The sequence below is a fragment of the Bufo bufo genome, chromosome 4, assembly GCF_905171765.1.
Source record: "Bufo bufo chromosome 4, aBufBuf1.1, whole genome shotgun sequence".
Lineage (NCBI taxonomy): Eukaryota > Metazoa > Chordata > Amphibia > Anura > Bufonidae > Bufo > Bufo bufo.
In genome coordinates, this window is record NC_053392.1 from 391,723,093 (window position 1) to 391,795,181 (window position 72,089).

Sequence of the window (72,089 nt, forward strand, 5' to 3'; positions counted from 1 at the left end):
TCATTTTTTGCGGGAGCATATGACTTTTTGGGGTGCATATGACTTTTTGATCGCTTGCTATTACACTTTTGTGACGTAAGATGACAAAAGATTGCTTTTTTTACCCAATTTTTATTTTTATTTCTTTACGGTGGTCACCTGAGGGGTTAGGTCATGTGATATTTTTATAGAGCCAGTCGATACGGACGTGGCAATACCTAATATGTATACTTTTTTTTTATTTATTTAAGTTTTACACAATGATTTCAGTACATAGTCAGGCCTGCTCCACCTCACTCACTAAAGCCATGGCACCAGGAGTGAGATAGTTTGTGGACTCTCACTGCAGTCCTTGGTAGCCATTTGGCGCCGGTGATGGCCGTGAAGTGGGCCTGCTGTGTAACCTACACTCCCTGAAGTGTATGGTAGCCGTCATGGCACCTAACAGGTAAAATTTAGCGTAGGAATTCGGAACCTACACTCCCTGAAGTGTATGGTAGCCATCATGGCACCTAACAGGTAGAATTTAGCTTAGGAACCCGTCTAACAGAGATCGCCTTGACGCTCGGCAGACGGGCTCAAATAATGTTGTACAAAACGATTTGCCAAGTATCTCGCACTTATAGTGTAGCACTTGTTATTATTATGCAATTTTGTACTCTATATTGCAGTTAATTGTCGCATTGCATGTTTCTGTCTTTCAATGTTGTTCCCTGCCATAGCAATGTGCTTCTGCGGTTTGGTGTGTGCTGACTGACCCCCTTTTTTGGCTTTTCTTTGCAGTTTATACTGGAGGTGTGGCTGCCTCCTCAGTCATGCACTCCTGACCACCCTGTCTGCCCTATAGGCTGATTTTAATTGGTGTTAGTACATAGTCAGGCCTGCTCCACCTCACTCACTGAAGCCATGGCACCAGGAGTGAGATAGTTTGTGGACTCTCACTGCAGTCCTTGGTAGCCATTTGGCGCCGGTGATGTCGTGAAGTGGGCCTGCTGTGTAACCTACACTCCCTGAAGTGTATGGTAGCCGTCATGGCACCTTACAGGTAAAATTTAGCGTAGGAATGTGGAACCTACACTCCCTGAAGTGTATGGTAGCCGTCATGGCACCTAACAGGTAGAATTTAGCGTAGGAACCCGTCTAACAGAGATCGCCTTGACGCTCGGCAGACAGGCTCAAATAATCTTGTACAAAACGATTTGCCAAGTATCTCGCACTTATAGTGTAGCACTTGTAATTATTATGCAATTTTGTACTCTATATTGCAGTGAGTTGTCGCATTGCATGTTTCTGTCTTTCAATGTTGTTCCCTGCCATAGCAATGTGCTTCTGTGGTTTGGTATGTGCTGATTGACCCCCCTATAGAACATGTAGCGCCTATAGAACATGTCCTATTCTTGTCCGCAATTGCCTTACAGGGGGGTGATCAATGACAGGGGGGTGATCAGGGAGTCTATATGGGGTGATCAGGGGTTAATAATTGACAGGGGGGGTGTAGTGTAGTGTGGTGATTGGTGCTACTTTACAGAGCTGCCTGTGTCCTCTGGTGGTCGATCCAAGCAAAAGGGACCACCAGAGGACCAGGTAGCAGGCATATCAGATGCTGTTAACAAAACAGCGTCTGATATACCTTTCAGGGGTTAAAAAAATCGCATCTACAGCCTGCCAGCGAATGATCGCTGCTGGCAGGCTGTAGATGAACTCGTTTACCTTCCGATCCTGTGAACGCGCGCTCCTGTGTGTGCGCGCGTTCACAGGAAATCTCGCGTCTCGCGAGATGACGCGCTGATGCGTCCAGGAGGAATAACCCGGCTGCCTGCTGGACGCATTCCTGCGTTAGGCGGTCGGGAGGTGGTTAAGATACGTTTGCGGGGCCCACGGTCACTTGAGTGGGACACTGCAAGGAGGCATCACTGAATATAAGAGTTATACATTATGGTATTCTCCTGGATCTTTGGAAGTGCGGAATGTAATTTAAAGGATAACTGTCACACTTAGACCCTAATTTCAATTTTCATATATGTAGTTACTAATAACATGATATTCCAGAATCAGTTACTATTAGACGGACTTACTCCATATTAATTAAGATTCAGCCCTTAGCAACCAGTCTGCATAAAACTGCAATCTCACTATTCAGTTAAAATGGCCGCCACTGCCCTCACCCTGAGGCTAATCCTGCCTGCCCTCACTAGCCAGTAACAATAGCCCCCCAAAAGTGTCAGTACCCAGAGCCCTCCCCCCCTAAAGGGTTAATCTCCTGCAGCACAAAGGGGTCCTCTTACCACATGTTGCTTTCATTTATACACTAAGCAGATGGCAGATCTCCCTTCCCTGGTCTGCACTGCTTTAACTCTGCATTCTCCAGGTATGCTGAGTGAGGGAGCGTCTGCCAAGCGCAGGGACAGGGAGAATGCACACAGCCCAGGCACTGTTATCAGCTGCTGGGGAGGACCTGGCTTTAATCATTTACTTACAGTCCCTGGCTGTCAGTAATCTGACCTTGCACAGCCTGCTTCTGCGTCCTCCGTCCTTCAACAGATAGACGGACCATGCCTAGCAACCCTATTTTAAGCACAGGTAAAAGTAGGCAGTACAGGGAACAAAAATGTGGAATTAAGGGGTAATTGAATACACAGTGAAAAGTTGAAATAGGGCCACCAAGGTGATATTAATCACCACAATCCAATACTCCCAAAAAAAAAATATATGACAGTTATCCTTTAAATAGTAATAGTCATCCATCATAGGTCCCAATGTGGTGCCTATCATCTTGACAGGAAGATTAGTGCTGAATTCGGCAATATTCTTGTCCAATCGTGGAACTGCATAAAGACTTAGAACACAGCCTATGACAGAGAATAGCCTAACTAACATTCATCACTGTTCGCTTCCTTGGGGATAATCAGTCCAAACTTTTTGTCACTAGTGTGTACTTGGTGTGAAAAGGTTCAGAAACACTGCAATAGGCCATAGCTGAATTTGATAACTGTAATAATGGAAAGAAATTCAAAGATGATTTACTGTATATGCATCATACAAAACAAGCAATGATGAATGATGATACCTCATGCAGAGCTGCAGACCCCATTGACAGTGAAGAACACATAGGACGTTTCCTTGGAAGTAGCCATAAAGCAGCAGTTTTTAAAACGATCATAACATTTGTGTTACTATGTGACTAATGGGTAATCTCACACAATGAGTCCACACCTGGCATGCAAAGATTGTACACTCTGTATTCTGAATAAGTATCCTGTAAATGATTTAACTTAAGACATTGTAACCTTATGGTAATGGAATGCAATTGATAATTAGAAGGTACAGTTTGCCTCTGGGCGCACCAATCTATACTAAACTCAAAAATATCTTCTTTGTGATACTATAAACTGTAAATGAGACTCCTCCACCCACAACAAATATTTACCCTGAACATGTTAGGACAACCTATGCAGAATCAAAATATCAAAAAATCTAAATGTGTGCTATAATTTATCAAATGCACAAATCAGAAATATTAAAATACAGCTGGCCATGTGTTAGCAGCATGCCAGGAGAGGAGAAGGATCTGCGTTCCTCTGCCTGTATACATTGTGAGGCAGTGACCGGCCTCATAGCTGTTAGGGGAGATTTATGGCAGGAGTTTCTGTGTCTTCCCCGTCAGTCATCAGGTCTGAGGCAGCACCAGGTGACACAATCAGTCTGGAATAAGAGCCCAGCCCAGACTGTTAGTCAAAGAGAGAGAGTCTTGGTGCAACAGAGGCCTGCTGGAGGCTCTGGAAGAGTGGTCTCAGCTGGGCTGGCTGAGGGGCCACGGGACTAGCTATTAGCCTGAACTTTGGGGGACTCCGTGAGGTCTGGGAATTGACGATCACTAGGCCAGAGTCAAACGGACTTCTGGGCCACAATCCCCCAAAGGTACTGGACTTTGTAACAGCCTGGAAGTGCTGGAGTACTGGCTAAGAAAGCCGCATGTTGGTACCGTGTGTGAACGGTGCTATAAGTGAGGTAGGATTATTCATGTTTAGTTAGAGCCCAGACGGGCAGGCTTTTATTCTGTACTGTTTTGTTGTTGCTGTGAAAATAAATCTCACGTTTGGACCTGCAATCCGGCTGTGGCGAAGCTAATTGTGAGAATGACCTCCGAAAAAGAGCTGATCCCTTACAACATTCATATGACTGCAGGGAAAGAAGGGACATGGACTGAATCAGAAAGCATACCTGCTATCTGTTATCTGTTTGTCATATGTGTGGAGTCTTTTTCCCAGAAATGGAGTAAAAACAGTAGTATCTATTCGCCCAAAGCCAGCCTAATTAGCTTACAAGAAGTCTTTTTTATGCACGACTCAGACACACACAGACCTCCGCAGTCAATAGACTATAAATTTGTTAAATTTTAAACTTAAAGGGAATTTGTCACCTGGTTTGACCATATTAAGCTGTCACCATTGCCATGTTTAATAAAATACCTTATTTCCTGCAGTGGTCTTCTTTCTTCTCCTCATGGTTTCATTTTGTTTGTATTATGCAAATGAACCTCGAAGGTGACCAGAGGGGCGTTATTCTTCACCCTCTAAGCTCAATATATAGCACTGAAAATCTGATGGGCAGCAATATATAACTAAGCTAAGCAAGTTTTATGCAAAAAAAAAACATATATTTCCTTATTTCCCTGGTTCTCTTCTGGCCCTTTGTTTACATGCAATAAAAACAATCTCTGCCCCTCCCCCTGCTCTGCAAAGGGAGTGAATACAAGTGCTTCCCTGAGTGACATATCTGCCTGCCTGGAGAATCAGCAGCATGTTGTATGTGTAGGACTACAAGTCCCAGCTGTAAAATGACACTGCTAAGGGAGTGGATACAAGAGCTGCTCTGAGTGCTGGGAGAATCAACAGCAACTTGTAAGTGTAGAACTACAGGTCCCAGCTGTATAATGACATTGCTAATACACACAGGATCTTCCCCTTACCTTCTTGTGCAATGATGCTCTCTCTAGTCTGTCAGCTCATGTGCCCAGAATTGTCACTGCTGCAGCTAGCCAGTCTGTGCAGCTGAAGGGGTTAAGAATCCTAGGAGAGAGCAGACAGCCGGCAGTGAAGGGGGGCGTGGTGTGACGTCTGGTTTACAGGCTTGTAAACGACCTTTATCAGAGCAGGGAGAGAAGCTGACATCACAGGTCATGTGACCCTCAGTGAAATCTGAGAAACCAGCCACTGCAGATAAAGTGAGTTAATTGGAAAGCTGTTACATTTGCCCAGTTAGGAACATAGAAAGAACAAAAAAATAACTCGGACAACCCCTTTAATTGAGAGCCCAAGCACGCCTCCTTGTTATGAACTATCGTCCCACAGCCTAGTTTAACGGCGCCGCCCCCTCCGCTACGTCAACTAATTCATTCAAGCTACGCACCTGGTATCTTCATTTCGTCCGACGGAAATCTTGCCTACTGCCTGCGCCTGTGTGATCCAATAGCTCCTGAGGGCAACAGCGATAAGAAGACGTCACTGGGCTCGGCGCATGCTCAGTGACACTTTTGAGGCTGTTGCCCTCAGGAGTTATTGGATCTCACAGGCGCAGGCAGTACTGCGCCTGCGTGAGATTTCCGGCGGACAAAATGAAGATTCCAGGTGCGTAGCTTGAAAGAATTAGTTGACGTAGCGGTGGAGGCGGGGCCGTTAAACTAGGCTGTGGGACGATATTTCATAACGAGGAGGCGTGCTTGGGCTCTAAATTAAGGCAGGCTAGGCCCTGCAGGGGGGCGTTACTGGGTTCAAAGGGTGATGAATAATGCCCCTCTGGGGACCTTCGAGGGTCATTTGCATAATACAAAAATAGCTTTTTTAACAAAATGAAACCATGAGGAGAAGAAAGTAGACCACTGCAGGAAATAAGCTATTTTATTAAACATGGCAATGGTGACAGATTAATATGGTCAAACCAGGTGACAAATTCCCTTTACTACAAATTTTGAGAAAAGAAAGCATAGTTATTACTTAACTGGGTATTCCCATCTGGAACATTTATGACACATCAACAGGATATGCCATGAATCAGGTGCGGATATACCGCCTGTACAGCTGGTTCAGCTGCACGGGGGCCCAGCAAGGGAGGGGGCCCATCCCAGTGCCAGCAGAGGCGTTTATTTTTTTATCTTATCATATTTTTCATTCCCTACCTCTGCCAACAGGGTAACCGGGGCACCTTGGTGTGGGGGTCGGGAGGAGGCAGAGTTTTGGGGGTGGAGCGCCTTATTAGCACTTACTGCGAATCTGCTGCCCGTTTGTGTCTACACTCTATAGCTGAAGGACTTTCAATTACATCATAGTCATGTGATCTTTTCAGAAGTGGAAGTGGAGGTAGGACCTGTGATGAAGTCATCGTCATGTGACCAGTGCAGAAAGAGGCAGCTCAGCAGTGGAGACCTGTGATGCCATGGAATGAATGAAAGTGTCAGAGAAATGCTGGGAGATGTGGTTCTCCCCATTATACCTCCTCCCTGCATAGTGGGAGGGAAATATGTTATTTAACTGGGACTATACAGTCGTGGCCAAAAGTTTTGAGAATTACATAAATATTGGAAATTGGAAAAGTTGCTGCTTAAGTTTTTATAATAGCAATTTGCATATACTCCAGAATGTTATGAAGAGTGATCAGATGAATTGCATAGTCCTTCTTTGCCATGAAAATTAACTTAATCCCCCAAAAAAAACTTTCCACTGCATTTCATTGCTGTCATTAAAGGACCTGCTGAGATCATTTCAGTAATCGTCTTGTTAACACAGGTGAGAATGTTGACGAGCACAAGGCTGGAGATCATTATGTCAGGCTGATTGGGTTAAAATGGCAGACTTGACATGTTAAAAGGAGGGTGATGCTTGAAATCATTGTTCTTCCATTGTTAACCATGGTGGCCTGCAAAGAAACGCGTGCAGCCATCATTGCGTTGCATAAAAATGGCTTCACAGGCAAGGATATTGTGGCTACTAAGATTGCACCTCAATCAACAATTTATAGGATCTTCAAGAACTTCAAGGAAAGAGGTTCAATTCTTTTTAAGAAGGCTTCAGGGTGTCCAAGAAAGTCCAGCAAGCGCCAGGATTGTCTCCTAAAGAGGATTCAGCTGCGGGATCGGAGTGCCACCAGTGCAGAGCTTGCTCAGGAATGGCAGCAGGCAGGTGTGAGCACATCTGCACGCACAGTGAGGCGAAGACTTTTGGAAGATGGCCTGGTGTCAAGAAGGCCAGCAAAGAAGCCACTTCTCTCCAAAAAAAACATCAGGAACAGATTGATCTTCTGCAGAAAGTATGGTGAATGGACTGCTGAGGACTGGGGCAAAGTCATATTCTCCGATGAAGCCTCTTTCCGATTGTTTGGGGCATCTGGAAAAAGGCTTGTCCGGAGAAGAAAAGGTGAGCGCTACCATCAGTCCTGTGTCATGCCAACAGTAAAGCATCCTGAGACCATTCATGTGTGGGGTTGCTTCTCATCCAAGGGAGTGGGCTCACTCACAATTTTGCCCAAAAACACAGCCATGAATAAAGAGTGGTACCAAAACACCCTCCAACAGCAACTTCTTCCAACAATCCAACAACAGTTTGGCGAAGAACAATGCATTTTCCAGCACGATGGAGCACTGTGCCATAAGGCAAAAGTGATAACTAAGTGGCTCGGGGACCAAAATGTTGACATTTGGGGGCCATGGCCTGGAAACTCCCCAGATCTTAATCCCATTGAGAACTTGTGGTCAATCCTCAAGAGGCGGGTGGACAAACAAAAACCCACTAATCCTGACAAACTCCAAGAAGTGATTATGAAAGAATGGCTTGCTATCAGTCAGGAATTGGCCCAAAAGTTGATTGAGAGCATGCCCAGTCGAATTGCAGAGGTCCTGAAAAAGAAGGGCCAACACTGCAAATACTGACTCTTTGCATAAATGTCATGTAATTGTCGATAAAAGCCTTTGAAACGTATGAAGTGTGTGTAATTATATTTCACTACATCACAGAAACAACTGAAACAAAGATCTAAAAGCAGTTTAGCAGCAAACTTTGTGAAAACTAATATTTGTGTCATTCTCAAAACTTTTGGCCACGACTGTATGTTAGAGGGGCTGAAGGGAGGGGAGGGGTGTCAGTTACATAGGACTGTATGTTATAGAAGACTATAAGAAAGATATGTTTTTTTACATGGGACTGTATGTTATAGAAGATTGGAGGGAGATCACTGGTGTCATTTACATGGGACTAGATATTTTAGAAGACTGGAGGGTAAGGAGTGATGTTATTTATATGGGACTATGTGTTGGAGGGGGGTGAAGGAGGGTATTTAAGTTATATACATGGAACTGTATGTTATAGAGAACTGTAAGGAAGAGAAGTTATTTACATGGGACTGGAGGGAGAGGACTGGTGTTATTTACATGGCACTGCATGATATAGAAGTCTGAAGGGAGAGGAGTGAAGTTATATTTACATGGGACTGCATGATATAGAAGACTGTAAGGAAGATAGGTTATTTACATGGGACTGTATCATATAGAAGACTGGTGGGAGATGACTGGTGTTATTTACATGGGACTGCATGGTATAGAAGACTGGTTCATGGACCCATTCAAGTCAATGGGTCCGTGAAAGAACACGAATGCACACAAGATTGGCATCCGCGTCCGTGATCCGTGGCCGTAGGTTACTTTCATACAGACGGATCCGAAGATCCGTCTGCATAAAAGCTTTTTCAGAGATGAGTTTTCACTTCGTGAAAACTCATATCCGACAGTATATTCTAACACAGAGGCGTTCCCATAGTGATGGGGACGCTTCTAGTTAGAATATACTACGAACTGTGTACATGACTGCCCCCTGCTGCCTGGCAGCACCCGATCTCTTACAGGGGGCTGTGATCCGCACAATTGCCTCCCCCGGCCCCCCTCTATTGTAATATCATTGGTGGCCAGTGTGCGCCCCCCCCCGGCCCCCCCTCCCTCTATCGTAATATCATTGGTGGCCAGTGTGCGGCCTCCCCCCCCCCCCCCCATTCATTGGTGGCAGCAGAGAGTTCCGATCGGAGTCCCAATTTAATCGCTGGGGCTCCGATCAGTAACCATGGCAACCAGGACGCTACTGCAGGCCTGGTTGCCATAGTTACTTAGCAATATTACAATATTAGAAGCATCATACTTACCTGCTGTGCTGTCTGTGACCGGCCGGGAGCTCCTCCTACTGGTAAGTGACAGATCATTAAGCAATGCGCCGCACAGACCTGTCACTTACCAGTAGGAGGAGCTCCCGGCCGGTCACAGACAGCGCAGCAGGTAAGTATGATGCTTCTAATATTGTAATATTGCTAAGTAACCATGGCAACCAGGCCTGCAGTAGCGTCCTGGTTGCCATGGTTACCGATCGGAGCCCCAGCGATTAAACTGGGACTCCGATCGGAACTCTCCGCTGTCACCAATGATCGGGGGAGGGGGGGAGAGGGGAGGCCACACACTGGCCACCAATGATATTACAATAGAGGGAGGGGGGGCCGGGGGGGCGTACACTGGCCACCAATGATATTACAATAGAGGGAGGGAGGGGGGGGCCGGGGGAGGCCACACACTGGCCACCAATGATAATACAATAGAGGGAGGGGGGGCCGGGGGTGGGGGCCGCACACTGGCCACCAATGATATTCAAACTGGGGAGGGAGGGGGGTCTGCCCCCTGCTGCCTGGCAGCCCCTGATCTCTTACAGGGGGCTATGATATGCACAATTAACCCCTCAGGTGCAGCACCTGAGGGGTTAATTGTGTGGATCACAGCCCCCTGTAAGAGATCGGGTGCTGCCAGGCAGCAGGGGGCAGTCATGTACACAGTTCGTAGTATATTCTAACTAGAAGCGTCCCCATCACTATGGGAACGCCTCTGTGTTAGAATATACTGTCGGATATGAGTTTCACGATCTAACATAGAGTCGTTCCCATGGTGATGGGGACGCTTCAAGTTAAAATATACCATCGGATTGGAGAAAACTCTGATCCGATGGTATAATAGGGACTCCTGACTTTACATTGAAAGTCAATGGGGGACGGATCCATTTGAAATTGCACCATATTGTGTCAACATCAAACGGATCTGTCCCCTTGACTTGCATTGTAATTCAGGACAGATCCGTTTGGCTCCGCACGGCCAGGCGGACACCAAAACTACATTTTTTTCATGTCCGTGGATCCTCCAAAAATCAAGGAAGACCCACGGACGGAAAAAACGGTCACGGATCACGGACCAACGGAACCCCGTTTTGCGGACCGTGAAAAAATACGGTCGTGTGCATGAGGCCTTAGCCTGTAAAATGGCTAGGGCAGCGCTAAAGCCACCCATCAGTGTCGGTCTGGGCCCATGTTCAAATATGCCTACATTATTCAGAAAAAAAAATGAATATTTGAATATATGCAAATGATCCTCTAGGAAGTCCATAGCTGATGGTTAAATGCTCCCTAGGCCTTCAGCTATTCCTCAGTACTCCCTCATACACTTGGACAATTAAAGGACTGACCTGTTACGTGTGCGCTTGGCAGCTGAAGGCATTTGTGTTGATATCATGTTCTTATGTATCTGAATTGCTGAGAAAAATGATGTTTTATTATATATAAACGAGGGCTTTACCATTACACCTAGAGGCTTCGCTCTCTCTGCAACTGCCGCTCCCTGTCTACTTTGACAGGGCCTGGCAGTGAAAATGTCATCCCACCGGGCCATGTTAAAGTGCAGAGGGTGCGGCAGTTACAGAGAGAGCGGAGCCTCTAGGTGTAATGGTAACGCCCCCATTTGTATATAATAAAATATAATTTTTCTCAGCAATTCAGGTACATATGAACATGGTACCAACACAGATGCCTTCAGCTGCCAAGCACACGTAACAGGTCAGTCCTTTAATTGTCCAAGTGTATGAGGGAGTCCTGAGGGATAGCTGAAGGCCTAGGGAGCATTTTATCATCAGCTATGGACTTCATTGGAGGGAGAAAGCTTGCATTAAAGTGCCTAGGGCAGCATCAAATCTAAATATGGACCTGGCTCCACAGTAGCAGGATGTAGTGTCACACATCACACTGCTGGTCTGTGTATAAGGAAGAGCGGCTGGGAATCTGCTGTGCTCCTCCTCCTACACAGTCCAGCAGAGCAATGTGTGACACTACATCCTGCTACTGCTGTGGAGCGCCAGCGGCTGAACTGTGATCATGAGGAACTAGGTGAGGGGCACATATCTGACCATTACTACTGTGAGGGGGCACATATCTGGACATAACTACTATGTACTGGCACAAAGGGGGAATAATTACTATGTGGGGGCATTAAGGGTACTGGTTGTGTATAGTTATGCTTTGGGCAGAGTTAGAGGCGTGACCTAGTATGAAAGGAATATATATAAATATTGTAAACATATTCACGAGATGTTTTTTATTTGCACATATATGTTTATATTTGTATGTGTGGTTTGGGGGGGGGGGGGGGCAGGTACATCCTTTGCACAGGGGCCCTTTGCTGCCTGTGTCAGCCCCTGCTATGAATGTCTTAAATTTGTGGGTGCAGGTCCCACCCCTGGGGAACCCTCTCCTAACTCAATATCAGGGCCCCAAAGTGAACGGAGAGCAAGCCACACGTGTGCAGCTACCCCTGCATTCACCACTATGTTACTTCTGAAAATAGCCAAGCGCTGGCTCAGCTATTTTATGAAGTCCCACAGCAGTAAATGGAAAGGACGCAATGTATGTGCAGTGTGCTATTTAAGATATAGTAGTAGTGATGTCATACTAAGCAAAATACATTAATACAGCACCAGAACTAAACTAATTATATAAATACAGCACCAGAACCAAGCCTGGAACATAAATACAGCACCAGAACCAAGTCCATTATATAATTACAGCACCTGATCCAAGCTCAGTACATACATACAGCACCAGAACCAAGTCCATTACATAGAAACAGCATTGGAACCAAGCACATGAATATAGCCCTAGAACCACGCATGGTACATAAATAGAGCACAGGAACCAATCACAGTACAGTGTGAAGCTACAGCTCCAAGTACGTCCTTAACAGGTATAAAGGTATGCTACCACCTATCATCACGCTGTCAATCATATGAGTGACTACAGCACTGATCTGACACCCCCACTGATTAACTGTTTGCAACAGCCAGTTAACTCAGATGACTGAGCTTTGTCCATTTTTTTTTTTTTTTCAACTGCACCCCCATCCAGTGGTACCTGTGAAGAGAAAGATACTTTCCCGCTCCTTACCACTTAGGATTTGGCTCCCTGCACTTCGAGTCAGTCTGTAAACATCCTCATGGACGGGAGCACTAGTGCCACTGCAGCCATTTACAGCCCTATTGACATGTCCTGAAGTGGCTGAACTTTCTAGACCAAAAAATATGTATTTTATAAGGGTTTCTTTTAAATAATATACATTTATACTTATTCTGTATATATGGACCACTTCTGTCCTGTATACTGGGGTTATCCTCAGTATCTGCTCTTATTCTGTATATATGGACACTGCACAGTACCATTTCTGCTGCCCTGTATACTGGGGTTATCCTCAGTATCTGCTCTTATTCTGTATATATGGACACTGCACAGTACCATTTCTGCTGCCCTGTATACTGGGTGTTATACTCTGTATCTGCTCTTAGTCAATATATATGGACATTGAACAGGGCCCTGAGGAAGGGGTTTGAATTAAAGGGTCACAAGGGGCTGCTAGTTGTTTTTTAAATTTTTTATATTGAATAGTCTCTTTCATTTTGGGATCTTTGTGATGCAAGGGCATTATGTTGATGGTGTGATTTGGGGCTGTGGTCTTTAAAAAGGGTCAGAGTACATGTCTGTTAAAAAAATAAAAAAATTGATTCTGGTGTTTGTTCACACCATGCAGCAAAGAAGAAGTCCTTGGACAAAGCAGAATCCACCTGCTTTCACACCAACAAGGTAGCAGGCCTTAATCCAGGCCCAAACTCCCAGGTCCCAAAACAGAGACTGACAGAGCTCCACTGTCAGAAAGGAGTAATCCACACCACCTGACAGAGCTGCCTGTGTTTTATAGCCTAAAACCAAGACCCGGCCTGGAACGTGGGGAGTAGTCACCCACCCAGCACTTTGCCTACTCTTAGTAAGAGCCATCCCGGATCAGCTATAAAGCCATACTAAAATAGTAAAGTGTCAATTAGTATTAGCTGCCGCTGACACCTGAAAATACCGGCTCTTACTTCACCAAGGCCATGGACCTCGTTGACACATACCTTCCGTCAACATCGGACCCTTGCGCCTTCCTACAATATATATATCTCTATATCCACTAGCTGAAGGACACTATATCAACACTATACACTATAGCAGTGACATCTACAGCACCCCGCCCCCTTAACAGTGACCTCCACAGCCCCCCACCACTTAACACTGACCACCCCACAGTGCCCCATCCCTTAAAATTGGACCTCCACAGCAGCCCACCCCTTAACTTTGACCTTTACAGCAGCCTTCCCCTTTAACAGTGAGTTTCACAGCACACCACCCCCTTGACAGTGACCTCCACAGGGGCCCGCCCCTTAACAGTGGCCTTTACAGCAATCTGCCCCTTAACCCTGACCTCCATAGCGAACCATCCCCTTAACTGTGAACTCCACAGCAGCCTGCCCCTAAGGTGGCCAGAGGTCCAGTTTTAGGCCGGAAAGTCCAGCTTTCAGACTCCATGTCCTCCATCTGGCGCAGGGCCTGGATGGACACAAGGATGTCCTTTTGAACAGCTCACTCTCAGCAGCACTATGCTGTCTGAGTGTGAGCTGCATGGAGAAAGTCACCATCCCTCCCTACCCTGCAGCTGACAGAAGTTGATTTTTAACTTCATTTTTTCAATCCCTACCGACTGAAGAGTGGGGGGGCATGGCCTAACTTGATCAGGGGCATGGCTTAGAGGGATCTAGGGCAGGGTTTTAAGTTAATCTTTTGAGGGTGGACACATTATTGCAGGGATCGTGTCTGGGGTCCTTCCTGCAAAAGTGACGCCCCTCTGGGCACATTACTAGCTCATTTGCATACCAAATAAACTGGATTTTCAGAGGATAAAAACATCTTTTGCTGGAACAAAGGCACATCTTGAAATAAGGTACTACTAGTAAGTGCTATTAGGCCATGGCTTTACTTCAATAGCAATTATCCTGGTGACAGATTTCCTTTAAAGCTCTCCTACAGCAGTGAAGAAAAATGGGTGGGTTGTTATGGTAACAGTCATGTGACCAAGCTTCTATTGGCTAATGCATTTTTTGGGAATATCTCAGGAATGGTATGTCCTTGATTGCTGAAACCTGGTCTAAAACCTTTCCGGACACCTGATGTACCTGTGTGTCAAATTTCGTGATTGTAAAAGTGCGGATTCCTTTAGCGGACATACATAGATATACACACACATACACTCAGCTTTATATATATATATATATATATATATATGTACAGTGGATATAAAAAGTCTACACACCCCTGTTAAAATGTAGGGTTTCTGTGATGTAAAAAAATGACGTGTCTGGATCAGTGTCGGCCACAGAGCTTATTTTCTCTGTGCCCGTTGAACCTCGTGCAGCGTCCCACTAGCTTATGTGGGAACTGCAAAAGCTTTTTGTTGTATTCTGTAATTTCATGCTGCATTGTATTACCATGTGAAATCCCTTTTTACCAGGCTGTCAGGTGCAAAACATCCATGTCACCACTGGGTAGAGTAGCACCACCGTATATATAGGGCAGGACAGGCCTAGTTAGGGTTGTTGAGAGTTGGAAGTGTGAAGAAGAAGGAGATGGAGTGAGGAGCTAAGGGGGAAGGAGAGGTCACATCTCCTCTCAGCTCTCTCTGGAGCTCCACGGCCCAGAGAAGCCATCGTGCACCTCAGTATTAAAGCCAGGAAGACAAGCAGAGGAAAGTCTACATTCTACTATTCACTCTACAGGGGTAACAAGTAAATATTTGGTCAAGTTTATTATTGGATAAAGGCAAAGGAAGGACAAAGCCATTATTCTAGGCTCTAGGCGCCTTTGTATCCAGGTGAAGGACTTATTAGCTTCCGGCAGCCTCACCGTTATTCTAAGGACAGATAAGGGTTCTGTTGTATCACTTGTGTAGAAGATCAAGACTGGAACTACCTCAATTGAGACTGAAGAAAGGCAAGGAGCTGAATATCAGTGAGTACCTAACTAACTACCCTAGCCTGACACATTACTACCAGCACAGCCTGTTAATGGGATTAATCATATCCAACTTGCATGTATACCAGAGACTGTTTTATTACTGGATGTAAACTGTTATCCGGAACCTGGTTATAATAAAGTTTACAGTTGGATTTAAAACTGTCTCATTCTTCTAATTCCATACTACTACAACTCTTAACATTTTGCACCATCAAGGTGCTGGCGTCACGACAATATCTAAGTCAGGGGCCCAGCTGCACAAGCACTCAGCACCGATTCACCATTAATGGCATCTCAATCTCCACCTGGCCGGTTTCCCTGTAACCGAGTGTGCCCCCCGGAGAATCCAGTGCTGTTCTCCCCTTCACAGCACTGCTGGCTCAGGGAGGCGTCTGCTAAATCATGAGTAACCGATGAACCATATGTACATTCCGGCCCACCGTGAACCTCACGTGTTTTACCCCTGCGGACTGGCACGCTGCACTCGCATGGACATTTCTTATGCCATCCACACAGAGGACTTCAAGACATTATGGAATGATATTCATAAATCAAAGGACGAGGTCACGTTGGAGGAAGTGGACAATTTATTCTAATGTCTTTACTCGCAGTTCTTCAGACACTTTAGAATCCACTTATCAGCAACCCAGCTCGCCAAGGTGATGGCATCTGTGGCATCAGAGCATTCCTCAGTAAGGACTACCTGATCCGAGTGCTGGGATTCATCACGAAGCTGGCCATCAATAGCATCCAGTATTGAACACATGGACGACTTTCATCTCGGACCTTGTCCACAATGTTTGGGACCCCCCGGACGTCTTACATGTCTTAGACATGATCCCTGCAGTGCTAACTACATGTTATACTGCTTCTTACCTTTCTGTTACAGCAGCTGTGAGACCTGCACATACTAAGGCTTATTTATGAAGATTTTCGGGTGTTACCTTTCAGCTGTGATTGTGTAGCCTGCACTGTAGGAATGAGCTGGAGTCGGCGTGTTTGCTGAACTGTCCTCCAGTTATCAGCCATAACCTCATACATTTCATGATCAACATGCATTGCCATTGTGGTCACCCCGACACTGGTCGTTAATCCATTCTTGTTGATAAAGCACTTTTTTACAGTTTCTCTTCTAAATCTTGTGGTTTTGCTCCTTCTGTGTTGTATTTTATTTGTGTTAAATTAATGTCCTGTTTGTAAAATAAACGTTGTTTTTTCTCTTCCGTTGAAAAAAAATAAAATACAAATTGCATTGTGATTTGGAAGCCAAAAGCAGGAGTGGGTACAAAACATAGAAGACATGCTGTTCTGTCTTCATACATGTTCACACAGTGTGCAGTCTGACATTCAGCATAAACCATTCCTGTCTTCCAAATACAGTAAGAGGACTGTTCTTTGTAGTCTAACTTGTTTATTGGTAAAACACGAGTATTTGATTGATTGATTGGTAATACTATAAGGATACAAATAACATGTATAAGTATAAACTATAGATAGCATGTACTATAACACTACAGTAACACTGACGCACATGGTAAAATGGATGCCTGTACAAAGATTGCATGGCTAGCTAACAGTAAACACAATTTCCTGAGTAACAGTTATAACTAGCTGAACAGCTCTGCATAACATGATGTCCCTGAAACAAAGGTAGATCTCTCACCAGATATGTTTTTACAAAGATGGTGGAGTTTGAGAAGGAGACATGCATAGACAGCTCTGTACTGTGTCCTGGAGACTTCTCTTTCCCAGGATGCTTTGCGCTCCCACAATGCTTTGCACCACCCACAATGCAGCAGTCTTTGTAACAAGAAAAACAAAGTGTAATACAATTTAACACCGCTAGATGGTACCATAACCACATTAACCCCTTAGGGACTTAGAACGTACCGGTACGCCATGTTTGCCGAGTCCTTAAGGACCCAGGACGTACCGGTACGTCCTAACTTTAAAACGACATTGCAGCGCGGCGGGGGTTAATCGGAACAGGATGTCCGCTGAAATCATTCAGAGGGCATCCTGTCACAACGCCGGCAGGGGGGTCACATCGGCGATCGCCGGAAACTGCAGGTCAATTCAGACCTGCGGTTTGCGGCATTTACCTGGTGCGGCGGCATCGTCGGTGGTGCCATCGGGTCCCCATGCGGCTGTAGGGGGGACCCGATGGCATGGAAGGCAGCGCGATGCCTTCCTGAGGCATCGCGCTGCCTTCCGGTGACGAGCCTGTGAGATCCAGCCCCCTGGATCTCACAGGCAGGAAGCTGTATGAGTAATACACACTGTATTACTCATACAGCCAATGCATTCCAATACAGAAGTATTGTAATGCATTATAAAGGGGATTAGACCCCCAAAAGTTCAAGTCCCAAAGTGGGACAAAAAATAAAGTGAAAAAAAAAGTTGAAAAAATAAAGTTTCCCCCCCCAAAAATTAAAAGTTTCAAGTTAAAAATAAACAAAAACGTCATTTTCTCCAAATAAAGTAAAAAAAAATTGGTAAAACATAGGGGGAAAAAAAAGTATACATATTAGGTATCACCGTGTCCGTATCAACTGGCTCTATAAACATATCACATGACCTAACCCCTCAGATGAACACTGTAAAAAATTAAAAAATAAAAACTGTGCTAAATAAACAATTTTTTTGTCAGCTTGCATCACAAAAAGTACAACAGCAAGCGATCAAAAAGGCGTTTGCCCACCAAAATAGTACCAATCTAACCGTCACCTCCATCCCGCAAAAAATGAGCCCCTACCTGAGACAATCGCCCAAAAAATAAAAAAACTATGGCTCAGAATATGGAGACACTAAAACATCATTTTTTTGTTTTAAAAAAGCTGTTATTGTGTAAAACTTACATAAATAAATAAAAAGTATACATATTAGGTATCGCCGCCTCCGTATCGACCGGCTCTATAAAAATATCACATGACCTAACCCCTGAGATGAACACCGTAAAAAATAGAAAATAAAAACTGTGCTAAATAAACCATATTTTGTCACCTTACATCACAAAAAGTGTAATAGCAAGCGATCAAATAGTCATATGCACTCCAAAATAGTGCCAATCGAACAGTCATCTCATCCCGCAAAAAATGAGACCTGACCTAAGATAATTGCCCAAAAACTGAAAAAACTATGGCTCTCAGAATATGGAGACACTAAAACATGATTTTTTATATTTTTTTCAAAAATGATATTATTGTGTAAAACTTACATAAATAAAAAAAAAGTATACATATTAGGTATTGCCGCGTCCGTATCGACCGGCTCTATAAAAATATCACATGATTTAACCCCTCAGATGAATACCGTAAAAAATAGAAAATAAAAACTGTGCTAAATTAACCATTTTTTGTCACCTTACATCACAAAAAGTGTAATAGCAAGCGATCAAAAAGTCACACGCACCCCAAATAGTGCCAATAAAACCGTCATCTCATCCCGCAAAAATCATACCCTACCCAAAGTAATCGCCCAAAAACTGAAAAAATTATGGCTCTCAGACTATGGAAACACTAAAACATGTTTTTTTTTGCTTCAAAAATGAAATCATTGTGTAAAACTTACATAAATAAAAAGGAAGTATACATATTAGGTATCACAGCATCCATAATAACTTTCTCTATAAAAATATCACATGAAATAACCCCTCAGGTGAATACCGTAAAAAAATTAAAATTAAAACCGTGTAAAAAAAGCAATTTTTTGTCACCTTACATCACAAAAAGTGTATTAGCAAGCAATCAAAAAGTCACACGCACCCCAAAATAGTGCCAATAAAACCGTCATCTCATCCCGCAAAAATCATACCCTACCCAAGGTAATCACCCAAAAATTCCAAAAATTATGGCTCTCAGACTATGGAAACACTAAAACGTGTTTTATTTTTGCTTCAAAAATGAAATCATTGTGTAAAACTTACATAAATAAAAAATTGTATACATATTAGGTATCGCCGCATCCGTGACAACCTGCTCTATAAAAATACCACATGATCTAACCTGTCAGATGAATGTTGTAAATAACAAAAAAAAACTGAGCCAAAAAGGCTATTTCTTGTTATCTTGCCTCACAAAAAGTGTAATATAGAGCAACCAAAAATCATATGTACCCTAAACTAGTACCAACAATACTGCCACCCTATCCCGTAGTTTCTAAAATGGGGTCACTTTTTTGGAGTTTCTACTCTAGGGGTGCCTCAGGGGGGCTTCAAATGGGACATGGTGTCAAAAAAAACAGTCCAGCAAAACCTGCCTTCATTAATTCTTGTGGAACACCTAAAGGGTTAACAAAGTTTGTAAAATCAGTTTTGTATACCTTGAGGGGTGTAGTTTATAGAATGGGGTCATTTTTGGGTGGTTTCTATTATGTTAGCCTCGTAAAGGGACTTCAAACCTGAACTGGTCCCTAAAAATGGGGTTTTTGAAAATTTCTGAAAATTTTCAAGATTTGCTTCTAAACTTCTTAGCCTTGTAACATCCCCAAAAAAATTTATATCATTCCCAAAATGATCCAAACATGAAGTAGACATATGGGGAATGTAAAGTAAAAACCGTATGGCATTTCTTTCCTTCTGCGCCCTGCCGTGTGCCCGTACAGCTGTTTACGACCACATATGGGGTGTTTCTGTAAACGACAGAATCAGGGCCATAAATATTGGGTTTGGTTTGGCTGTTAACCCTTGCTTTGTAACTGGAAAAAAATTATTAAAATGGAAAATCTGCCAAAAAAGTTACATTTTCAAATTGTATCTCTATATTCCATTAATTCTTGTGGAACACCTAAAGGGTTAACAACGTTTGTAAAATCTGTTTTAAATACCTTGAGGGGTGTAGTTTCTTAGATGGGGTCACTTTTATGGAGTTTCTACTCTAGGGGTGCATCAGGGGGGCTTCAAATGGGACATGGTGTCAAAAAAACCAGTCCAGCAACACCTGCCTTCCAAAAACCGTATGGCATTCCTTTCCTTCTGTGCCCTGCCGTGTGCCCGTACAGCGGTTTACCACCACATATGGGGTATTTATGTAAACTACAGAATCAGGGCCATAAATATTGAGTTTGGTTTGGCTGTTAACCCTTGCTTTGTAACTGGAAAAAAATTATTAAAATGGAAAATCTGCCAAAAATGTGAAATTTTGAAATTGTATCTCTATTTTCCATTAATTCTTGTGGAACACCTAAAGGGTTAACAAAGTTTGTAAAATCAGTTTTGTATACCTTGAGGGGTGTAGTTTATAGAATGGGGTCATTTTTGGGTGGTTTCTATTATGTTAGCCTCGTAAAGGGACTTCAAACCTGAACTGGTCCCTAAAAATGGGGTTTTTGAAAATTTCTGAAAATTTTCAAGATTTGCTTCTAAACTTCTTAGCCTTGTAACATCCCCAAAAATTTTTATATCATTCCCAAAATGATCCAAACATGAAGTAGACATATGGGGAATGTAAAGTAATAACTATTTTTGGAGGTATTACTATGTATTATAGAAGTAGAGAAATTGAAACTTAGAAGTTTCCATTTTTTCAAATTTTTGGTAAATTTGGTATTTTTTTTATAAATAAAAATTATTATTTTTTTACTTCACTTTACAAGTGTCATGAAGTACAATATGTGATGAAAAAACTATCTCAGAATGGCCTGGATATGTCAAAGTGATTTAAAGTTATCAGCACTTAAAGTGACTGGTCAGATTTGCAAAAAATGGCCAAGTCCTTAAGGTGAAATAGGGCTGAGTCCTTGAGGGGTTAATCACTACAGGAATACCAAAACTAAGGCAGACGCGATCTGAAATCATTTTCCCTAACCCTGCTGGGCAGAAAACATGCAAATATTCTGTTCATGTATCGTCTTTGTTTTGGATCCACTCCTGTTTTTTTTGGCATTAGCAATACTGATGGATTACTGACGAAATGCTGACCGAGTGAAGGCGGATGCTTCACAGACAGGATCCGTTTTGCTGGGGGTTATTGTTCTGACGGTTTAGAGGAAGGGCAAAATAATCAGTGACGCCATCACAAACTTACTGCTGACACCCTCTCCACTCTGTTGGGGGGGCTCTACTTGTATAAGCGATTAATAGAACAGGTTCTGTAGACATCTATGTGGAATCAGCTAAGGACAGTGTAAAAGGAGTGCCCCGTGACTGCCCAAATAAGTGAAGTCTGCAGTGACTCTAAGAGCAACGCCTGTCATCTGCATGTCATACTGACTCCCAGTATTATTTCACAACCAAAGCAGACTCCCTATGCGTGTTACTGCAAGGCACAGTGTTCTACATTACCATAAAGGCTCTCTGCAGCCAGGAAATAGCAGTTTTTAACGAAATTCACCGCAAATGAATCCGGAGCGAACCAATTTTTTCCCCAAAAATTTGGCAAACCCGCGAATCGAATTTTTGAAAAATTCTCTCATCTCTAATGACAAGTAAAACCGGTTTTGAACTGCATTGAATATTCAGTAAACAATCTTTGCTCTTAACTTGAAAAGATTAAAATAGACAAATCGCCGGGTCCAGATGGCATACACCCCCATATCCTAAGATAATTTAGTAATGTAATAGACAGACCCTTTTTTCTTATATTTAACGACTCTATAATGACAAGAAGTGTTCCACAGGATTGACCCTTAGCAAATGTGGTGCCAATAAAAAAAAAAACTGTCAAAAACAGACCCCAAAAACTACAGGTTGGTAAGTCCAACATCTGTTGTGGATAAAGTGTTTGAAGGTTTTTTGACAGATGCTATTTTGGAGTATCTCAGTGGAAATACGCCTATAACGCTGTATCAGCATGGTGCATATTCAGATCTGGTCACTCTCACTAGTGAGGTACCACAAGGGTAAGAATTGGGCCCTATTCTCTTCGATATATTTATTAATGATCTTGTAGAAGGCTTGCACAGTAAAATTCTAGTTTTGCAGATGACACTAAACTGTGTAAAGTAATTAACACGGACGACAGTGGACAGTACAGTGCTACAGATGGATCTGGATAGATTGGAGACTTGGGCAGAGAAGTGGCATATAAGGTTTAACACTGATAAATGTAAGGTTATGCACATGGGATGGAATAATGCAAGTCCCCAGTACATACTAAATAGTAAAACACTGGGTAACACTGACATTAAAAACAACTTAGGAATTGTAGTGGACAGCAAACTTAAAGAGTAACTAAACCTTTGTGTCAAATTTTAATATGATGTCCCTAATGCCCTAATAAAACTTTTTCTAATATACTTTATTAATAAATTTTGTATTTTTATTAAACTTTTTACTCCCTAAAGCACACCATTCACTGTGCGCTTAAAACTCAGTTCTCTGTACACCGCTGACAGCTCAGTGGTGTACAGAGTACGGACTGTGAAATTTATGAATGGGGCCGCATAAGCAGGGAGTACTGTAAGGAGCGCATATTGCTGCTCCTGCCGTGCCCCTTGGAGGTTTACTCACTTCTGCCATAACATATGGGTACCATGTACCCATGTACTATGCCAGGATTATATGAGCGGAGCAGGCTGCTGCTTCTGCCTGCTTCGCTAAGCTAAGAGCTGACATGCAGTTCTCTTAGCTTAGCGAAGCAGGAGCCCGGTCCACTCAGCTAATCTTGGCATAGTACATGGATACAGGGTACCCATATGTTATGCCAGGAATTAGTAAACCTCTGGGGGGCACGGGGAGGAGCAGCAATATGTGCTCCCTGCCTGTACTTTCATAAATTTCACAGTCCGTACTCCGTACACCGCTGAGCTGTCCGTGGTGTACAGAGAACCGAGTTTTAAGCGAATGGTGCACTTTAGGGAGGAAAAAGTATAATAAAAATACATTAATTAATAAAGTAAATTAGAAAATGTTTTATTAGGACATCTTAATAAAATTTGACACAAAAGTTTAGTTACTCTTTAACTGTAGAAACCAGTGTCAGGCAGCTGCTGCCAAGGCCAATAAAATTATGGGGTGCATCAAAAGGGGCAGATACAAGTGATGAGAACTTTACAAATCACTAGTCAGACTGCACATGGAGTATTGTGTACAATTCAGGGCTCCTGTGAACAAGAAAATTAGGGTCATTTAGTTTAGAAAAAAGACGATTGAGGCGCAATCTAATAACTATGTATAAATATACTAAGGGTCAGTACAGAGATCTCTCCAATGATCTATTCATACCCAGGACTGTGATGAGGGGACATCCTCTAAATCTAGGAAAGGAAGAGGATTCTTTACTGTAAGGCCTCTTTCAGATGGGCGTTGAGGGAAAAGGTGCGGGTACGTTGCGGGAACATGTGCGATTTTTCCGCGTGAGTGCAAAACATTGTAATGCGTTTTGCACACGCGTGAGAAAAATCACGCATGTTTGGTACCCAAACCCGAACTTCTTCACAGAATTTCGGGCTTGGGATCGGTGTTCTGTAGATTGTATTATTTTCCCTTATAACATGGTTATAAGGGAAAATAATAGCATTCTTAATACAGAATGCATAGTAAAATAGCGCTGGAGGGGTTAAAAAAAAAGAATAATAATTTAACTCGCCTTAATCCACTTGATCGCGCAGCCGGTATCGCTTCTGTCTTCTTTCTTTGCTGTGTGCAGGAACAGGACCTGTGGTGACGTCACTCCGGTCATCACATGGTCCATCACATGATCCATCACCATGGTAAAAGATCATGTGATAGATCATGTGATGACCGGACCAGAGTGACGTCACCACAGGTCCTGTTCCTGCACACAGCAAAGAAAGAAGACAGAAGTGATGCCGGCTGCGCGATCAAGTGGATTAAGGTGAGTTAAATTATTTTAATATTTTTTTTAACCCCTCCAGCGCTATTTTACTATGCATTCTGTATTCAGAATGCTATTATTTTCCCTTATAACCATGTTATAAGGGAAAATAATAATGATCGGGTCTCCATCCCGATCGTCTCCTAGCAACCGTGCTTGAAAATCGCACCGCATCCGCACTTGCTTGCGGATGCTTGAGATTTTCACGCAACCCTATTCATTTCTATGGGGCCTGCGTTACGTGAAAAACGCACAAAATAGAGCATGCTGCGATTTTCACGCAACGCACAAGTGATGTGTGAAAATCACCGCTCATGTGAACAGCCCCATAGAAATGAATGGGTCCGGATTCAGTGCGGGTGCAATGCGTTCAACTCACGCATCGCATCCGCGCGGAATACTCACCCGTGTGAAAGGGGCCTAAGAGCTGCGAGACTATGTAACTCTCTGACAGAGGCGGTGATGGTGAACTCACTAAAAGAGTTCAGGAGGTGCTCGATGCATTTCTGGAGTGTAATAACAGGTTATAGTCACTAGATTTTATGAGAAGGGTCGTTCCAGGGAGTTATTCTGATTGCTTGATTGAATTTTATTTCCTTAAAATGAGGAAAATTGGCTTTTTTGCCTTCCTTTGCAGGATAACAGGCTGAACTGGATGGACGCATGTGTTATTTCAGCCTTACAAACTGTTACTATAGGATACCGAAAATGCACAAATAAATATTCCCTCCCTAAATCCATAGGCGACATGCCTGACTGGAGACTCTACTATAAACCATAGACTGGATTAGACAAAAGATGGACGTAAAATGTAGATCCGTAAAATCTTACCAGTTCCTCTTTGTGTCTGTCTCTACTCCCCTCCTACTCAACAACAGTTGCCAATGATATCAATATAGCAACACTCAAAGTAGGGATTCCTTGAGATTCTCCTTGAGTACCTACCTCTAATGACTCAGAGATACGCATGAATGTCAAATCACACAATTCATAGACTGTCTCCCTAATCACCATAAATTAGGAGCTCTTCCTTTCTCTCTCAAATAGTAGATTTCTACTATGGTACAACCAAGAACCCACATCCGGTTCTAAAAGTGCTGTCAACTTTATCCATATCTACTAAGAGAACGTACTATGTTTGAAAAGGCTTCACAGTTTTAAAGGGGTTGTACAAGCAATGGGTGGTGAGGCCAGGGTGTTTTCAATTAACCCTGCCCCCTGGCCCAGACACGTAAAAGGGAAGCTTACTTGCTTGATTCCAGGGCAGGCTCCCTACTCCTTCTCCAGGTCTGCAATGCTCTGCTGGACTCCATCACTGAAAACTTTTGATTTGACGATGCCTGCAGCAATTCACTGGCCATGACAGTGACCAGCTCCCTATATGTCATGACAAGTGGTCACATGATGCAATAGGTCACCGCTGTGCCAATGATTGGCTGCAGATGGCATAAAACTGGATGTTTTCAGCAAGGGAACCCAGCGGAGTATTGCAAGCTGGGAGGAGAAGGAACCAGCACCAGGAGGCAGGTAAGTAAGCTTCCCTTTACAAGTCAGGCCAAGTGGGGTTTCCATAACCCCCCTCATTCTTGCAAGAACCCCATTAAGGCCCTGCAGTTGACGTCCAACTCTGCCCACTGGTAATCTACTAGCATAATATAATTGTACAGTTGTACATAGCAGTCTATTAGTAAAGGGGTTGTCTGGTCACTGTGGGTTCAGCTAATTTTTCTGGGGGAAGGTGCAGCCGGTTGCACATAGAGTATGTGTAGCATTACTTGATAGTCTTTCAAATGAACCATCCATACAACACACCCCTCTCTTTGATATCCATGTACCCTAGTAGGGGCCACCTCCTGTGAATTTATGCAAGTTAGCAACACAAACTCAGGAGCACCACCAAATGGCAAAAATGTATCAAGAATGACAGCAAACCAAGAAGTACTATAAAGAGCTGTGCTAAGTCATAACTTTTCTCTGCAGCTCCTTAGGGCGGTGTTCAAAATTTTTCTAATCTCTTTAAATGACGTGGGAAAGAAAGAACGTCAACAAATGACTTTCGCTGATAAAAAGGTGACTGCAAATGTTCTTAAGGTGGACTTAAATGACATATTGAGCAATTGAGAGATTATTTCAATGCATGCTATAAAAGGTGACCTAATACTATTTTACCTCTAAACAGCATGCGTTGTTATCAAAAAGAAAATCAATGAAAGATGCAAATTACTATACTGTACAATAATCATTGTGTTGCTTTCTTTGTTTTACATGCTGACTGGTGTGAAAGTAGGAATTAGACCTACCGGTAATTGTTATTCCAGGAGGCTGACATGACAGCACCACATGGAGGATGCCCCCCATTGCTGGGACAGGAACAGAGAGAAGTGAAAAGTGGCCGACCACCCTCACCCACCAGTGTTTTTAAAATTTTCAACAAGGATGGATGAACCTAAACAGGGAAATTTCATTATGCTTCACAAATTAATACAGTAAATGTAACACAACAAAAGAAAAGGGTGGGAAATCAGGAAGTTGTCATGTCGGACTCCTAGAAAAAATTACCGGTAGGTCTAATTCCGACTTTCCAGGACGTCCCCCATGACAGCACCACATGGAGAAATACCAGATAAGTAGCCTGATTACAGAGGGACTACAGCTTGGAGGAATTTGCGCCCAAAACGCTGATCTTGTCTGTTTGTCTAATCTATAATATCTACAAAATGCTATACGATCGTGCCCAAGTCGCCGCTTCGCAAATTTGTTCCATTGAAGCCTCTGCAGATTCCGCCCATGAAGCAGCCACCATTGTAGTGGAATGGGCTTTAATATTCTGTGGACATGAAATTCCTTGGAGATATTTGTAAGCCTCCATAATGGCCATTTTTACCTATATGGCCAATGTTGCCTTGGAAGCTTTCTTCCCCTTGTTTCGGCCTGCAAATTGAATGAAAAGATTTGTATCTTTCCTAAAATTGTTTGTAGATTCTAATTAGGTTAGAAGAGATCTTTGTCATTCTTTGGCTCCACACAAAAGGATGGCAATACTATTTCTTGGTTTAAATGAAAAGAGGAAGGAAGGTAGGATCTAGGATCTAATTTTAGAATGACTCTTCTAGAATTTTAAGGTAAGGTTCCCTAGTGTTTAATGTCTGGATCTCTCCTATTCTGCAGACCAATGTTATCACCACAAAAAATGCCTTTTTAGGGATAGATCCTTTAGGCCTCATGCACATGGCCGTTGTTTTGGTCAGCATCCGAGCCGCAGTTTTGGCAGCTCGGATGTGGACCCATTCGATTCAATGGGGCTGCAAAAGATGCTCTGTTGCTCTGTTCCGTGGTCTGCAAAAAAAAAATATCCTGTCCTATTCTTGTCTGCACTTTGCAGACAAGAATAGGCAGTTATATTAAAGGCTGTCCGTGCCGTTCCGCAAATTGCGGAACGCACGCGGACGCCATCCGTGTTTTGCGGATCCGTGATTTGCGGACCGCAAAACACACAACGGTTGTGTGCATGTAGCCTTATCAAAATGTTTCATTAGTAGGGATGAGCGAATCAACTTCAGATTCACATAAAACTTTCTTTCAATACTGTATGTAGAGAACCCGAGTTCCGGAAATGTTTTTTTTACAGTATAAATCAATTTCTGAAGTTATTATGCGAAGTCTCGTGAGAAGTAATAACTTCGGCTCATCAGAGCCAATACATTCTAATACTGTATGGAGCACTCGCTCCGTACAGTATTGAAACAAAGCTTTATGAGAATCGATTTCGGATGTGTCATCTGAAGGCGATTCGCTCATCCCTATTCATTAGCTAAACCATTTAGAACCACCGTTAAGTCCCAAGGAGGGAGAGATGTTTTTAAAGTTGGTCTAATTCTTATGGTTGCTTTTATGAACCTATCCACGCCACAAAAGTCTTTAGAACATATAACTACACCGCTGAACAGCAAATATATTTTTTCTTTTTGCACTAATACACGTCACAAAAGGCTTTAGAACATAAAACTGCACCACACAAGGGCAAATAAAGACGTATAAATATTCCCTTGTGATAAACCCTGTTAATACCTGTATCAAACAGCACTTGCACTCTAATAAGAATGGTTTGCTGGAATTACAGAGCTGTATAATGGCAATTTGGGTGCCCAGTCAGTCAAGCAAGGTGTAATAGGATTTTTCCTATAACCCAGGCTGTAACGTCCCCTACTGAACCCTGTTCAACATAAATGCTTTGGAATGATTCCTCCCTATCCTTTCCCTACACCTTGAATAATCTTTCCCTGCACTTGTAAATCATTTTTTTTGCACAATGAAGTCTTTCCTAGCACTGTCCCTAGCGCCTGCTGCATGTGCAGCATCCCACTCAAGACACGTGGGAACTGCAAAATTACTGAAAAACTGCATTACTGTGTTGCATGTCATTCTGCATTACATCACCTGTTGTATCCCTGTTCATAGGCTGGTTAGGTGTGCTTTATACATGCCACCACTAGAGGGGGATAGCACTCAGTCTATATAAATACCTTAGTCAGGCCTAGTGTGGGTTGTTGTTGGTGGGAGTTGCTGTTGTGGTTGCTAGTGAAGTGATTCAGGTCAGTTGAGACTCCACATCACAGAGTAGTGAGTGAAGTCAGAAGCAGCTATGTGGTAGTGCCAAGGTATGAGGAGCAGGAGAGCGTTTTCCTCCTGTGGTCCTCTTAGCTCCTTTCATCCTACAACCAGAGGATAGAGTTGCGTCCCTGGAAGAAAACCAAGCAGAGAGACATTGGTGATAACAGCCACTACCTAAGGCTTAATGGGCACCTTTGCACATGGTGGAGGACAATCTAGCTACAGGCAGTCTCACCATAAAGTATAGAAGACAGATTAGCTAACTGTTCAAGGGCTTGGAAGATACAGAAATTATAGAACTAAGCATACCCCAAAAGAGTACTACTGAACCACAGCCTGAGTCAGGACCTAGCCAAAGCCTATTAACAGTGGATCAACAGAATTTCTCTAAATATCAAGAGACTGTATTCTGTCTGGATGTTTATGCTGCAACTAAAACCAGCAACAGTAAAAGTTGTGAGTTGTATCCTACCACTGTCTACCTCATTCTTCAATACCACCACTACAACTTGTTGTACCACCATAAACGGTACTGGCGTCACGACAAATCCCACCAAGGGACCCAGCCGCCACAAGCACCCTAAACACCGCCGTCATCAAGGGCAACTGCGCCCAAGCAACTTAAGCAGGGAGGAATCATAACTTGAGATGGAAAAAAATGGTGAATATTCAAAAAAACTAATATATAGCACTATTACAAATATAATGATATATTCCTTTTTGACCCATGCCTGTATTGATCAGTAATATTCGCATATTATGCGATCATTACATTGCCGATTTTTCTGGAATGGTAATTGGGAGCTATGTTGCATATGAAAACACCCTGAGCTGGCCCTACAGTGGAAAACCCCAAAAAGTGACCCCATTCCGGAAACTACGCCCCTCAAGGAATATTTCAAGGTGTGTAGTGAGCACTTTGACCCATCAGGCGTTTCACAGAATTAGGAAACACTTGGCAGTGAAAATGAAAAATGTAATTTTTTTCACAAAAAAAGTTGCTTTACACCCACATTTTTCACTTTTGCAAAGGGTAACAATACAAAATGCACTCCACATTTTTTTCCCATTTCCCTCTAAATATGGCAACACCACATATGTGCTCAAAAAATGATGTATGGGTGCACAGCAAGCTTCAGAGTGGACGGAGCACCATATGGCTTTTGGAGAGCGGATTTAGCTGGAATGGTAATTGGGAGCTATGTCGCATATGAAGACACCCTGAGGTGGCCCTCCAGTGGAAACCCCCCTAAAGTGACCCCATTCTGGAAACTAAACACCTCAAAGAATATTTCAAGGTGTGTAGTGAGCACTTTGACCCATCAGGCGTTTCACAGAATTAGGAAACACTTGGCTGTGAAATGGAAAAAAAAGGAAAATTTCGAGAAAATGTTGCTTTATACACACATTTTTGACTTTCACAAGGGGTAACAGGACAAAATGCACCCCAAATTTTGTTCCCAATTTCCCCCTGAATATGGCAATACCCGATATGTGTTCAAAAAATTATGTATGGTAGTGTTGAGCGAGCAAGCTATGCTATGCTATTCTCCGCACATCCGAGTGCTCGGCCGAATACTGCAGGTGCTCGAGTACAATTTAATACAATGAAAGTCAATGGGAGACCCGAGCATCAAACCAGGCACCCCCTGCTCTGAAGAAGAGAGGGTGTCTGGTTCACAAAAAAGGTTAGAAATTGATGGAAATCCGATCAAAATGGTTTGGAAACAGCATTAAGAGGACGGCTAGATGCTTCTTGGACTCCTATTATCTGCGACATAACATAACCACGCAAAGGCTATATACCAAAAGCCAGGTATATGCAAGCTATCAATCTATCCATGAGACAGATGACAGGCTTAGTCAGCATACCTTACAATGACAGCCTTGTGCACTATGAGACATTTCAAACCAGCTCTCATCTGACTGGGTGGACCTGTGCACCTAGATCAATATCATTAGGGTGACAAAAAAAATTCTGATTGTCCTAACATAATATTCAATAACCTTTCTATACAGTTTTGTCATGTAAAAACTAACTTGCATAAACATGGGCATATGGAAAAGACATGCAAATGAGCAGAATCTGCCTTGTTTTTCAGCTGAAAAACCATTTGCATGGAAAATTTGCGATCTACACTCATGAACAGCACCATCTATTGGTTTCATAGTCTTATGACAAGATTATTAGTGTAGCTTTTTGCATTGAAAATTTGCGATAAAAATTTGCGATTGGAATATTCGCGATCTACACTACTCATGAACAGCGCCATCTATTGGTTTCATAGTCTTATGATAAGACAATTACTCTTGTCATAAGACTATGAAACCAATAGATGGTGCTGTTCATCTTGCTGGGGCGCTAGTAAGTGGGGCACACTGCTCCACAGAGTCCACACAATGTGTAGCACACAGCCTATAATAGCCTGCGCTAACACTGAGGTGTATATCGGATTGCTGCTATCATTCACACATCTTCTAGCACTTTATCTGCGGTAATATAAGCTTGCTACGGTGTATCTGAGGACTATTTCCCTGCTTGTAATGACTCATGAACAGCACCATCTATTGGTTTCATAGTCTTATGACAAGACTATGAATCCAATAGATGTGCAGCGTCCCACTAAGTGTGTGTGGGCACTGCTTAAAAGCACTTTTTATATTATTAAGAGTACTAGGTTGTCATGTATAACTTTGCATTTGTGTATCTGCAAATTCCCTGTTAACAGGCCTATTAGGTGTAATTTATACATCCCGCCACTAGATGGGGATAAAGTTCAGGTCCTATATATATACCTAGGTCAGGCCTAGTTAGTCAGTTGGAGGATTAGTTCAGTTGAGACCAGAGATGAGTGGTAGAGATGAGAGGTGTTGAAACCAGGATGTAGTTCAGAAGTGAGCAGATCTGAGGTAGTCAGATCAAGTTAGTGGGAGGAAAGATAGAGTGAAGACTTTGCAACACAGATTAGTGAGTGGAGCCAACTTCGCTAGAAGGTGTTTACTCAGATGTTAGGCACAGAAGAGCGTTTTCCTTCTGTAGCTGGACTATAGACTTGCATCCCTGACCAGTAGGAGAAGAGTTTGCCTCCCTGGAAAAGAAAACAAGCATTCCTGGGAATTCATCAGTGATAAGAGCCATTATTGAGGGCCACAGACACCTTTGCATGGTGGAGGTTTTATAGCTTCAGGCAGCCACACCAACCTTCTAAGAGACAGTTGAGTTTTCCTGTCTAAAAATATTCAGGTGGTAGGGAAAGTCAAGGAATAGGATCCAACGCATCTAAAGGAACCAGGTACACCTAACCCACTGCTCCAAAACCAAGAAACCTAAACAGCCTTAAAACAGTGGATTTGCAGAATTAACTCTGTACCATCTAGAGACTGCATAATTGTACTGCTGCAACCAAGAGACATCCAAAATAAAAGTTGTGAGTTGCATCTTACCACTGTCTACCTCATTAATACTACCTATGGTTGTACCACCATTAACGGTACTGGCGTCACGACAAAAACCATCAAAAGACTCATCCGCAACAAGCACCCTAAGCACCCCTAACATCAAGGGCACCTCAACCACCATCTTGGCTGATGCTTCCTACCACAGAGCATGCCCCGGAGGATTTCGTGCTGTCCACCTCAACACTGTGCTGCCAGCCCAAGGAGGCTATCTGCTAATCGTGAGTAAACTAATGAACTGTGTGTTATACCATTTGACCCCTCATCGGTCCACCGTGAACCTTACGTGTTCCCCCTGCGACTGGCTGGCTGCAGATGGCGCTCTTCATGAGTAGTGGTAGGCAGGGTGTGCAGACGCAGTACAGAGGCAAATTACCAGTTCTTAAATCAAACTTCCATGTTTATTCACACATAAAGCAAAAACAAAACGTCACTTTGCAGTCTTGGTGTTAGTTTTTACACAATGGAAAGTCCACATAGCAAAAATCACCTTGTTGGCAGTTCTGACTCCAGCAGTCCATAGCAAGCTTTTAGGGGCCCGTTTCCCTTACAGACGGGTCTCAGCCCTCCAGCACGACACAAGCCTCAGAACCCAGTACACACACCTCCTGAGCTCCACTGTAAGACTGAGGTAATCCTCCTCACCTGACAGTGCTGGCTGTTTTTTAGGCCTGTCAAAACCCAGCCTGGAACATGAGGAGTAGTCACCCACCCAGCACTTTGACTACTCCCAGGAAGAGCCGTCCCAGATCAGCTATACTCCATTGAGGCCAGGAACCTCAGTGACACATACCTATTATCCACGATGATTCCTTGTACCTTCTTACAATATATATATATATATATATATATATATATATAAAACTACCACTAACTGCAGGTCTTTTTCACAATTTTCTTTTTAAAAATAACCCTCAAAAATGTGCAGATGTAAATGAGCACACTACTGATTGGTGCTCTGCAGCACACACACAGGCAGTGATCACCCCATATTAGACTCCCTGATCACCCCCCTGTCATTGATCACCCCCCTGTAAGGCTCCATTCAGACGTCAGTATGTCTTTTGCGGATCCACGGATCCGCGGATCCGCAAAACACGGACACTGCAGATCCGCAAAACACGGACACCGGACAATGTGCTTTTCGCATTTTGCGGATCCGCACATTGCCAGAACTATATAGAAAATGCCTTTTCTTGTCCACAATTGCGGACAAGAATAGGACATGTTCTATAGGCTCTACAAAAAACGCAGTGTTCGCCCGATCAGGCCTGATCTTGTGCGCACACTTGCGTTCAGTCCGCCCCACCGCAGTGACAGAATAAATTTTTTTCTGATCACTGCAAAAACACCGTAAAATCGCTGCGGCGCTATAAAGATCACTTTTGAGGGGCATGGCGAGTTCATAGAAGATTTTTTTTTTTTTGTCAATAAGTTAGCGGAAATAGATTATTTTTTTTTTTCTTACAAAGTCTCATATTCCACTAACTTGTGACAAAAAATAAAATCTCACATGAACTCACCATACCCCTCATGGAATCCAAATGCGTAAACATTTTTAGACATTTATATTCCAGACTTTTTCTCACGCTTTAGGACCCCTAAAATGCCAGGGCAGTATAAATACCCCACAAGTGACCCCATTTCGGAAAGAAGACACCCCAAGGTATTCGCTGAGGGGCATATTGAGTCCATGAAAGATAGAACTTTTTGTCACAAGTTAGCGGAAAGGGAGACTTTGTGAGAAAAAAAAAAATCTATTTCCGCTAACTTGTGCCAAAAAGAAATAACTTTTTTGAACTCGCCATGCCCCTCACGGAATACCTTGGGGTGTTTTCTTTCCAAAATGGGGTCACATGTGGGGTATTTATACTGCCCTGGCATTTTAGGGCCCCTAAAGCGTGAGAAGAAGTCTGGAATCCAAATGTCTAAAAATGCCCTCCTAAAAGGAATTTGGGCCCCTTTGCGCACCTAGGCTGCAAAAAAGTGTCACACATGTGGTATCTCCGTACTCAGGAGAAGTAGGGCAATGCGTTTTGGGGTGTATTTTTACATATACCCATGCTGTGTGTGAGAAATATCTCTCTAAAATGACAACTTTGTATAAAAAAATGGGAAAAGTTGACTTTTACAGAGATATTTCTCTCACCCAGCATGAGTATATGTAAAAATACACCCCAAAACACATTGCCCTACTTCTCCTGAGTACGGCGATACCACATGTGTGACACTTTTTTGCAGCCTAGATGGGCAAAGGGGCCCACATTCCAAAGAGCACCTTTCGGATTTCACCGGCCATTTTTTACAGATTTTGATTTCAAACCACTTCTCACGCATTCGGCCCCTAAAATGCCAGGGCAGTATAACTACCCCACAAGTGACCCCATTTTGGAAAGAAGACACCCCCAGGTATTTCGTGATGGGCATAGTGAGTTCATGGAAGTTTTTATTTTTTGTCACAAGTTAGTGGAATATGAGACTTTGTAAAAAAAAAAAAAAATCATAATTTTCCGCTAACTTGTGACAAAAAATACAAAATTCTAGGAACTCGCCATGCCCCTCATGGAATACCTTGGGGTGTCTTCTTTCCAAAATGGGGTCACTTGTGTGGTAGTTATACTGCCCTGGCATTCTAGGGGCCCTAATGTGTGGTAAGTAGTTTGAAATCAAAATGTGTAAAAAATTACCTGTGAAATCCTAAAGGTGCTCTTTGGAATGTGGGCCCCTTTGTCCACCTAGGCTGCAAAAAAGTGTCACACATGTGGTATCGCCGTACTCAGGAGAAGTTGGGCAATGTGTTTTGGGGTGTCATTTTACATATTCCCATGCTGGGTGAGAGAAATATCTTGGTCAAATGCCAACTTTGTATAAAAAAAATGGGAAAAGTTGTCTTTTGCCAAGATATTTCTCTCACCCAGCATGGGTATATGTAAAATGACACCCCAAAAACATTGCCCAACTTCTCCTGAGTACAGCAATACCACATGTGTGACACTTTTTTGCAGCCTAGGTGGGCAAAGGGGCCCACATTCCAAAGAGCACCTTTCGGATTTCACCGGCCATTTTTTACAGATTTTGATTTCAAACTACTTCGCACGCATTTGGGCCCCTAAAATGCCAGGGCAGTATAACTACCCCACAAGTGACCCCATTTTGGAAAGAAGACACCCCAAGGTATTTCGTGATGGGCATAGTGAGTTCATGGAAGTTTTTATTTTTTGTCACAAGTTAGTGGAATATGAGACTTTGTAAGAAAAAAAAAAAAATCATAATTTTCCGCTAACTTGTGACAAAAATTAAAAAGTTCTATGAACTCACTATGCCCATCAGCGAATACCTTAGGGTGTCTACTTTCCGAAATAGGGTCATTTGTGGGGGTTTTCTACTGTCTGGGCATTGTAGAACCTCAGGAAACATGACAGGTGCTCAGAAAGTCAGAGCTGCTTCAAAAAGCGGAAATTCACATTTTTGTACCATAGTTTGTAAACGCTATAAAAACCAAGAAACCTAAACAGCCTTAAAACAGTGGATTTGCAGAATTAACTCTGTACCATCTAGAGACAGCATAATTGTACTGCTGCAACCAAGAGACATCCAAAATAAAAGTTGTGAGTTGCATCTTACCACTGTCTACCTCATTAATACTACCTATGGTTGTACCACCATTAACGGTACTGGCGTCACGACAAAAACCATCAAAGGACTCAGCCGCAACAAGCACCCTAAGCACCCCTAACATCAAGGGCAACTCAACCACCATCTTGGCTGATGCTTCCTACCACAGAGCATGCCCCGGAGGATTTCGTGCTGTCCACCTCAACACTGTGCTGCCAGCCCAAGGAGGCTATCTGCTAATCGTGAGTAAACTAATGCCCATCAGCGAATACCTTAGGGTGTCTACTTTCCGAAATGGGGTCATTTGTGGGGGTTTTCTACTGTCTGGGCATTGTAGAACCTCAGGAAACATGACAGGTGCTCAGAAAGTCAGAGCTGCTTCAAAAAGCGGAAATTCACATTTTTGTACCATAGTTTGTAAACGCTATAACTTTTACCCAAACCATTTTATTTTTACCCAAACATTTTTTTTAATCAAAGACATGTAGAACAATAAATTTAGAGAGAAATTTATATATGGATGTCTTTTTTTTTGCAAAATTTTACAACTGAAAGTGAAAAATGTCATTTTTTTGCAAACAAATTGTTACATTTCAATTAATAACAAAAAAAGGAAAAATGTCAGCAGCAATGAAATACCACCAAATGAAAGCTCTATTAGTGAGAAGAAAAGGAGGTAAAATTCATTTGGGTGGTAAGTTGCATGACTGAGCAATAAACCGTTAAAGTAGTGTAGGTCAGAAGTGTGAAAAGTGGCCTGGTCATTAAAGAGGACCTTTCACCGATTCTTACCCTATGAACTAAGTATACATACATGTGGAGCGGCGCCCGGGGATCTCTCTGCACTTACTATTATCCCCGGGCGCCGCTCTGTTCTCCTGCTATGCCCTCCGGTATCTCCGTTCCCTAAGTTATGGTAGGCGGAGTCTGCCCTAGCGCTGGCCAATCGCATTGCAGAGCTCACAACCTGGGAGAAAATAACCTCCCAGGCTGTGAGCTCTGCGCTGCCATTGGCCAGCGCTAGGGCAGACTCTGCCTACCATAACTTAGGGACTGGTATCTCCGCCTACTATAACTTAGTGAGCGGAGATACCGGAGGGCATAGCAGGAGAACGGAGCGGCGCCCGGGGATAATAGTAAGTGCAGTGAGATCCCCGGGCGCCGCTCTACATATCTGTATAGTTAGTTCATAGGGTAAGAATCGGTGAAAGGTCCTCTTTAAGGGTGTTTAAGCTAGGGGGGCTGAGGTGGTTAAGTAATGTCATAGCCAGACCCTTATTTCTGATATTTAAGGACTCTATACTGACAGGGAATGTCCCACAGGATTGGCGCATAGCAAATGTGGTGCCAATATTCAAAAAGGGTCCAAAAACAGAGCCTGGAAACTATAGGCCGGTAAGTTTAACATCTGTCGTGGGTAAATTGTTTGAAAGTTTTCTAAGAGATGCTATCTTAGAGCAACTCAATGAAAATAAGCAAATAACGCCATATCAGCATGGCTTCATGAGGGATCGGTCATGTCAAACTAATTTAATCAGTTTCTATGAGGAGGTCAGTTCTACACTTGACAGCGGCGAATCAATGGATGTTGTATATCTGGACTTCTCCAAAGCATTTGACACTGTACCACATAAAAGGTTAGTATATAAAATGAGAATGCTCGGACTGGGAGAAAACGTCTGTATGTGGGTAAGTAACTGGCTCAGTGATAGAAAACAGAGGGTGTTTATTAATGGTACACACTCAGATTGGGTCACTGTCACTAGTGGCGTCCCTCAGGGGTCAGTATTGGGCCCTATACTCATCAATATATTTATTAATGATCTTGTAGAAGGCTTGGATAGTAAAATATCAATTTTTGCAGATGACACTAAACTGTGTAAAGTAATTAACACTGAAGAGGACAGTATACTGCTACAGAGGGATCTGGATAGATTGGAGGCTTGGGCAGAGAAGTGGCAGATGAAGTTTAACACTGACAAATGTAAGGTTATGCACATGGGAAGGAATAACGCAGTCACCCGTACATACTAAATGGTAAAACACTCGGTAACACTGACTTGAAAAAGGACCTTGGAATTTTAGTGAACAGCAAACTAAGCTGTAAAAACCAGTGTCAGGCATCTGCTGCCAAGGCCAATAAGATAATGGGTTGCATCAAAAGGGGCATAGATGCCCGTGATGAGAACATAGTCCTACCACTTTATAAATCACTGGTCAGACCACACATGGAGTACTGTGTAAAGTTCTGGGCTCCTGTGAACAAGGCAGACATAGCAGAGCTGAAGAGGGTCCAGAGGAGGGCAACTAAAGTAATTATGGGAATGGGGAAACTAAAGTACCCTGAAAGATTATCAAAATGAGGGTTATTCACTTTAGAAAAAAGACGACTGAGGGGAGATCGAATTAATATGTATAAATATATCAGGGGTCAGTACAGAGATCTATCCCATCATCTATTTATCCCCAGAACTGTGACTGTGACGAGGGGACACCCTCTGCGTCTGGAGAAAAGAAGGTTTGCACACAAACATAGAAGAGGATTCTTTACGGTAAGAGCAGTGAGACTATGGAACTCTCTGCCTAGGGAGGTGATGATGGTAAGTTCACTAAAAGAGTTCAATCTGGGCCTGGATGTATTTCTGGAGTGTAATATTATTACAGGCTATAGCTACTAGAGAGGGGTTGTTGATCCAGGGAGTTATCTGATTGCCTGAAAGGAGTCGGGAAGGAATTTTTTCCCCTTAAGTGGGGAAAATTGGCTTCTACCTCACAGTTTTTTTTTGCCTTTCTCTGAATAAACTTGCAGGATAACAGGCCGAACTGGATGGACAAATGTCTTTTTTTCGGCCTTATATACTATGTTACTGTGTTTCTTCAATAATTAGATATAACAGTTATTCAATGAAGCACGCATATGAAATTGCTTCATTAACTTCTTTGGGATTTACTGTCTGCATCTTAAAGATCCATTGGGTTTCTTTTCGGAGTAGCATCACATCAATGTCGCCTCCGTGAATGGATCTTTTGACATGATCAATCCCTTGGACTGTAATTGCATTAGGGTTGCCATCATGATAGTCACATACATGACGTGCTACCGATGTGTCTCGGTTGTTTTTAATGTCCAACAAATGCTCGCCAATGCGTCTTCGTAATTCGCGCTTTGTTTTATCTACATATTGTAGTCCACATTGGCAGGTAAGCAAATAAACTAACCCTATGGATATAGAATTAATGAAAGACCTGATGGTATATCTTTCATTGGTGACAGAGCTTATGAACGATGCGCCTTTCCTGATGTTGTTGCATACCACACAAGAACCACAAGGGAATGTACCCATTAGGTTATTGGTTACCCATGTTACTGATGTAGGTTGTTGGTACAAACTATGGACCAGATGGTAAATTTCACATAAATTTGAGCTACGACAGTACGTGACGAGTGGATGTGTAGGCATTAAATACCCTATGTCAGGGTCAGATTGCAGAACCGACCAATGTGTTTGCAGAATCTCTCGTACTTGTCTGTACGCTTTGTCATAAGTGCCTATTATTCTTGGGGTTGATTGATCCTGAGTCGCCACTTTTGGAATCAGTAGTTCACATTTAGAACATATAAATGAAAAGCTTGTTTAAGAATCTCCTGTGGATAGCTACGGTTAATAAATCGGGACCTGAGATCACAAGCAGCTTGTTTGAAATCTCCTAATTCGGAACAATTCCTTCTTGCCCTCAAATATTGTCCCTTAGGGATCCCTTTCTTGAGGACAAGAGGATATCCTCTGTCCCACTGCAATAAGCTATTTATTGCGGTTGCTTTCCTAAACAGGTTAGTCACAATCTTTCCTTTTGTCTTTCCTTCTGTTTGGGTGGGAAGTCCAAACACTGGACACATATATCAAAAATAACATTGTTCCTAGGGGGCTTCATAATCCCACCCTACCTTCCGCTCGGGTCCGCTACAGTGAATTTCTTAAAAATTGGGAGGAAGAGTCAATTGATGGCTCTATCCGCCTCATGAAATTATTACTGGAAAAAGAGAAACGTCTATTAACTAAAAGTGACCTTGACCTGAAAGAAAGTATTGCTCAGGCCAAAATTCAGTACACACACTGACTTAAGTAAAAAAAAAAAGAGGCTCTTTTACAGCGAAATATAGAAATTTTTACCTGTCATCTGAAGGTAAGAAAGCACTTCCAGTACAACAGAGACTTTAAAGAAGGTAGGGTCTTTGACTTTAACCCTAAACACAATAACACTTCTGAAGTAGAGACAGACTTATCCTCCTCAGGGACCCACCACCGCTAGAGGTAGAGGAACATCAACTAGAGCCCCAGGTGGGAGATACAGAGATAGATCTGGTAGAGGCACAAGAGGTTTTTTTTTAGACAACATTCCCCCCGTGTCAGACTATCTGCTACGCAACAGAAAGTGACCAATACTCAGGTAGAGGAACTTCAGGTCATTAACTTATCCAAGCGTTTCTTGTCTCCATCTGAAATGGAGCTTCTAAAGAAGGGCTTATCTTTTGTCCCCCTGCAAAAATTCAATCTGTTCAACTAGGTTAAAGATCTGAACCTATTCGCAAGTAAGCTGAAATGGAGGAAATCTTTCCTCACTTGTGACAGGCGCAAATGTGACAAATTAAGTATTGCAATGGAGGATCTCCAGGATGTCCAAACTTTGGCTGATCTTTATGCAGAGGGACAGCGAGATTTAGGTGATGGGCCCTTCACTGACCTGAGAAATGCCTCTAAAAAATAAACCCCTTTAAGTGACATCACATCAATAGACACTTTTGTATCAGTGGTCACTGAAGACCTCTGGAAATTGGAGGGGAAACATTTTGGTCCAGACAATCTGAGCCATGATGAAAGAATCGCGCTGAGGAGGTTAGAAGATGACACAACAATTGTTATCAAACCCTCAGACAAAGGGGGTAACATCGTCATAATGGATCAGAATGAGTACCGAGACATGTGTCTCAGGATACTGAGAGACAACACTACATACAGACGTCTCCCAGAGACACAACACTACATACAGACGTCTCCCATCTGATCTGACCCCTACTTTTAAAGCTCAGTTGTCAGCACTCCTGCATCAGGCCCATCAAGACAATCTTATCAGCAGGACAGAGTTTGACTATTTACTACCCCAATTTCCGGTGTTACCTACCTTTTATAGCTTACCTAAGCTACACAAGGAGGGCACACCTATTAAGGGCAGACCGGTCGTGTCTGGCATAGGCGGTCTCACGGCTAACATCAGTACATAGACTGATGTAACACTAAAGCCCCTTTCACACAGGCGAGTATTCCGCGCGGATGCGATGCGTGAGTTGAACGCATTGCACCCGCACTGAATCCCGACCCATTTATTTCTATGGGGCTGTGCACACGAGCAGTGATTTTCACGCATCACTTGTGTGTTGCGTGAAAATCGCAGCATGCTCCTCTTTGTGAGTTTTTCACGTAACGCAGGCCCCATAGAAATGAATGGGGTTGCGTGAAAATCGCAAGCATCCGCAAGCAAGTGCGGATGAGGTGCGATTTTCACGCACAGTTGCTAGGAGATGATCGGGATGGGGACCCGATCATTATTATTTTCCCTTATAACATGGTTATAAGGGGAAATAATAGCATTCTGAATACAGAATGCATAGTAAAATAGCGCTGGAGGGGTTAAAAAAAAATATTAAACTCACCTTAATCCACTTGCTCGCGCAGCCCGGCTTCTCTTCTGTCTCCTTCTTTGCTGATTGCAGGAAAAGGACCTGTGGTGACGTCACTCCGGTCATCACATGATCCGTCACATGATCTTTTACCATGGTGATGGATCATGTGATGGACCATGTGATGACCGGAGTGATGTCACCACAGGTCCTTTTCCTGCAATCAGCAAAGAAGGAGACAGAAGAGAAGCCGGGCTGCGCGAGCAAGTGGATTAAGGTGAGTTTAATTATTTTATTTTTTAACCCCTCCAGCACTATTTTACTATGCATTCTGTATTCAGAATGCTATTATTTTCCCTTATAACCATGTTATAAGGGAAAATAATACAATCTACAGAACACCAATCCCAAGCCCGAACTTCTGTGAAGAAGTTCGGGTTTGGGTACCAAACATGCGCGATTTTTCTCACGCGAGTGCAAAACGCATTACAATGTTTTGCACTCGTGGAAAAATCATGCATGTTCCCGCAACGTAGCCGCACCTTTTCCCGCAACGCCCGTCTGAAAGAGGCCTAAGACATTTTGTGATGGGACTGCCATCCAATGCCAGGGACACAATGGATGTCCTTAAAAGATTGGACAGCATCCAGTGTGAGGGTGATACATGGCTGGCCAGTTTAGATGTTGAAGCCTTATACAGCTCAATACCTTACCAGTCTGCATGCCATGCAATTAAGGCCTTTCTCCAACAAAGAGGCGAGCATCTTAATCGACATAATGCCTTTGTAATGAATCTTGTGGAATTCACGCTGACGCACAATGTTTTTTTGATGGACCGACACATTTTCCACCAGCTCAGGGGAGTTGCGATGGGCAGTCCCTGTTCCCCCACTTACGCAAATCTCTACCTGGGCTGATGGGAAAGGGAGGTAGTTTTCAGTGAGACTATGGACTAATTCACATCCTCAATATTGATTTGGATCAGATATATAGACAATATATTCATATTATGGAAAGGCACCAAAGACATGTTCGTTCAATTTGTAGCCGCACTGAATGTGAATGAGTTAGGCCTATTTTTTACATCAGAGATCAATGAACACAATATTACGTTCTTAGATCTCACGATTTCTGTGGGGACAGAAGGAAAGATTGTGACTAACCTGTTTGGGAAAGCAACCCAACAAATAGCATATTGCGAAGGACATCCTCTTGCCCTCAAGAAAGGGAACCCTAAGGGACAATATTTGAGGGCAAGAAGGAATTGTTCCGAATTAGGAGATTTCAAAAAAGCTGCCTGTGATCTCAGGTCCCGATTTATTAACCGTGGCAATCCACAGGAGATTCTTAAACAAGCTTTTCATCATTTTATATGTTCTAAACGTGAACTACTGATTCCAAAAGTGGCGACTCAGGATCAATCAACCCCAAGAATAATAGGCACTTATGACAAAGCGTACAGACAAGTACGAGAGATTCTGCAAACACATTGGTCGGTTCTGCCATCTGACCCTGACATAGGGTATTTGATGCCTTCACGTCCACTCGTCACGTACTGTCGTAGCTCAAATTTATGTGAAATTTACCATCTGGTCCATAGTTTGTACCAACAACCTACATCAGTAACATGGGTAACCAATAATCTAACGGGTACATTCCCTTGTGGTTCTTGAGTGGTATGCAACAACATCAGGAAAGGCACATCGTTCATAAGCTCTGTCACCAATGAAAGATATACCATCAGGTCTTTCATTAATTGTAGATCCATAGGGTTAGTTTATTTGCTTACCTGCCAATGTGGACTACAATATGTAGATAAAATAAAGCGCGAATTACGAAGACGCATTGGCGAGCATTTGTTGGACATTAAAAACAACCGAGACACATCGGTAGCACGCCATGTATGTGACTATCATGATGGCAACTTAATGAATCAATTTCATACGCGGGCTTCATTGAATAACTGTTATATCTAATTATGGAAGTACTGTAGGCTTTAATCATTTGCTTATGCATACAACATATCTGCCGAACTGTCCCACAGCATCTAACATATATGGCCACCTGTAGTTAGGTATTCACCCATAGTGATGGCCTTGCGGTTCGCCCCCAGCGGACGGTTAGCGGCGAATTAGCTCATTCGCGGTTTGCCGAACATACGAACATATGGCGATATTCGCACCCGCAATATTCTTTTACATTGTGAAGAACTTTTTTTTGAATAGTGCCGAACTTTGACCCATGACACATCCATCAGGTGGTACAGGACAGCCAATTGAGACATTTCAGCACATGGACATACCCCCTACCTTATAAATAGACCCGATCTGGCCGCCATTTTACATTCAGTCTTTTGTCAGTGTAGGGAGAGGTTGCTGTGTGGAGCAGGGACAGACTGTTAGGGACAAAAACGCTATCAAATAGGTCCACAAAAGTCCTTTTAAGGACTGGTATAGTTGTACTATTGATAGGTGTGCAGTACAGAGGGGTGTAATACACTTATAATATACTTTCTAACATAGAAAGTATATTATAGTGTATTTGTATTGTGCAGCAGTGGTGAGCGGTTCTGCAGCGATACTGCAGCTATACAGAGTGAAAAACGTAATTAGAAAAAATAATTATAACTGGTGTTATAATAATATAATATATTATTGGTATATAGTCAGTCGCCCCCCAAAAAACTGATAGAAGTGGGGTGTTATATACCAATAATATACTTTCTATATAGTGCATTTGGGTAGTGCAGCATTTGTTTGCGGCTTTGCTGCGTTCCTTCTGCTATACACAGTGATAAACGGTATTGGAAAAAATAATTATAACTGGTGTGATATACCAGTGGCCCCCCCCAAAAAACTGATAGAAGCGGGGTGTTATATACCAATAATAATACTTTCTATATAGTGCATTTGGGTACTGCAGCATTTGTTTGCTGTTTTGCTGCGTTCCCTCTGCTACACACAGTGACAAACGGTATGGGAAAAAATAATTATAACTGGTGTGCGCATGCGCGTACGCAAAAATTATATTGCCGATATTTCGCATTGAAAAAAATAATGAATGGAGATCGCAAATTCGAATAATACATCTGGTTTGTCACTGTCCATGTTGTGGAACTATTCGTGCACTTCTAGTAATTATTTCTTGGCTGCAAATATGAGCTGAAGGTTTTTCAGGTTCGCCTGCCATTAAAATGAATGGGACCCACCGTGAACTTGCGGTTCGCGAACATTTGATCGTGTTTTCGAACCGTCCCGGCAGATGTTCGTCCATCACTATTCACCCAGCATAGATTATATGAGATTCTACCCTCCATCACTACACTTAGTGTGAGGAAGGGTTTAATATGTCCCATGTTTTTCTGAGCAATGGTACCTGATCTTTATCAAATATCTTTGTCACCCCTGTATTTAACGTAGCACCACACTACCGTGCTCTATGTTAATTGTCTGGCCCCACACTTGTTGTCATTATATGCTTATAGTCCCTAGGTCATGAGCGGATCTGTTACCTTCTTTATGGGGTTAATATTTCACTCACACTTGATATGCCGCAATCTTGATTCCCCCATACCTGACAGTGCATGCACGCTCCCTCCTAGGCAACTATTAGATACATTCTTTAAATATATAAATGCTAAAAAAAACAAGGTCTGAGCAGGTAGGTAATGGTAAAGGGGGGTTAGTCACTGAAGATAAGGAAAGGGCAGAGTTACTAAATGTTTTTTTTAGCTCTGTATATACAAAAGAAGAGTAAGGAGCTGATATCTGTGGTTCTGGGGCTGTACATCCAGTAATATACACAATTGGCTAACTGTAGATATGGTCCAAGGTAAGTTAAATAAGGTAAATGTGAACAAGGCTCCGGGTCCAGATGGATTACACCCATGAGTTCTTAAAGAGCTCAGTTCAGTCATTGATGTGCCCCTGTTTAAAATTTTTAAAGATTCTCTAGGAACTGGTACAGTGCCAAGTGATTGGTGCAAGGCAAATGTGGTGCCCATATTGAAAAAAGGATCTAGGTCCTCCACAGGTAATTGTAGACCAGTTACCGTATTTTTCGCACCATAAGATGCAGTTCCCCCCCCCCCCAAAGTGGGGGAAAAATGCCCCTGCGTCTTATGGGGCGAATATTAATGAAGCGCTTCATTAGTACCGGAGGACCGGGAAGCGGTGAAGGATCTGTACTCACCGCTTCCTGGTCCTCCGCTCAGCTTTCTGCTGTGCAGGGCTGCGCACCATGTGACCTCACTGTGCGCAGCCTTCACAGCTGACAGCCGAGAACCAGGAAGAAGAGAGAGAGCGCTGGTAGTGAGGAGCGGCGGCGTCCAGGAGCAGGAGAGGTAAGTTATTTTTATTTTATTTTATTTGCACTGATGGCTGACATGGGGGGGGCATGATGGCTGACATGGGGGCATGATGGCTGACAATGGGGGCTGATGGATTGGGGCTGATGGCTGACATGGGGGGCTGATGAGTGACATGGGGGCATGATGGCTTATATGGGGGGCTGATCTGAGGCATTGGGGGTCTGATCTGAGGTCTGATTAACATTGGGGGTCTGATTGGGGCTGTGAGCTGAGGTCTCATTAACATTGGGGGTCTGATTGCTGGTCTGACCTATGGTGTAATGGAAAATATTATTTTCTTATTATCCTCCTCTAAAACCTGTTGGAGCACGTCTGCATCAGTCTCATAGAGGTGTGGTGATGTAGCGCTCCCTTGGCTAAACATGCATGTCTGCTGAATGAGGAGAAAGGAAAAAGTCCCTGCCAGCTGGGCTTCTCAGAACAAAAAATATTCTCTTGAAATCCGCTTAATTATCCCTCTTTAGCCATTAGAAATTTTGGAATGCATGGACAGTATAATATGTATACAGTCATCCCTCAGGATACAATATTTTCAACATACAGTGGTCTTTTCTGGGCCATCGTAAGCTAAAACTAGACTCAACATACACTGCTCAAAAAAATAAAGGGAACACAAAAATAACACATCCTAGATCTGAATTAATTAAATATTCTTCTGAAATACTTTGTTCTTTACATAGTTGAATGTGCTGACAACAAAATCACACAAAAATAAAAAAATGGAAATCAAATTTTTCAACCCATGGAGGTCTGGATTTGGAGTCACCCTCAAAATTAAAGTGGAAAAACACACTACAGGCTGATCCAACTTTGATGTAATGTCCTTAAAACAAGTCAAAATGAGGCTCAGTAGTGTGTGTGGCCTCCACGTGCCTTTATGACCTCCCTACAACGCCTGTGCATGCTCCTGATGAGGTGGCGGACGGTCTCCTGAGGGATCTCTTCCCAGACCTGGACTAAAGCATCTGCCAACTCCTGGACAGTCTGTGGTGCAACGTGACGTTGGTGGATAGAGCGAGACATGATGTCCCAGATGTGCTCAATTGGATTCAGGTCTGGGGAACGGGCGGGCCAGTCCATAGCATCAATGCCTTCGTCTTGCAGGAACTGCTGACACACTCCAGCCACATGAGGTCTAGCATTGTCTTGCATTAGGAGGAACCCAGGGCCAACCGCACCAGCATATGGTCTCACAAGGGGTCTGAGGATCTCATCTCGGTACCTAATGGCAGTCAGGCTACCTCTGGCGAGCACATAGAGGGCTGTGCGGCCCTCCAAAGAAATGCCACCCCACACCATTACTGACCCAATGCCAAACCGGTCATGCTGGAGGATGTTGCAGGCAGCAGAACGTTCTCCACGGCGTCTCAAGACTCTGTCACGTCTGTCACATGAACCTGCTTTCATCTGTGAAGAGCACAGGGCGCCAGTGGCGAATTTGCCAATCTTGGTGTTCTCTGGAAAATGCCAAAACGTCCTGCACGGTGTTGGGCTGTAAGCACAACCCCCACCTGTGGACGTCGGGCCCTCATATCACCCTCATGGAGTCTGTTTCTGACCGTTTGAGCAGACACATGCACATTTGTGGCCTGCTGGAGGTCATTTTGCAGGGCTCTGGCAGTGCTCCTCCTGTTCCTCCTTGCACAAAGGCGGAGGTAGCGGTCCTGCTGCTGGGTTGTTGCCCTCCTACGGCCTCCTCCACGTCTCCTGATGTACTGGCCTGTCTCCTGGTAGCGCCTCCATGCTCTGGACACTACGCTGACAGACACAGCAAACCTTCTTGCCACAGCTCGCATTGATGTGCCATCCTGGATAAGCTGCACTACCTGAGCCACTTGTGTGGGTTGTAGACTCCGTCTCATGCTACCACTAGAGTGAAAGCACCGCCAGCATTCAAAAGTGACCAAAACATCAGCCAGGAAGCATAGGAACTGAGAAGTGATCTGTGGTCACGACCTGCAGAACCACTGCCTATAATTTCCACCTGTTGTCTATCCCATTTGCACAACAGCATGTGAAATTGATTGTCACTAAGTGTTGCTTCCTAAGTGGACAGTTTGATTTCACAGAAGTGTGATTGACTTGGAGTTACATTGTGTTGTTTAAGTGTTCCCTTTATTTTTTTGAGCAGTGTACAATGTCTCAGACTCAGATCCAACCAATAAACATGACCATTTCTCGGGTAAAACCACTTTATTGGTTGTCTAGTAGCTTCTCTGCTGCACTACATGTCCTGTGCTGCCCCCTGCCTGTGCCAGGATCAGCTGCTTCTTTGGACACTAGGTGAACTGCGACTTCATTTAATATTTCTGTTACATGTATGTACTATGCATGTATGTATACCCTGAAGAAGCTCCTGCCTTCATCATGGAAAGTAATTTACAGTTTCTAGCATCTATTCCTGGATGTTATTTGTCAGGACTTGCTTTATCTGTCCTGGTTATCTGCTTTTCCTTAAAACTTTATTTATTTATTTATTTATTTTGGGATTACATTTTTGGGCTCTGGACCCTATTATTGGTTTTCCATAGAGTTAGGGTACTTTCACACTAGCGTTTTTCTTTTCTGGCGCTGAGTTCCGTCCTAGGGGCTCAAATCCGGAAAAGAACTGATCAGTTTTATCCCCATGCATTCTGAATGGAGAGTCAGTCCTTCAGGATGCATCAGGATGTCTTCAGTTCAGTCTTTTTGACTGATCAGGCTTTTCAGAAAAATGTAGCATGCAGTATTTTTACCTCCGGCCAAAAAGCCTGAACACTTTGACTGAACGCCGGATCAGGCCTTTTTCCCATTGACTTGCATTAACGCCGGATCTGGCGCTGTGTGTTCAGTCAAAACGGATCCGGCTTTTGCATGTTAAACCCGAAAAATGTGAAAAAAAAGTTAAAGTCCATAAATGGCGGATCCGTTTTTTCCAATGCATTTTTTCATTGTGATCAAAATCCTGATCAGGATTCAAATGTAATCCGTTTTCACATGTTTTTCCGGATCCGGCGGGCAGTTCCGGTGTCGGAATTGAACGCCGGATTAAAACAACGCTAGTGTGAAAGTAGCCTTACAGACTCAAATTAAAAAGGTTTCAACATACAGTGGTCATCCTGGAGCCAATTAATGTTGTAACTTGAGGGCAAACTGGATAGATCTGTATAATATGTAACTTTCTTTGGTTTCTAGTGCAAAACACTGCCTCCTAGTGTTCATGGACGTCTACAACAACTTCCATACATATAACAAAACCAAATCACTGAATAAAGTGGCCTAAATGAGAGGAAGTGCTCAGAACCCCAAATACTGTAGCGTATTTATAACCGGGGGAGCAAATCCTGCTCATGTGGTCCGTTGCTAATGGCAATCCCCAACAAAAAATGCATAAAATGGAGGATGCCGGCAACGGACCACATGTGCCACAACAACATCCTACACAAAAATGGATATATGTGTGGATTAGACTATAATAGATAGTTTGGGTAGTGTCTCTCTGCTGCACATGCTGTGGTTGCCCAAAATACAACAATTTATTGCCACAGATATGTCACTCCAGCAGCTGCACTGCTCATTAGCCGTAGGGTGATCAGATGTCCAACTTTAGGATGGTGTCACGGACGTTCCCGTGGCAGGTACCAGGAGATCGGAGAGACTGGCAACTCGTGGGTTAAATTGACAAGTTCACTTGGATCTTATTGTGTCTGTGTTTTGATGAATGCCACACCCCTTGCTTCAGGAGTTGCTTGTTGGTAATTTACCTTTCCCATAAGTAGCTGCTTCTCACTCTTGAAGGTGCGATTTATATATTTTTTTTCCTGCCTTCTAACTAGCTGGTTGGTTGTACTCTGTGGTGCTTCTGGAGTTGCCAGTTTTCTACTTTCAGATAAGTCTTGTCTTTTCTTATTGTTTTGTGTTTGCTATATTCCCTGTTGTTTGTATCTGGTCCTGAGACAGAGACTTCCATTCGTCCATCTGGGGAGGAATAGATTGTCTCTGGTCCTAACCTCATTCCAGGGCAGGGGCGTAATTAGAAGTGACTGGGCCCCACAGAAAATTTTTTTTTGCCCCCCCCCCCCCCCCAAGAAAACTACTGATCGTTAAACAAAAACAAGCCCTCACATAGACCGAAATATAGAAAAGTAATTTTTTAAAGTAATTAAACCAAATAAAAACCATACAAGTTTATTATCGTATTGAGCCGCAGAATAAAGATGTCATTTTTAGTGAACGCTGTGATGTCAAAACCTCAAAAACCTTGGCGGAATTTTTTATTTTTTTTTACCCACAATTTTTATTTTTTTCCTGCTTTCTGATACAAGACAGGGTAAATTAAGTGGCGGCATTTAAAAAATGCATATTGTCCCACACAAAATAAGCCCTCATATGACTATGTGAATGGAAAAATAAAAAGGTTATGGCTAATGTAAGAATGAAAATAGGCCGGTCTTTAAGGGGTAAAAGGTATCAAACTACAATGTTTTATATTGCTTGCTCTTTTTGAGAGCATCAGGGTTTTTGCACATTTTACATACACAACTCTGCTACATACACACACACACAGCTCTGGGTGGCACATTGTATATCACTGTGTTGCACATTTTACATACACAGCTCCGTTGTGCACATTATACATTCCTCTGTCTCATACAGCTCTGCTACATACACCACACACACTACTGTGCTGGATTCACACTATACACCTATATTTGCTGCATTATACACATGAAACACCCTTAGCTCTGCTACATGCACCCCACACACAGCTGCTCTGGGTAGGCAGACACACACAGCTATGCTACACGCTGTACATCTTGTTTGCAGATTTAACTAAATCTGAAATGTGTGAAGGCCATACACATCCCGGCATTAACCCCTAAGTACCCGGAATTCTAAGTCCTAGGGTGCTAACCTCATATGTTCAAGCCAAAGTGAGGAGCGGATGAGGATCATAAAGGTGCTACCAGCCAACAGCCTGGCTCCTCCCACCCACATGACTGGTCACATGGTCATGACATCATCAAAGGTCCTGTAGCTTAGAAGGATCAAGCATCTACACTGAGCGGCAGGGCACGGCCACATAGCCCCTATGTCTGGTATACTGGGAGGGGGGTGCAGAGCTGAGGGACCCCCATATGTTGTCTAGCTCTGCAGGGATAGACAGGGCACGCTGCCAGGTGCAGCCCGGGCCCCGAAGCAGCGGCTTCCTCTGCTTCCCCGGTAGTTACGCCACTGTTCCAGGGCCTTATAGGGATATAAGCACCTAAGTATACAGGCTTACAGCATATGAATATTCCTACCTTCAAGGTCTATTCATATTGATTAGGGTTGTTTAGTAGGTGACCTGTTTCTTCCCTAGTTTCCAGCCAGTCAGTAGAGCCCACAGACATGGCTCCCTGTGGCTGACTAAGGCTACTTTCACACAGTCAGTAGAGCCCACAGACATGGCTCCCTGTGGCTGACTAAGAGGGAGAGAAGCACTCTCAGCCCGCCCGCAGCTCACCTGACAGTCTTCCAGTTCTTTTTTTTCTGTAACAAGGGCGTGGCTTAGAGAAGCCAGGGGCGTGGCTTGGAATGTCCGGCTTTAAGGCTCATTCACACGTCAGTGTTCGACGTACGTTTTCTCCACAGACAGCATACATACCCATTCATTTTAATGTGTGTATTCACACATAATTTTTTTTACCATGGTCCGTAGGTCCGTGTTTTTAGCACGGATGCATGCTCTATTTTGTCCATGTTCATGGATAGATCACGCCCATTATAGTCTATGGGTCCGTGAAAACCAAAAATGCAACATAGATGCCATCCGTGTTTCACGGATCATTAGGAAGAGATGCTTTAAAAATTATCTTTCAGCTGCACAATGTCCATGAAACATAGATGACACACGAACAGCAAAAAGCGGTGATACGGACCACACCCGGATCCTTCACGGACATCTTCATGGAGGCATCACTGTGCACCTTTTTAATGGATTTTAGCATAAACACGGACGTGTAAATGAGGCTCTATGGGGTGAAGTATGTGGCCACCCTAATTATTCCACACCTCCTTCCCCCCAAAATATTGCAAAAACATAGGGTCACCCCTCCTATAACTGGAAGTACAATAAGCCACCAGTTTAAAAGCAATAGGACAGGCAATATTGGTTACCTTTACCACACCAGGTTGATGTAATGCTCTTCTCAGTGAAAATGTTCAAACTGTTAGGATACCTGAACATGGTATGGATTATGTGCAGTTTTCCAAGCATGGATTTTGTGCGGAAGAAAAATAGAATAATACACTCTATATTGTATGAGATTAGATCTCATGTTCATGCTGTTTTTTTTTTTATTAGGTGCAGAAATTGACTTGCTGTGTGGATTTTGGAATCTGCAGTATGTCAATTGTTGTTGCGCTTTTTTTGTGTAGCTTTCACCCTTTTCAATAGGATGAGGGATGAAAGCTGCAGAAAATCTGAATCAAATCAGCACAAAAAAAACCACATAAAAACTGTACAAAAACACAATAAATTGTGCGGATTTATATGTATATTTGTGTGGTTTTGGTGCAGATTTCAGGCAGATTACACCTCCATTGAAATGAATGTAGACATTTAGCTACAGGAAATCCTCAAAAAATTTAAGGGCTCATGCACACAACCATGATGGGCAAAGGTTTCAGACAAATAAGACCAAGTCCAGTTTAAAATACTAAATAACTTTTATTAATGAAATTAGAAATACGTGTGGCTGTAAAAGCCACAATGTTAATTCTTTAAACAAATAAACAGTTTAGTTTTAAATAATAATAACCAAGCACGTCCACTCAAATGATGAGCGACTATACCCAATGAATCTAACATCGCGACAATATATGGGAGGGGGTGCGGGAGTTGTTTGTTGTCCTGTGCTGTGAATGTGCACTAACCGTTGTCTTGGACTCCCAGGTCGCTTGCTGGGAACAATGTTGTCCGAGTAGTACGCCACTTTTACAGACTGACAATAATACGCACCAAACCGAAGATAAAATCGATTTTAGAGGAAAAATTGTTAGGAAACATTCTTTCCTTTATATTTACTTGTATATAAAATGCAAGTGTTGCCAAAAATTACAAGGAAGAGGCACTCTGATACAACCTGTATATCATATAAAGGAGGGCCTCATTCACATTGTGGTACAATTGTTCAGGTAGTGGGACTCCTACACTCATAAAGCCTATGCACTACGTGAAAGGGCTGCCAAAAATTACAAGGAACCGGCACTCCAATACATCCTTTGTTACACATAAAGGAGAGCATCATACACAGACTTGAAAAATTATGATTGATGGCCTGCTGGTGACCCTCAAAAACATTTGGAGCGAGGGCCTGCTGACCTGACCATCTAAAACATTATGGGCAAGGGCCTGCTGCCGCTTTGGTGACTCTAGATAACTTGGGGCCGATCGCACGTCCCCGTGACGGAAACGATCCATTTGGATGTCTGCCCTACCAACTTTCGATGTTATTTTCAGCCCAAATCATGTAGATCATTGGTAACGGTGGAATCATGGTTCGATTCCGGAGAGGGAGCCTGAGAAACAGCTACGGCTACCACATCCAAGCAAGGCAGCATGCGTGCAAATTACCTATTAGGTATAATTAGGTGAGGGCTTGCAGGTGATCTGACCCTGTAAACGATTGTAGATGAAGGCCTGCTGGTGACCCTCAAAAACACTTGGAGCAAGGGCCTGCTGATCTGACCATCTAAAACATTATGGGCGAGGGCCTGCTGTCGCTTTGGTGACTCTAGATTACTTGGGGCCGATCGCACGTCCCCGTGACGGCGTTGATCCATTTGGATGTCTGCCGTATCAACTTTCGATGTTGTTTTCAGCGCAAAACATGGTCGCCACCAGTAACGGGGGAATCATGGTTCAATTCCATAGAGGGAGCCTGAGAAACAGCTACGGCTACCACATCCAAGCAAGGCAGCATGCGTGCAAATTACCTATTAGGTATAATTAGGTGAGGGCTTGCAGGTGATCTGACCCTGTAAACGATTGTAGATGAAGGCCTGCTGGTGACCCTCAAAAACACTTGGAGCAAGGGCCTGCTGATCTGACCATCTAAAACATTATGGGCGAGGGCCTGCTGTCGCTTTGGTGACTCTAGATTACTTGGGGCCGATCGCACGTCCCCGTGACGGCGTTGATCCATTTGGATGTCTGCCCTATCAACTTTCGATGTTGTTTTCAGCGCAAACCATGGTCGCCACCAGTAACGGGGGTATCATGGTTCAATTCCATAGAGGGAGCCTGAGAAACAGCTACGGCTACCACATCCAAGCAAGGCAGCATGCGCGCAAATGACCTATTAGGTATATCTAGATGAGGGCCTGCAGGTGACTGACCCTGTAAAAGATTGTAGGTGAAGGTCTGCTGGTGAGCTGACCCTGTAAAAAATTATATGCGAGGGCCTGCTGGTGAGCTGACTCTGTAAAAAAAAATGATATGCAAGGGCCTGCCGATGAACTAACCCTGTAACCCAGGTGTGGGCCTGCTGGTGAGCTGACCCTCTAAAAGGTTGTAGGTAAGGGCCTGCAGGTGAGATGACCCTCTAAAACATTATATGCAAGGGCCTTCAGGTGAGCTGACCCTGTAAAAGATTGTAGGTGAAGGCCTGATGGTGAGCTAACCCTGTAAAACATTATATGCGAGAGCCTGATGGTGAGCTTACCCTGTAAAACATTATATGCGAGGGCTTGCTGGTGAGCTGACCCTCTAAAAAACTATATGCAAGGGCCTGCTGGTGAGCTGACCCTCTAAAAAATTATATGCGAATGCCTGTGGTGAGCTGACCCTCTAAAACATTGTAGGTGAGGGCCTACTGGTGAGCTGACCCTTTAAAAAATTATATGCGAGGGCCTGATATTGAGCTGACCCTGTAAAACATTGTAGGCGAGGGCCTGCTGGTGAGCTGACCCTGTAAAACATTATTTGTGCTTGGAATTTAATATGTAATGGATAATGTCAGAGATAGAGGTTGGTTGTGGTGTGCCGAAACCAACGACCGAGTGGGCCTGTAAATAAAAGAGGGCCCACCAAGGGGAATTGTATGTACTAAGGGTGCTGGTGAGTGGGAACACTTGAACTCGATGGCAGAGGTGAGTAGGGGCTGGGTGTTTAAGTAGGGGACTAACTCCTCCCACAAATTCAGGCCTAATGGCCTTTCTACTTGTGCTCGGAATTTAATATGTAATGGATAATGTCAGAGATAGAGGTTGGTTGTGGTGTGCCGAAACCAACGACCGAGTGGGCCTGTAAATAAGAGGGCAAAGAGAAGTTCAAAAACCACACTTTATTGCATTTGTTTACATTACTAAATTCCTGAAGGCTAGGCGAAGTTCTCTTTCTGGTTGTGGAATATACGTATTGTATATGGAGGACTTCCAGCGACCCAGTCTCTTTATGATGTGGACCGGGGTGTTAGTGCTGGAGGCTGATGAAGCGGCTCCTATACGAAAGGAATGACCGGAGAATGAAGTTGGGTTGTGATGACCCAATTTTCCCAGTAAGGTTCTAACGTGTGTGGTGAATTTCGCTGTAGTGAGTGGGTGCCCTTGTAGTTGTAAGAGAGGTGAGTCTGATAAGTGCGTGCTATAGGTTGACCGTAAGAGGTCTAGTGTCTTAACTGGGCACCAAGCATTGTCTGTTGGAAAGAGAGGAATGATAGTGGGGTGCAGGGACTGATTAGTTTTGGTAGATGGGATAGTGAGAATGTAATGGTCGTCTACTTTAGTGAGTTGTGAGGTTTTAAGGCTGTGAGTGGTATCTCCTTGACAAACAACGGTAAATTCCCTAGGTCTTAAGAACCCATAAAAAGCCAAATAGATAGCAGATTTGATCACCAGGTTCGTGTTGGTATCAAAAGGGGATTCGTAGAGGAGGTTGCTAAGTGCTCTAAAGATAGGCCCATCTATAGGTAGTCTGGTGGTGATAGGTGGAACCGATACTTTAGAGATCCCCTTTAATATTTTCTTGATGGGGTATGATGACAGAAAGGGGGTATTGTTAGGGAAATTTGTGAGGCTGTGATGCTGCACCCCCGTGAGGTATAATTTAATTGTGTTGTGGGAGAGTTTTAAGTGTAAGTGGCAAAAAGAGGCAAAAGCCACCATAGTTTGGGTTGAGAAATCACCTTGTAACCGGAATTCAGCTGTAAATTTGTTGAAAATGGTAAGTGCCCTACTGTAGGTGATAGTAGTGTTTGGTGATAGTGCTTGGCGCGTAAGAGTCCTAGCATGGTGCATGAGTGTGTTCAATCCAAGATTAATTCGTGAAAATTCGGCGTTCTGGATGGTTGATAATGGGGCTGACGGGAGTGCCTGGAAAAACACCTGGAATTGAGATCGAGACAGAGCGTCAGCAGCCGTGTTGTGAATGCCCGGGATGTGAAGGCAAATTAAGTGAAACTGGACTGTTGCTGCCAACCAGGTCAGCTTGCGAATCAGCCGCATGATGGTAAGAGAGGAAGAGCGCCCTTTGTTAATGATGTCGCAAGCTGACGAGTTGTCGGAATAACATTTTACTGCCTTGCCGGACCAGAGGTGACCCCAAGTGTATGCGGCCGCCACAATGGGGTAAATCTCAAACAGAGCTGAAGTTTCTCTAAACCCCGGCAAGGCATCCGTCTCCGCTGGCCAGTGACCCCTAAACCAGTGATTGCCAAATATAGCTGCAAAACCTGTGTTGGCTGCAGCGTCAGTGTAGATGCAGGGAGAGGAATCGGAGAGAGGGGGAATAAACATGGAGATGCCGTTCCATTGGGTCAAAAACTTCCCCCACATGAGTAGGTCTGCTTTGGCGTGCTGGTCCAACGCGATTGGGCAGGCGCCTGGAACTCCGTGAAGCAGACAGAGGAGCCTGGACACAAAGGATCTACCCTGCGGAACGATGCGCATCGCAAAATTCAGGGACCCCAATAAGGACTAAAGTTCTTTCCTGGTGCATACATCATTCCGCAGGAACATATCTATATCCCCTCTCAGGCGGACCAGTTTCTCAGGGGGAAGGCTGGCGCGGAAGGTACCAGAGTCCAGCTCTATGCCCAAGAAAGTGAGTTTGGTGGTGGGGCCGATGGTTTTAGCGGGAGACAAGGGTACCCCGAGGGTGGCGAAAAGTGCAGAGGTGCTGAGGATATCTGTGGGTGTGCGTGTGCTAGGTTCTATGATGAGGAAGTCATCCAAGTAGTGAATGACGACGTGACACCTAATAATGTTCAGGAGCAGCCAGCATAGAGTTTCTGCGAAAATATCAAACAGTTTAGGGCTGCTTCTGGACCCAAAAGTGAGTCGCGTGGAAAAATAGTATCTGTCTCGCCATTTAACACCGTGCAAGTGCCAAAGTGATGGGTGCATGGGCAGTAATTTGAATGCGTTGGTAATGTCTGTTTTACTAAGCCAAGCGTTGCTACCAGTTGAAATGATGGTTTGTATAGCGTCGTCTATTTTTACGTATTGTACTGAGAATTCGTCTGCGGGAATAAGTGCGTTGATGCTAGGGACAAAAGAAGAGTGCGGTGCCGATAAATCAATAATCATACGCTTTTTATTTGAATATTTGTGTACAGCTATACCAATAGGGTTAGTGCGCCAGGAGGAAAACGGTGAGGAGGTGAAGGGGCCGATCATGAAACCTTGTGCAACTTCTGTGGAGAGGAGAACGTCCGTGGCCTCCGGGTCTAGGCAGGCTGATAGGAGATTGGGGCATTCCAGTATCCCTGAGGGAATGGCCACGAGACCCGTGAGAAAGCCCTGGGTAAAACCTGTTATCAAATACTCCACCAGATGTTTACTTGGATGATTTTTTAAATAAAAAAACTGGTTGTCTATATTAACGTCGGTTAGTCATTTGTTAGGGGACAACCTGGCCGGGCACATGGTCTTAGTGTGAGCCCTGAAACAGAGCAGATGTGCAACAATCTACAAGCGCTGAAGCTGCAGGAACCTGCATTGAAGTTGTTGCACACCTGAGCCTTCCCTAGAAAGGAGATGGGCCTCCCCAGTTTATCCCGCTGTCCGCCTTCCTGTTTAAGGTGAGGAGTGGAAGAGGATTGAGGGGTGGGGGTGGATGTGTCGGCCATAGAAGGGCACAAATCGGCCAAGTGGGTAGAGGAATTGCAAATGGCGCAGGACGGGGGCCTCAGACCAGCGAAATGGCGACAGAATAGTTCTGTATCCATTTGACACCAGTTAATTCTGACATTAAACTGTTTCAAATGTGTCACCGCTTTCGCTGATATCGATTTATGGTAATCATAAAAAGATGAGCCCCCATACTTGACGCCCAAATCCACAACTTTATGGAGATAGAGGTCCAGTTCCTCTCTCCTGTGGGGATATACAAAGTAGATGACAAAACGGTATATATCCCGAAGGCCAACACGAAATTGGGAATCGACAATTTCTTGTTGAGCCTTGGGTCTCTGGTTTTAAGAACCACCAAGATATCGCCGAAATTGTAAGCCCTTTTCTCCAGTACATCTTGGGAGGCGATGAGTAATGACACCAGACACACGTCCTTCCCATCTAAGATTTCTTTCCTAATGGAATCTGGGACGGAGTGAGCTGGTGACACGAAAGGTGACGTGACTGGAGCAGGAGCTGGAGGGGGAAGTGTGGGGACGGGTGCTGGTGCCGTAGGTACCGCCGGAACAAGGGCTGAAGGAACAGGAAGGTTACCTGGGGAGGCTATGGCACTTTCCACCTTGCTTAACCTGCTGTTCAAGGTCTGTAGGTTGGCCAGGATTGCCGCAAGGTTGTCCTGGGTGGCAATGCTGGCACCAAAAGGTTGACCTTGAGAGCTTGTGCCTGGCCTAGGCTCAGGGGCTTGGTTGGTTAACAGTCTGTATAATTCCGCCTTTCTGGCCGTAGCAGGAAAGGGGATCGTAATTTTGGGTATAGTCCATGCTCTCAAAGACGTAGGGGTAGAAGGGGCGAGAGATACTCCTGGGGATACTGGTCTGATAGGCGTGGATATAATATCCTCATCAGGTACCTCATTCATGGGAGACGTATCTTGCGACATTCTAGAAAATGAATTAATGAGTTGGATTTAGTAGGGGCGTCTGAGAGAAATAAATAAATTCAAGGGGTGGGGGGGTGGGGAATTGCTCCTGGGAACTGGACTGTAAGGTTAATGCCGAAGCGAAAAACTTAACTTAGACTAGTGACGGATGAGACCCTGCTAATGCCAAGCGAATGAGGCGTCTAACTATGATTTGGGCATTGGGCCGTACCTCCGTGTTGAGGTGGGAAATGGTTAGTAAATGCCTCGGTGAGCTAGGTCTGACACCCAGACCTTGTGAGCCAGTTCGCGTACAATTTAAGGAATAATTGGCGAATTTTTATGTGATGGTAGGATACTAACCTTGATGGTGATTATACCCGGGGATTTGATCTTTGGGTATATGGAAGACAGGCCCAGCAGTAGTTGATATCGCCGAAGAAGCCTAGGGGGTTTTGAAGCAGATGTCGATCTGTGAGCGTGGCATATGAGCACCTGATGAATTACTGGGGGCATAATTGAGTGATACGCGAGCGTGGTAAATGACAATGAGGGCTGACTGTGGCCTTGCAACAGAACTTGAAGAAAAGAAAATACTTGAAGTGTGAAACAAAACTATACCTGGATATAAGGGACGAGAACCAGATTCTAGCGATTTATTTTAGGAGAAGTAAAACTTGCTTGATGTTTTAATGATAGAAGAGACCTAAGGGTTTAAGACAGATGTAAATCTGAGCGAGCGTGACGTATGGGCGTACTATATGAAGAAGTGAAGTGAAGAGTGGGATAAAATGAACTGTACCTGGATTATGAACAAGAATCAGGGTTTTGACACATGAGAAAGAGCAAACCGGTTGGTGCTATTGCAGAAAGAGAACCTGGATTTTTTTTTTTTATTACACAGTACGATCTGTGGAGAAAAAGAAAGCTTATTTACAGGGCTGAGCTTAATTTTGTACGTAAAGGCATAGTATAGTATTGTGCGAATAGTTATTGCGTGGTAACTTCCAAATAAGTGTGCTACTAGCTGCTGCTATAGTTAGGTGTCGGGGAAATACATAAGTGGAATAAGACAGAAAATACACCTAAGAGCCACTAGGTGGCGCTGACAGGCCAACTGGTTATGTGCTTTGATACAAAGACCGGAGTGAATGAAAGTTTGTGGAAGGTAGGTCTGCAATGCAGAACTTGGCTTTCCCACGTGCGGCATGGTTAGAACAGCATGATAACCCCCCCCCCCCCCAAGCGGGTGCACGGAAAACCGTCTAGATGCTGACGTGAGGGGAACCACGGGTGGTCCCCTGTGAATTCTGACATGTGCGCTCCGGACCCTTGATGAGACCACCGTGCGGTGTGGTGGGGACCGGGAGTAGCGCAGTGACTCACGATTAGGCTGGAGAGCCAAGACCGGACCGCCGAAGCACGCCGTGCCGCCCAAACGTCGGACGCTCGAACCGGAAGTGACGCGGACCTGCAGACACACGCGAACCGGAAGTGCTTGAACACTTGAACTCGACGGCAGAGGTGAGTAGGGGCTGGGTGTTTAAGTAGGGGACTAACTCCTCCCACAAATTAAGGCCTAATGGACTTTCTACATGCGAAGGGCATATATGCGACGAATAAGCATGTGTTGATATGATGGAAGAGGAGAAGGAGGATGAGAACAGGAAGATTCAACCATATACCCTTTGTGGTGGAAGGGGTGCATGGGAATACAGTGTATTTAGTAGCGATGGACGAACATCTGCAGAGACCGTTCGCGAACGCAATCAAATGTTCGCAAACCGCAAGTTCGCGACGGTTCACATTCATTTTAATGGCAGGCGAACCTGAAAAACCTTCAGATAATATTTGCAGCCAAGAAATAATTACTAGAAGTGCACGAATAGTCCCACAACATGGACAGTGACATACCAGATGTATTATTCGAATTAGCGATCTCCATTTATAATTTTTTTCAATGCGAAATATCGGCAATATAATTTTCGCGTACACGCATGCGCAAATGCACTATACAGTACCCAAATGCACTATAAAGAAAGTATATTGGTATATAACACCCCGCTTCAATCAGTTTTTTGGGGGGGGCGACTGGTATATCACACCAGAAGAAATTATTTGTTCCAATAACGCTTGTCCCTCTATATACCTGCAGAACCGCACACAACTGCCACAACTAACATAGAAAGTATATTATAACATTGTACAAGGAAGGCAATTGATTAGAATATACATAAAGATAAAACATAACCTTTAATAATGTTACTATGAGGGTCCATTCACAAGTCCGTAAGTGTTTTGCGGATCCGCAAAACAAGGACACCAGCAATGTGCATTCCGCAATTTGCGGACCGTACATCGCCGGCACTATAATAGAAAATGTGTAATCTTGTCTGCGGAAACAGATGCGGAAGTGCGGATCCGCAAATGCGGATGTGGATCCGCGAATGCGGACAGCACATTCTGGCCCCATTGAAAATGAATGGGTCTGCACCCGTTCCGCAAAATTGCGGAGCGGATGCGGACTGGTTTTGCGGACGTGTGAATGGAAAAGATATCCCTCAAAATGAAAATAAATAAAATTATTTAAGTTAAGCAAAAAGCATAGATGTGGTAGGCAATAACAAGTGCTCGGCGGCACCAAATCAGAAACCATATGTCCTACCACAATCCGGGGGGTTCCAGTGCACATCCATGAATCCAGGAGGGAAAGCAAAAAACATCTATCCCTGTGCTAGATGATGATGTGGTATTGAAGGACAGGGTGGGCAAAGAACTGTCCCTGATATTGCCCTACAGGGGGGTGCTATTCTGACCCTGATGGCCTAACCACAGACCACCCGCCCTGATAAGAGCGACCCCATCCGGCACCTTACCCTATATAAAAATGCCCCTAGCCCCTTGGCCCCCTGACTTCCAAGTGATCACTATATAGATCTATGTGTTTTTGACTCATTATAAAAGTATATTATAAGTATATCGCACCCTCTGTGTATCACACCTATCGATAGCACACCTATACCAGTCCTTAGAAAGACTTTTGTGGCCCTATTAGCTAGGGTTTGGTGTCCCTAACAGCCTGTCCCTGCTCCACACAGCAACCTCTCCTGTCAAAACACTGAATGTAAAATGGCGGCCAGATCAGGTTTATTTATAAGGTAGGGCAGTGATGGTGAACCTTTTAGAGACCGAGTGCCCAAACAAACCCAAAGCCCACTTATTTATCGCCAAGTGCCAAGCCAGCAATTTAACCTGAATAGCAATATAGTATATTTTCCATGTATCATTTAGCTATAATAGCCTGCCTACATTCAATGCACTGCCTGTGCCATTCATAGTACGCACTGCGTTGATGGACAGGAAAAATCAAAGGCATATTAGTACACCAAAGACTTTTTCAAGGGTGTGGGTGCCCACAGAGAGGGCTCCGAGTGCCGCCTCTGGCACCCGTACCATAGGTTCGCCAACACTGAGGTAGGGGGTATGTCCATGTGCTGAAACGTCTCAATTGGCTGTCCTGTACCACCTGATGGATGTGTCATGGGTCAAAGTTCTTCACAATGTAAAAGAATATGGTGGGCGCGAATATCTCCATATGTTCGCAGAATTGCGAACTCGCAAAGTTCGCCGCGAAACGACCGCCGGGCGAACCGCAAGGCAATCTCTAGTATCCAGTACATTATAAACAACACATTTAAAGTGCCTTTATGTTCATCTGCTTTCCTCTGGTGGAGTCGAGAAGTCATGGTCAATCCAGGCCTTGTTCATTTTTAGTTGACAGGCGGATACGCTTATCTGTTATAAAGCCACCAGCAGCACTAAATACCCGCTCAGACAAAACGCTGGCGGCAGGGCAGGCCAGCAACTCCAAGGCGTAGTGCACCAGTTTGTGCCACGTGTCCGGCTTGGACACCCAGTAGTTGTAAGGCACTAAGGGATCATTGAGGACACTGACACAGTCTGCTATGTACTCCTTCACCATCTTTCAACATTTTCCCTCCTTGTGACACTAGGCCGCGCATCAGGGTGTCGGTGTGTCATGAAACTGTCCCAGGCTTTGAAAAGTGTTGCACTGCCTCTGGAACTGCTGTGTGTTCCCCTTGTCTCCCCTCCTCGGTTGGTCAAGGAACTACGGACTCTGCCGCCAGTGTTGTCAGATAGAAATTTTTGGAGCAATTTTTCAACAAGGATCTTCCGGTATTGCACCGTTTTGCTCGTCCTCTCCAACAGAGGAATGGGAGATGAGAAGTTCTCTTTGTAGCAGGGGTCGAGAAGGGTTGACAACCAGTAATCCGTGTTGTTTAAAATGCGTATAACACGCAGGTCGTGGGAAAGGCAGCCTAACATAGAGTCAGCAATGTGTGTCAGAGTGCCAACAGGCAAGACTTCGCTGTCGTCATCAGGAGGATCACTCTCAATCTCCTCATCCTCTCCCTCCTCTTCTGCCCACCCACACTGAACAGATGGAATTAAACTTCTATGGGTACTACCCTCTGTAGCGGTGGGAACCGTCTCCTGCTTCTCCTCCTTCATCGTCCAATACGCGCTGAGAAGACGAACTCAGGGTGGTCTGGCTATCACCCTGTGTAATGTCTTCCCCCATTTCCCCCTCTTCCACATGCAAAGCATCGTCCTTAATTGTGAGCAGCGAGTGTTTGAGTAGACACAGAAGTGGGATGGTGAAGCTGATAATAGCGTTATCGCCGCTCACCATCTGTGTTTATTCCTCAAAGTTTCTTAAAACTTCACAGAGGTCAGACATTCATGCCCACTCCTCGCTTATGAATAGCGAAAGCTGACTGGAAAGGCAACGACCATGTTGCAGCTGGTATTCCACTACTGCCCTCTGCTGCTCACAAAGCCTGACCAACATGTGGAAAGTGGAGTTCCAGCGCGTGCTCACATCACACAACAGCTGCTGAGCTGGCAATTTCAAGCACTGCTGCAGTGTTGACAGACCGGCTGAAGCGGTCGATGACTTGCGGAAATGTGCACACACGCGGCGCACCTTCACCACTAGCTCAGGCAAATTGGGGTAGGTTTTGAGAAACCGCTGAACCACAAGGTTAAACACGTGGGCTAGGCATGGGATGTGTCTGACCTTGCCGAGCTCCAAAGCCTCCACCAAGTTAAGGACATTATCAGACACAACCATGCGTTGTTGTAGGTTGAGTGGCGAGAGCCAGAGCTCAGTCTGGTCTCTTATCCCCTGCCACAGCTCTGTGGCGGTGTGCTGTTTGTCCCCTAAGCATATCAGCTTCACCCCGGCCTGTTGTCGCTTCCCCACTGCAGTGCTACACTGCTTCCAGCTACTGACTGATGCTGCACGCAGATAATACGGAGGTGGAAGTGGAGGAGAAGTGGGGTTTGGAGCCACTAACGTAGGTGCTGGCGGAAACCCTGATTGACGTAGGGTTCGCAATCCTTGGCGTCGGTAGCACCTGTGCATCCCAGGGTAAGACTCGCTCCCGGCCTCCAACATTCACCCAGTGTGCCATCAGGGAAATGTAGCATCCCTGGCCAAATGCACTTGTCCATGTGTCCGTGGTTAAGTGATCCTTCCCAGTAACTGCGTTGGTCAGGGCACGTGTGATGTTAAGGGACACATGTTGGTATAAGGCGGGCATGGCACACCTTAAAAAATAGTGGCGGCTGGGGACTGCGTAACGTGGGACGGCCACCGACATCAGGCTGCGGAAGGCCTCAGTGTCCACATGCCTAAATTGCAACATTTCCAGGGCCAGTAATTTGGAAAGTTGTGCATTTAGTGCTAGGGCCTGTGGGTGGGTGGCTGGGTATTTTCGCTTGCATTCAAAGGCCTGTGGTAAGGACATTTGGATGCTGAGCTGAAAAGGTCCAGGTGCAGGGCGGGAGGCATCCGGGCCTGCGCCTTCGACAGAGGATTGGCCAGCACATAACATAGGGGAAGCGGAGGCAGTGGTGTGACCCGCAGACACAGATTGTGGACCCAGGCATTCGTACCGCTTATTACGGTGCTTGGATGCCATGTGGCGGATCATGCTGGTGGTGGTGAGGTTGCTAGTGTTCACGCCCCGGCTCATTTTTGTATGGTACAGTTTGCAAACTACTATTCTTTTGTCGTCTGCACGTTCCTCAAAAAAGCGCCATACTGCGGAACATCTGCAAGGGGGTGCTCCACGGAACAGTTGCGAGCCTGTTTGGTGTGGCCCGCCTTCTCCCTTTTGGCACCCCACTGCCTCTTCCAGCCTGTTGCGGTGCTGCAGATCCCTCCCCCTCTGTACTGCTATCCTCGCTCGGCTTTCCACCTTCCTAGGTTGGGTCAGTGACCTCATTGTCCACCACTTCCTCACTCTGATCATCAGGGCCGGCACCACCAGTAAGGCGAACTAGGCAGTTGCCTAGGGCGCCATTTAGCAGGGGGCGCCGGCCGCCTCGGGGCGGTCTAAAGAAAAATAAGCATTTGAGCGCTCTAAAGAATCCCGGTGGGCTGCGGCGGCGGGCGGGCGGCACATGTCAGACAGCACAGACACAGGCAGGCTGCGCAGCACTGAGCTGAGCCGGTGGCCAGAGAATCGGAGTCACCAAGTCGGAGTCGAGATGAGAGATGAATGAGATGAATGAGATGATGCTGCATGTTTATTTTTTGTATTGTCCTGACTGAGCGCCGCTGCCTCAGTGAAGCCATGGGGGTGGGGCGGGGGCGCACCGCCCGGCGCAGCAGACCAGAGAGACAGTCTGTCACTGACAGTGATAGTCTGACACCTCTAACGCTGTCTGTCTCTCTGGTGGTCTGACGGCCTGAGTGACTATTCTAACTGCTAGCTAAGCTTACACTTACGCTTTCCTGGCTTCAGGCTGCTGAGGGTGGAGCGGAGGCGGAGCTCTGCCGACTTTGGAGCTAATGATCTTGATTTGAACTCCCTGACCCCTCCCACCCTTGAGCAAGTGACGCAGAGAGAGGGGTGGAGCGAAGGAGGAAGAGAAGGCGGCAAGGGCGCACACTGAGCAGCAGCCAGCCATGGCCACGGTGGCCACCAGTGGCCCACCACCAGCAATTTGCCTCCCCGACCCCCAGTGGCAGTGCAGTGCCTGTGCCTTCTCCTTCTGGGACAGAACTAGAAGTGGGCTCCTACCTGCCTGGATTAGAGTGCAGCCTGCAGGTGCAGCTGCTTTCTTCTTCCCTAGGACCCCAGCCAGGGCGACATTGGTGAATGGTGTACGTACCGTGTTTGTCTCCAATCCCCAGAGCCAGACCAAGAGCCAGACTGCAGGCGAGACCAGCTCATCTTATTGTCCTGGACTGGTAAGTAGTCAGTAGACAATGCAATATGTTTATTATTTACTGTATTTTTTGCCTTATAAGACGCACTTTCCCCCCCCCCAAAAGTGTGGGGGGGAAACGGCCATGCGTCTTATAAAGCGTATTGGGGATACTTCGCTGGCCGCTATGCTGCACAGCGCGGCCAGCGAAGTATCAGTGTGGAGGGAGGAGGCGGGGACACTCATGGCGGGGCCCGGTGCAGTGACTCTTCTCTAATACACCAGGCCCCGCAGCTGTTAAGTACATTCAATCCGAATGGGTCCGCAATTACTGTACTTACTGTACTAGTACCTTATGTATAGCATTAAGACGGCGCAGACCGGCAGCTCCCTCAGTCATGCGCCGCCTGCCACAGCTCCCTCCTCATGCGCCGCCTGCCCGTCTGCCTGTTCATTCATAAAGTGAGATAAGCAGGCAGGCGGCGCATGAGGAGGGAGCTGCGGCAGGCAGCGCATGACCGAGGGAGCTGCCGGTCTGCGCCGTCTTAATGCTATACACGAGGTACTACAGTAAGTACAGTACAGTAATTGCGGACCCATTCGGATTGAATGTACTTAACAACTGCGGCGGGGCCCAGTGTATTAGAGTAGAATCACTGCACCGGGCCCCACCATGAGTGTCTCCGCCTCCTCCCTCCACACTGATGCATCTGATGGGGGATCTGTAGATGACACTTATGGGGATCTGTGGATGACATAAGTGTCATCCACAGATCCCCCCCGTAACAGTGTGTCATCCACAGATCCCCCCCGTAACAGTGTGTCATCCACAGATCCCCCCCGTAACAGTGTGTCATCCACAGATCCCCCCCGTAACAGTGTGTCATCCACAGATCCCCCCCGTAACAGTGTGTCATCCACAGATCCCCCCCCGTAACAGTGTGTCATCCACAGATCCCCCCCGTAACAGTGCGTCATCCACAGATCCCCCCCCCCCGTAACAGTGCATCATCCACAGATCCCCCCCCCGTAACAGTGCATCATCCACAGATCCCCCCCGTAACAGTGGTCATCCACAGATCCCCCGTAACAGTGTCATCCACAGATCCCCCCCCGTAACAGTGCGTCATCCACAGATCCCCCCCGTAACAGTGCGTCAGCCACAGATCCCCCCGTAACAGTGCGTCATCCACAGATGATATGGGCAGATCATCTGATAGGGGGGGGGGCGGCAATTTTTATCTTGCCTAGGGCGGCAAAAATCCTTGCACTGGCCCTGCTGATCATCCTCCTGATTTGTTGATCTAACCACAACCTCAGTAATTGACAACTATGTCTCATCCTCTTCATCAACCTCTTGAGACAGTAATTGCGGTTGACTCATTGGCAACTGTGTCTCATCATCATCCACCTGTTAGGAGATGAACATGTCATTAGTTTGTCTGTGTAAGGCCTCATGCACACGGACGGTTTTTTTTTGCGGTCCGCAAAAACGGTTTGCGTTGTTCCGTGATCCGTGTCCGTTTTTTCTTCCGTGGGTCTTCCTTGATTTTTGGAGGATCCACGGACATGAAAAATGAAAAAAAATCTAAGTCAAGTTTGCCTTTGAAATGATAGGAAAAAAAGGACACGGATCACAATCTTGTGTGCATCCGTGATTTTTCACGGACCCATTGACTTGAATGGGTACGTGAACCGTTGTCCGTGAAAAAAATAGGACAGGTCCTATTTTTTTCACGGACTGGAAACACGGATCACGGAAGTGGATGCCAAACGGTGCATTTTCCGAACAAAAACGGAACAACGGCGGCGGATGCACACAACGGTCGTGTGCATGAGGCCTATATCTGTATGTCTTGTCTGCTTTCACTTTCTTGCTGGCCAGCAAACCTCTCTCTATCCGCTATTATTTCTGCAGACAGACAAAGGCATTGTTCACACTGACATACAGCATTATCCCCTTACTTGCATCACAGAGTGTGAGATGCATGCAGCTGATTAGTCCAGGTGAGGCAGAGCTGCAGTTAACAGAGTGTTTTTAGTTTCTTTAGTATAACTATTTTGTGTTATGTATCTTAAATAGATGGTAAGCTCCACTGTGTTAAGGGATGTTTCATTTGTAACATTTGTTTTTGGAAATGTAAAATGTGTGCGTAGCCCTTTAAGATTGTGAACCTGTGTTTTGTGTATTTAAAAGCACCTGTGCAATGTGCTGGGGATCCATCTTCAGTTCAGAGTGTTAGCTGGACACTGTGGGAGCTACTTGCTAATAGGCCTCTTTCACACTACCGTTTTTTTTTTCCATTTTGCGGTCCGTTTTTTGCGTTCCGTATACGGTCCATATACTGAACCATTCATTTCAATGGTTCCTCAAAAAAAACGGAATGTACTCCGTATAAATTCCGTTTCCGTATTTCCGTTTTTCTGTTCCGTTGAAAGATAGAACATGTCCTATTATTGCCCGCAAATACCGTTCCGTGGCTCCATTCAATTCAATGGGTCCGCCAAAAAAACGGAACACATACGGAAATGCATCCGTATGTCTTCCGTATCCGTTCCGTTTTTGCGGAACCATCTATTGAAAATGTTATGCACAGCCCAATTTTTTCTATGTAATTACTGTATACTGTATTTGCCATACGGAAAAACGGAACGGGAACGGAAACACAACGGAAACAAAAAAACTGAACGGATCCGTGAGAAACGGACCGCAAAACACTGTAATAGCCATACGGTAGTGTGAAAGAGGCCTAAGGTAGTTGCAAAGACCCATGAGGATAATTTATTTCGCTGTTATTTTGCCTTGTTTTTCTATTGCTTTATTTTTGCTCAAAATAAATATGAGTTGCTTTTGCCAAGATCTGAGTTAACGGCATATACTCCCACATCTCAACATATGGTGGCAGCAGTGGGATTGCCGTTTGTACTGGGCTAAGTGCAATTGTCTACTCGGTATATGGCACTAAGAGGAAGCACCAGTAGATTCATATGTGCTCCTTCACCAAGGCGATCTCAGCGTAACAAGGCGACTACACATCCCAGACGGAAAGAAAAAACCCTCTCACTAGTTCAAGCTATTCCTGTATCCAAGATGGAAGGTACCCAGTCTGACCCTTCAATTCCTGAGGAGGGTGCTGTAGCTGGGAATTGGACTGCTCCCTCTGCAAGTGTAACTGCTCCAAAAAGTATGGAGGAACTGCTTGTATGGTTGGTTCACCGCCAAGAATTAAGTGACCAAGAAGAGGAGCAAAGACATTATCGTGGATAGGAGCGGTACAGAAAAGAAAAAGAGGAGCAACGTAAAAGTGAATGGCGACGGCAAGAAACTGAAAAAGCAAAGAGAGATGAACAATTCTTTCAGGTACTACAAGCCATGCAGCGCAATATGCCTAATGTTACCACTTTAAAGCTGACCAAGTTAACAGAGACTGATGATATAGAGTCATATCTTCAAGTGTTTGAAAGAGTGGCTTAAGTTAATAAATGGCCTGAGGAACAATGGGTACTTCATTTAGCACCGTTTCTCACTAGCAAAGCTCAACAGGCTTATAGCCAAATGAGAACTGAGGATGCTGAAAACTATGAAAAAGTCAAAACTGCAATCCTAAGACGCTATAATATACATGCAGAGTCATTTCGCCAGAGGTTCCGGACCTACAGATACCAGGATAAGGAAGGACCTAGAGAAGCATTTACCCAGCTGTCTGAATTGTGCTCTAAGTAGATTTCTCCAGAGGGCAAGACTGTTCAGCAGGTTCTGGAAAAGATTATCATTGAACAATTCTTGGAAGTCCTTCCTGCACCAATGAAAATCTGGGTCAAGGAACATCAGCCTGACTGTGGTGAGCAAGCTGTGACACTGGCTGAAAATTACTTGCTTGCAAGAAAAGGAATGGTCCAGAAGCCAAGTGTGGTAAGACCTGTTTCTTTTACTACTCTTACTGGTAACCAAAGACCTGAGACTATAAAATACCAAAGTCATTATAAAGAACAGACTTTCTTTGCCTGTGGTAAAACTGGCCATCTTGCCAAAGACTGTGCCAGTTCCGCTGGTAAAAAAATCTAAGACAAAGGCAGCAAATTGTGTTGGTCTGGTTAAAGATTATTTGCAACCTGTGACTGTGAACTACCAAACTGTTAATGCCCTCATTGATACTGGGAGTCAGCAGTCTCTGATAAGATCAGACTTGGTTAACTCTGCCAATATAACAGGTAATTTACTCTTGAAATGTGTGCATGGTGACGCAAAACCTATACAACAAAAACCCTACAGGACACCAGAAAAACTTAAACCAGTAATAGAAGGGGAGGTCCAAAATATGCTAAAACTAGGTGTCATTGAGCCATCTTGTAGTCCCTGGTGTTCTCCTATTGTGATTGTACCCAAGAAGAATGGGGACATGAGATACTGTATTGATTTTAGAAAGCTTAATCAGATTTCCAAATTTGACACTTATCCTATGCCCCATGTTGATGATCTGATTACTAGGTTGGGGGAAGCCCAATATATTTCCACATTTGATCTGACCAAGGGCTATTGGCAGATTCCCCTTGAGAAAAACTCCCGTGAAAAAAACTGCTTTTGCCACTCCACAAGGCTTATTTCAGTTTACTCATATGCCTATTGGCCTACATAATGCCCCTGCTACTTTTTCAAAGGTTAATAGATACTGTGATTAATCCTCATCGCTCATACTGTGCAGCCTATCTTGATGATGTCATTGTCTATAGTTCAGATTGGACATCCCATCTCTTGCACCTAGACAATGTAATATCTGCCATAGCAAGAGCAGGACTCACAATCAATCCAGCCAAATTTACGATAACATGTATCTTTCTGTGCTATCTTGGTTTTGTAATAGGTGGTGGAAACATCAGACCGGAAATGTCCAAGATCAAAGCAGTAAAGGATGCCCCAATTCCAAAAACATAAAAAGAGGTAAGATCATTTTTGGGACTCGCTGGCTACTACCGCCGATTTATTCCAAATTTTTCCCAGCTAGCAGCCCCACCAAGTGATCTTACTAAAAAAAACAAAGAAGAACACTGTTAAGTGGACAAGTGATTGTGCCCAAGCATTTAATAGTTTAAAGGAGAAACTTTGTACTGCACCGATATTGAGTAATCCAAACTTTTCCTTACCATTTCAAGTGCAGGTTGATGCATCTGAGAGAGGTATTGGAGCTGTTTTATGTCAAATCCGGGATGGAGAAAAACATCCTATTCTGTATATAAGCAGGAAATTGTTTCCCAGGAAACAGAACTACTCTACTATAGAAAAAGAATGTTTAGCCATCAAATGGGCCATTGAAAGTTTGCGTTATTATTTACTAGAGCATAAATTCTTTGCCATCTCTCATAATCCTTTATTTTGGCTAAACACCATGAAAGGTAGCAATGCTCGTCTGAAGAGATGGTGCTTGAGTTTACAGCTTTACCGATTCTCAGTACAGTATAAACCAGGAAGCCAGCATAAGAATGCTGACCATCCATCTTGGTTTGGTACCCAAGTCCAAGAAAACAATTTTTTGGAAGGACAAGCTTCCATTTGAGCTGGGGGGTATGTTAGGGGGTGAATATGTCATTAGTTTGTCTGTGTATATCTGTATGTCTTTCTTGTCTGCTTTCACTTTCTTGCTGGCCAGCAAACCTCTCTCTATCCGCTATTATTTCTGCAGACAGACAAAGGCATTGTTCACACTGACATACAGCATTATCCCCTTACTTGCATCACAGAGTGTGAGATGCATGCAGCTGATTAGTCCAGGTGAGGCAGAGCTGCAGTTAACTGAGTGTTTTTAGTTTTAGTATAACTATTTTGTGTTATGTATCTTTTCTTTCTTTTTTTCTTTTTAAATTCTTTTTATTGAATTTCAATAAAGGGGGATTACAATACATAGACAGCAAATCAAAGATGCAATAATGCCACATATCAAGGTACATAAATAGTACAGAATCATTTCAAGAGTACAGATTTACCTAACTATGACTTGAAAGTGGGGACTTTTACGCCCTTAGTGAGAACAAATTTTGAAATTGCCAATGAACGACCCTACACCACCATGACCCTAGGGGTCTCCCCCTCCAAGTTCTGGACATCATAAGAGCTGTTAAGGAGCTTTGTGTAGGGGGAGG